We start from the raw sequence: 70,620 nt of genomic DNA on the forward strand, positions 1-70,620 counted from the left end.
TTCAGAAGGCGGCCACGGACTCGCTGCTGTGGCCCTTGGCCTCAGGGAGCTGGGTCCACGGGAGGAGCCGGGGCTCCGCTCTCTGTCCTGCAGTTTATGGTTTCCTTACCGTGAAGCCTTTCGCGTCATTTGGGCCTCCTGGAGAGCTAAAGGCTTGAGGATATTTGGGGGGAAGTGGGAGGGGGGTTGACAACAAGGCTTATTTAGAAGATACCAGTATGGGGGCACCTGGGTGGCTCAGTGGGTTAAGCATCCGACGTCGGCTCAGGTCACGAGGTCAGGGTTTGTGGGTTCGAGCCCCGCGTCCGGCTCCGTGCTGACGGCTCAGAGCCTGGAGCCCGCTTCGGATTCCGTGTCTCCCTCTCTCCCTCTCAAAAATAAAGATTAAAAAAAAGTAACAGAAGTTATAGATACAAGAAAATGACAAAATTATTAGCAGCAAAAGTAGGGCTTGGGTAGACTGAGCAGTAACCACCTTCTCCATCAACATAAATGAGCGAACTCCTGCCCAAAATAAAAACACGGATTTGGTACGTTTCCAACTAAACTTTCAATAAAGCTGCTTGACACTTTTCTATTCACCTGAAGGGAAACAAGGCCGAGATGTGCTAAGATTTTATGAATGAGTGAAGGGAATGCACGTCAACACTGGAAGGTGCACCAGCCAAGAACAAACAGATGTACCACCCAGAGTCTCCAGAAGGAGAATTCGGTCCGTGAGTAGCATATGGACACGTTAATTTTTACTACTCGATAAAAGGTGCTAGATTGGACACCTAGTTGGAAAAACAATTTAACCTAAATCTTCACCCAGAACATAGTCTTTTTTAATAAACCTTTTTTTAAACGTTTATTTTTGAAACAGAGCACAGGCAGGGGAGGGGCAGAGAGAGGGGGAGAGAATCCCACACAGGCTCCACACTGTCAGCGCAGAGCCCGATGCGGGGCTCAAACTCACAAACCGTGAGATCACGACCTGAGCTGAAATCAAGAGTCGGACGCTTAACCCACTGAGCCCGCCAGGCGCCCCTGCGTGGTACACTTTGAAAGTGGGAATTTTACGGTATGTGAATTGTACCTAAAAAAAAAAAAAAAAGTCCAGGGTGAGCCCCTTGCGGGTTCGTGCGGGACGCCACCGGGCTCTGTGCCCAGGAGACAGGGCCCCGCAGGCGGAGGCCGTTGGAGCTGAGCTCTGAGGGACCAGTGGGCCTCGCTAAAGGACAGTTAAGGGAGAGGCGTGTTGGAAGGCGCAGGGGGCGCCGCGACGTCCACAGACGAAGCTGAGGCAGGGGGCCCGTGGTCCAGCGGGTGTAGTCGCGGGAGAGGAACCAGGGTGATGCGCCCACTCTGCCCGCCGGGCACCCGCCAGCCCAGGAACGTCCCCTTCAGGCCAAGCGCCACCTGCACGAGCGCTCGGGCTCCTGGGCGAGGACACCCCTCCCTCCAGAGTGGGGGGGGGTGCCCCTCCTCTGGGTCCAGCCGCCTCCGGAGAACAGCGTCCACGCACGCAAGCCACCCTTCTGGGGACAGGCATGAAGCCCTTCGGCAGCCCCCAAACCTGAAAACGTCAAGCCTCTCCCCTACTCAGATGCGGTGTGCGTGGGCAGGAAAGGGCAGGCTCCTGTTCTGTGAAGTGTCACAAATGTGCGTGTGCACAGAAGTACAAGCAGCTTCCCGCCTGCGACACCGAAGAACTCGGGCCGGGCTTGCCCTGCCCCGCCCGGCACTCGGGCTCCTCCCAAGACCGGGGATGTTTAGTGCTGAAGTTGCGGCATTCCCGGGAGAACGGGCGGGCGGGTCTGGCTTCCCGAGCGTGTGATCGGGGAGACCCCGTCTGAGTCCCCGTGCTTTGCGAGTGCCCCGAATTCCAGCCCGGCCTCTGTTTACCTGACGCCTCGGGCGGGAAGGGACGCCTACAGCTGTGTGCCGCGCCGGACGGAGCTGCGTCACACTCGTGGCCCGACGCTCACAGCCGCCCCACGAGGGCGGCAGGTGAGGGAGGCCGAGCTCCCAAGGCCTACTGGGGCAGCAGAGTGTAAGTGCCCCCACGAGTTTCGGCTGGAGGCTGCGTGTGTCGCAGGGACTGATGGAGCAGCTCAGGGGGCCAGGGGCCCCTGGGGAACGGCCACCGAGGGGGACCGGCAGGGAGGGAGTCCACTACCGCGGGCGAGTCCTGGTGGAGCCCCTGGCCCCGCACGTCCGGCGGGAGGACGAGTGACCCTGCCCCTATAGCCCCCGCGGGGCCGTGAGGGCCGCGCCAAGGGTGGGGGGCTCCCTTCCGGGGACGGGCAGCTTAGCTCGACGCCCCGGCACGCTCTGCTGCCACTGTCACCGGCCAGACTGCCCCTCCCAACGAAGGGCACCCCGTGAGCTGGACGCGGTTATGACCCCATTTTCAGAGGAGGAAACTGAGGAGCCGCCTGGTTGAGCAACACGCCCCAAATGACAGAGTCGGGAGGCGACACGGCGCGGCTGTCACGCCAGCTCTCGGTGCCCCCCTCCCCCGCCTCCGCAGACCATCTTCGGGAATCTCCCAACCTTGGGGAGGAATCCGGAGCGATGGAAGGTGCCCTCGGGGTCGGACGGTCAGTCGGTCGCGGGCACCACCGACCCGGCTCCTCCCCTTGTCTGCGGTTCTGGACCCGCGTGTCCTTCCCCTGCTGGGTCCCTGGCTGCCACCGGGGCGTGGCTGGGGGGGACGTTAGCGGGTGCCTATTTTGCCCGGTCCCTGGCGTGTTTTGAAGAAGTGGAGAACTTACGGCGGGTCTGGGGACAAAGAACAGATGGTGGACAGTCGGGGAAAGGCCCTGGGGCAGCCTCCCACGCTTTCTGCGCTGGGGCCGCGGGTAGACGAGACTTGCCGTGTGTGGGCCTCGGAGGGCCTCGCCAGGTGACAGGCCAGAGGACGGAGGCAGGGATGGCCATTGCGGTGGCCCGGGTGGCCCTGAGGCAGGCTCACAGGGGAAAGCAGGAGCCCCCCCAGGGGAAGGGAAGAGGTGCTGGCAGCTGACCCAAGTTCAAAGTCTAAGGGCTCCCGGGACGGTCCCCACACCAAGAAAGACTGATGAGGGCTGAACACATGGCAGCCGAGAAGGAGCCATTCAGGCAAGTTGGGGTGCAGGCGTCCCCAGAGTGGGCCCGGCCCCGTGCTCCGAGGGGACCTGTGGTCGCCACAACCCGTCAGCGCACACGCTGACTTTGGGGCCCTGCAGTCCTGCCTCGGAGGGAGGACGGACCTCTGGAATTCTTGGATGGCCCGGAGGCTGGTCTCGGGAAAACGCCCCTCCCTCGTGGGAGTAGAGGCGGGAGCGACCACTGGGACAGCAGGCCCCACGCTGGCCTGGCGACACGGGCCAGCCTCCCCCAGGGGCTTCCCTCCTTCCCTCACACCCTCGGAGGCTTGTCCCCTGGCGCCCACGCCCACCCGCTCAGGGCTGCCTTGCAAAGCTGATCCGCTCTCCTGAAACCATCCGCCCCACGTCTCACATCTTCTTTCTCATTTTCAATTCCCTTTTCCCTCTTAAGATTTTATTTTTTGTCACCTCACAACCCGAGGTCGAGAGTCGCACCCTCCCCCGACCGAGCCTCCGGGTGCCTGGGTTCCTGTTTTTCTCACTCTGCAAGCATCCTCAGGGTCACGATGCAGACGGGCCACAGAGCCACACGCACAAGGGCCGCTTGACTCTGGTTTCGCTTCCGCAGCCACCCCACCCCCACCGTCCCGGAGGCGCCGGGACCCAGGGGCGCGGGTCCCTGCCCTGCACACAACCGGGCGCGCCCGCGCCACAGCACCCGTCCGTGCTCGCGCGCACGCGCTGGCTGTGCTCCGGCTCCGGGCTCTCCCCTGCCCGGCCCCAGTGGGACTCCAGCGGCGGCGTCCGCAGGAAAGTTCTGGAAGGACCTGCGCCACCACTGGCAGTAACTGGAGCGGGTGCGAGGAAGAGGAGCTAACAGACTTGCGGGCTCGCTCTCTCCGTGGCTGCCGCTCGCTACCCGCCCGCCCCCTGCGCGCAGAGCCCCTGGACTCCCACATGGGTCACAGGACACAGGACCTGCCCCCGAAGGCCCTGCCGGTCCGAGTGGGCACTGGGAACACGCAGGCGTCTGGGGGATGCCTCCTGCCGCACACGGCGGGGGGGGGGGGGTGCAGAGGGGCAGACACCTCCTTCTGGCTAAGTGCAACTGCCCGCCTGCTCCCGGCCGGCTCGGCGGGAGGGGAGGATGGAACCTTCCAGAGCTGTTGTCTCATCACATTACACATGTCGACAGCCTGTGACGACCGTCCCTGTGTGACACTCCTCCTGCAGCCCTCGCTCCTCCGACGGGGAGACTGAGGCTCACAGGGGTGAAGCCGCGGCCGGGGAAGGGCCGAGCCCGGCTCTCCAGGCCTCGTGGCCCAGGGCGTGCCCCTACACCCCTTCCTGAGACCTCGGTCGGCCAGGGGAGCCACACGGGAGCCACAGCGGACCTCACGGAGCACCGCCGGCCAGTCCCCCTGGGCCTCTGAGGCCCCTTCCAGCAGAGGGCGCCACGACCTCGGCTGACAAGGGTCTGGACCCGTTACCCCGCACCGATGCCCCTGTCCCCACACCCACACCTCCGGACCAGCACACACCCCTCCCCTCCCTCTTCCCCAAGCTGACACGTGCCACTGCTGGACCCCCCACGCCCCTCCCCATACGCCCCTTGAACCACCACCCCTCCTCCAGGCCCACTGCTCACCCTGCAGGCAGAGGAAACTGCTCAGGGTACGAGTCCGATCACGCGCCCTCCCTGCCTCCGCTCACCTAAGTCGCCCGGTCCTCCCCAGCTCCTGGAATGAACAGAACACAAGGTCCTGCACTCCCCTCCCAGCCAGGCCCCTCGGTCCTCTCCGCGCCTGCCGGGTTCTGAGACCCCAGATGCCCGCACTCCCTCCTGCTCTGGAGCCTGTGCTGTGCGTGCTCAGACACCGCTGCGCTTTAGACTAGGGTGGGGATGTCCTCCGGGCAGCCTGTCTCTCCCACCTGCCTCCGGTTTCCGTCGGAGGGGCCACACCTGCGCTTGTGTCCACAACCCCTGCCTAACGCCTGGCACGCAGAGGCCTGCCACAGACGTTCTGAAATCAACCAACACCCAGTAAGCGAGCTCATTTCTCAGCCTGGGCCCAGGAGCCCGGCCTACACCGACTCCCTGTTGACAGGCCTGAGGGCTTCTTTGCTGTCACTGGGCCCCCCTTTCGCCGAGCCCACGGTTCAGATCCGGACAGAAAGGTCACTGCCGTGGGTCAGCCTCAAGGCACGAACGGTCCCACGCCTGCTCAGAGACGGCACCAAGGGGAGCCACGCACCTGCCGGGCTCCAGCCTCCCACAGCGCGGGCGCTCACGCGTCACACGCTCTGGATAAAGTTCCCCGGATCGGCAGGACCCAGGGCTGCGGGAATGGGGGGCGCAGACACCGGGCACGTGGTGTGAGAGGCCCCTTGGCTCCCACGGCGGAGACCCAGGCCCGGGCAGGCCGCGAGCACGCGGTGCTTAACGCAGGGACAGGAGACCCAGGTCTCTGAGTCCACCGGCCACACACTGGCAAAAGGGCGGCAGGGAAGGCCAGCCCAGGTCTCAGGATCCAGCACGGACAGACTGGTGTCCCCTCGATGACGGGAGGGACCCAGGTCGGTCACCAGGTGCCCAGACGACACCCGGGAATGCGGTCTCGGCAGGGGGCAGGCGCCACGACCAGCGGTGGCAAGTAGCCAGGTGCCCAGGGCACCCGTCCTCGCACACCACGCCGGCACAGAGCGGCGGGAGTCTTTTGTGAACCTGTCCTCCGCTCACAACCTGCAATTCGGGCAGGAGCGTGTGCAAGGGACAGCTCGGCTGGGAAGGCTCGAGGGCAGCGAGGACCTTCGCTGGGACGGTGGCCGGGGCACCACGCTCCGTCTCCATGTGGCCGGGACGGCACGGGGGAGCCTCGTCTGTCAGGGAAGCCCCCTGCCACCTCCACAGACGCAAACACCTTCGCTCCGGGCCTATTCAGAGGCGCGTCTACATAACTCACCTCCACGTTGTGGAAAGAGCTGCTTAACATCGGGAAAACTTGCGTAAACTCAGAGCAACAATGCTTTCCAAACGACCGGTGCCCACTGATAAAAAAACTATGCAGGAGCACAGTATCCGTTCAAAGACGAAAGGATTTAAAATCAAAAACAAGAGGGGCGCCTGGGTGGCTCAGTCGGTTGAGCATCCGACTTCGGCTCAGGTCACGATCTTGCGGTCCGTGAGTTCGAGCCCCGCGTTGGGCTCTGTGCTGACAGCTGAGAGCCTGGAGCCTGCTTCTGATTCTGTGTCTCCCTCTCTCTCTGCCCCTCCCCTGCTCATGCTCTGTGTCTCTCTGTCAAAAATAAATAAAAATTAAAAAAAATTAAAAAAAATAAAATAAAATCAAAAACAAGAAACAAAGACTAAAGGGTTTTAATGTAGTAAAAGTAAAAAAAAATCTTATATAGTTTCACATTCCACTTTGAAATTAACCTTTAGAAAAGTACCACTGCTTCTTTTCACAGACCTAGAATAAATAATCATAAAGTGTGTACGGAACCACAAAAGACCTCAAAATAGCCAAAGCAGTCCCAAGAAAGAACGAGACGAGAGGTGTCACCAGCCCGGACTCCAAGGTGGACCAAGCTGTAGCGGTCAAGACAGTATGGTTCCGGCACAAAAAGACACGTAGATCAGCAGAACCGAACAGGGCTCCGGCCCAGAAATAAACCCACATTCAGAGTCAATTACTCGATGACACAGCAGGAAGGAACATCCATTGGGGAACAGACAGTCTCTTCAAGAAATGGTGCTGGGAAAACTGGACAGCCACATGCAAAAAACAAGCAAAACAAGATCACTTTCTTACACAAAAATAGATTCAAGACGGACTGAAGACCTACACGGGAGTCCTGAAACCACAAAAATCCTAAGAGAACACTGGCGGTCGTCTCCTGGACGTCGGCCTTGGCGACATATTTGTAAGTACGTCTCCTCAGGCAAGAGAATAAAAGCAAAAATAAATTACTGGGACTGCATCAAAGTAAACGGCTTTTGCACAGGGAGGGGAGCCATCAATAAAACGATAAGGCAACCTACAAGTAGAAGGTATTTACAAATGACCTACCAGAGGTTAACATCCAGAATCTATTCAGAACCCGTACAACTCAACACCAAAAACGCGATACGTTTAAAAACCGGGCAGAAGAGCCGAATACACATTTCTCCGAAGACATCCAGATGCCGACAGACACGTGAGAAGGCGCTCGACGTCGCTCGTCATCAGGGAAGCGCAAATCAGAACCACGAGATACCACCTCACACCTGTCAGAACGGCTAAAACCAACACCACAAGAAGTAAGCGTTGGCGAGGCTGTGGAGAAAGGGGAACGTTCACGCGCTGTTGGTGGAACGCAGGCTGGCCAGCCACCCTGGAGAAGAGGGTGGAGGGTCCTCAAAAAGTGAAAAAGGAGGGGTGCCTAGGTGGCTCTGCCGGCTGAGCATCTGACTCTTGGTCTCAGCTCAGGTTATGATCTCAGTTGGTGGGTTCAAGTCCCGCATCGGGCTCAGGCACTAAAAGCGTGGAGCCTGCTTGGGATTCTCTCTCCCTTTCTCTCTGCCCCTCCTTCACTCGCGCGCTCTCCCTCAAAACAAACAAATAAACTTTAAAAAATAATTAAAAATAGAAACATCCTTGGGGCGCCTGGGTGGCGCAGTCGGTTGGGCGTCCAACTTCAGCCAGGTCACGATCTCGCGGTCCGGGAGTTCGAGCCCCGCGTCGGGCTCTGGGCTGATGGCTCGGAGCCTGGAGCCTGTTTCCGATTCTGTGTCTCCCTCTCTCTCTGCCCCTCCCCCGTTCATGCTCTGTCTCTCTCTGTCCCAAAAATAAATAAACGTTGAAAAAAAAAAAAATAGGAACATCCTATCATCCAGTAATCCCACTACTGTGTATTTACCCAAATAAAATGAAGACACTAATTAGAAAAGATATACGCACCCTTGTGTTTATTGCAGCATTATTAACAACAGCCAAGGTATGGAGAGAGAGTGTCCGTCGACAGAAGAATGGACCAAGAACATGTGCTATATATATATATATATATTTCATTCTTTTCGATGGTTGAGTAATATTCTACTCCATATGTGTATATATACCATCGAAAAGAATGAAATCTCATCATTTGTGACACGGATGGACCCGGAGGGAATCAGGCCAAGTGAAATCAGAGAGAGACAAATACTATAATTTCACGTATAGGAATCTAAAGAACAAAATAAGTGAGCAAACAGATTCTTAAATACAGAGGAGCAACGGGCGGTTGCCAGAGATAGGGGGTGTGCTGGAGACAAAGCAGGTGGAGGGGAGTAAGGGGCACAAACTTCCAGTTACACGGTAAGTGTAAGGGGAGGAAAGCACTGCTGGGCCCCGCCAGACTGCTGTGCCCGACGCCTGAACAGGACACTGCATGTTAGCTATACTTCAGTAATAAAATAGGAAAGAAATTCAAATGGCCGATTACAAACAAAAACAACCACCTGTCGAGCTTGGTATCGTCTCAGAAAATATCCACAATTCTCTGAAACAACTATTAAAACACTCCCTTTGCTGTGTGAGATTGGATTTTCTTCATGGACCTCAAGCAGAACAAGGCACACAGACCGAATGCAGGACGTCTGAGAACGGGCTGTCTATTATTTGCAAAACTGTAAAACAGTGCCATTTTTCTCACATTTCTTTTGGAGAATAATTAATTAGAAATACGGTAACAATGTTTCCTCATGAGTAATTTTTGAAGTTCTCAACTTAATTTCTAAGATGGTAGATAGCAGTACATATATTCCACATAAACAAGCCTTCTGGAACCCTCCACGAGAACAAGAGGGGCACCCGTGTTTCTGGGTTGCTCTCTAACCGCGTGAGCACAGGACCTTCAGATGCGGTCCAGGGTTCCAAACACACAGGCCCGCGGCCAGCGCCTCCCGCACCAGGCGCCTCGGTGGGCAGTGCAAGGTGCAAGTAAGGTGTGAGTTGGCCTCCCCCTTGACCGTGACGTTCCAACACGGCCCGCACCACCGCACCCCCAAACACATCGCCGAAGTGGCCGGCCCCTGAATTTCCATGGGGTGATCTCCCCTCTGGCTCAAGTGACCCCAGCCGAGCCCAGCAAGGCACGAGGAGACATCACTCCCGTCACAACCTACGGTGGGAAACCCACAACCTACCTCCTTCTCGAGTGCCACCCGGCGTGTCAGCTGCATCCCATGGGACAGCAGAGTCAGGTCTGTTCCTTTAACCACTGCCACGATCTTTTAAGAAGTGTTTAGCCATTTGCAATTATTAATATGTTAAGGTCTGAAAATACCTTACTATTTATTCTCCCTTACATTTAAAAAATTAACCCATTTTCTGTCTGCATTCCACTGTGTGCCTTGTTCCTTGACAACAGGAAAACTTGTAGGCCCTGGTCGCCACGGGATGGGATTTCACGTGTGGACAGGATGGCGTGGTGGTGGCGACGCCCCCGTTGTCATCTCCTTCACTGGCCTTCGCTGCTCCACACCAAGTCCCACTTCCCGTACTAAACAAGGGAATTTTGTCTCCTGTTTGGGTTGCTGGTAAATTTTGATGTATTTTTCTGGTTTTGTCTGAAATTTTTGTTTCTTTTATTTTTGGGGGTGGGGAGGGACAGGCAAAGAGGAGACAGGATCTGAAGCCGACTTCCAATTCGCTTGGCATCATCACCTGTGTCCAGTCTGAGACCCCCCACCCTTCCCATTAAGCCCCTGCTTCAGCTATTGCAAGCCTCAGTTCTTGAACTCTCATCTAGTTATTTTAGGTCCTCTGCTGGACTCAACCGAAACCCCCCTCTGAAGATCGCAACTCCTCTCTCTCTGAAGATATAGTTCAAGTGTCTTGGTGACTCCCACGTCTGCAGGAGTCTTGTGAATCGGCCTCAGGGTGCTTGTTCTTTGTGAAAAGGAAACTGAATCCAAGAGCTCATACCCTGAGTTTTCTCAAATTTTTTTTTTTTTTAATATTTATCTTTGGGAGCACACACGTGGGGGAGGGGCAGAGAGAGGGGGACAGAGAATCCGAAGCAGGCTCTGTGCTGACAGGCCAACAGCAGTGAGACCAATGCGGGGCTCGAACTCACGAACCGTGAGATCACGACCCGTACCGAAGTCGGATGCTCAACCGACTGAGCCACCCCAGGCGCCATACGATGCTTTTTTTTATTCTTCATTCTCTCAGGTAATGATGCATTGCACGTGTTATTTACAAGAAACAGTTATGTCTCCTCCCAGAACCTTAAGGTATAAATAACCTCGCGGGGCCCTGATTCTTGGCAGGCCCAGACTACAAGTCACGTTCCTCGGCCCAAGACTGTCAAGCCCACCCCACCCCCCGCCCTGGACAAGCACCTGCAGGACAAGAGCAGGCCTTCACTCGGGCTTCCAAGCACCCGCCGGACCGTCCCCCTCAGGGGCCTGGCCCCTCGAGTCCCCCCCACCCCCCACCCCGCCTGCTGGGCCCAGGCCCTCAAGCAGAGGTGGTTTCCAAGAACCCCCAGCGGGAGACCGCCTCCGTCACCAACTGTGTCGCTTTCTACTGGGCTCTTTAAACGTCTACCTTGTTCCTTTTCTCGTGTTCACAACTGTTTCTCTAACTATTACTAAAGGTATTTCCTACGTGGTTTCTCTGTGCTAACTATACTGGGGGCAAACTCTGGGGACACTCAGCTTTGTGTCTCTCCTTTTTGTGCTCACCTATGATTTTTAGGGTTTTATTTCACCTTGCGTTTCTAGGGATCTGCGGCGAGAGCAATTTCAGATCGCCGTCTACTGCGCTGCAACACCCGCTGATCTGCCGTGATACTCTTCTCCACTCGCTCTTTTATTCAGCTGCCGAACGTCACAGCAAGGTCAGAAGAACTTTCGAAGTGGCTGAAACAGAGCACGGCAAGGGAAGGGGTTGTCTCCAGAGCTTGGCCCTTAACCCAACCTGACCGCACGTCGGAAACTCAATCACTACCGAACAGGAGAACATTAGTGCTAAGGAAGGAAGTGGCAGGAGAAGGGACCCGTGCAGGGGCAGAGACTGGTGGCGGGTTAAGGCCAGGACACCATGGAAAACACGCTCTGTAACCGACGGCAAAGAGGCCCGTGGGAAAGGCACACAGCGTGTGGGGAGCATGTGGTAACCGATGCCATCGGCCAACAGAGGCATGCCTGGTGGGGGAGTGGGGGGTGGCCTGGGGGTGGGGGGTGTTGGGCAAGTTCCTTCCCCTGCGGAACCTTCACTTCCTGTTTGTAACAGACACTAAAAACGGGAGCAGCTATTATGAACGAATGCCCAGGAGACACGGCAGGACGGGGCTGCACAAAAATCATGCTCCGTAAAGGCAAAGACGGGGTGGGGGATGGTGGGTGGTAAGAAGGAGCAAAGTTTCTCCATTCTGAGGAAACAATGTCAAAACCTGGGCAATCCCACCACGAGAAGACAGATACAAGTCAAAGCGCAAACCCGTGAACGAGGTGCCGCCAACACTGCTGCACTGGGCGCCGGGGACGCGGTCACAGCCAGACGATGCAGCCCAGGGGCTGGCACACGACTGGAGCCCATCGCTCCACGGGCGCGGTCTTACACACACACACGTCCGTCAGGTCCGAAGACCGTGCCAATGCAGGACCAAAACCTGCCGTTTCACCAACGACTTGGAAACTGCTGCCTTTAAGAAGTGATGCACTACTTATAAAGGGTCCTGAACACCGAAGTCACGGCAGGAACGAGAGGAAGTGAAAGCGACAAGGCCTCTCCTGTCCTTCCAGTGGGTTCAGTTCCTAGTTCAAGGAACACACTTAAGACTAAGGGATTCTAGACTGCCTCGCGAGGGAAGCTGGTCCAGAAGTCTCCACGGCGGGGGCGCACAGACATTTGGAAACAAAGACCTAGGTTTAAAAAATTAGAACAAAATGTTTTTAAAAAGTTTGTATAAACACGTATGGTAGATGTTAACTAGACCTAACTGTGGTGATCACTTCACAATGTATACAAATACAAAATCACTGTGTTGTACATGTAAAACTAACAGGTCAATTGTACCTCAACTAAAAAAAAAGACTTTACCATTAACACTTTCATTTTTCGGTAAGCATCAATTAATAGCTATCAGTTCAGGATCATCTTGACTAGATTTTATTCGAGCTCCTCTAACCACTGCACATCATGTTCTGGAACCACCTTAAGAATTACTAGCATATGGGGACACCTGGGTGACTCAGTCAGTTGAGCCTGACTTTTGGTCTCAGCTCAGGTCATGATCTCAGGGTGGTGAGTTCAAGCCCCACCTTGGGCTCCTGTGCTGGGCATGAGCGAAGCCTACTTTAAAAAAAAACAAAAAACAAAAAAACAACTAGTAAATGAAAACCTACTCAAAATGCTTAATAGAGTTAATGTCCAGGCAAGATTACTGCCTCTAGTATCACCAGGTAGACCTATCAATGCTCTGCTCTTTTTTAAGTTTATTTTGGGAGAAAGAGCACAAGCAGGGGAGGGGCCGGGGAGAAAGGATCCCAGCACGGAGCCCGGAGCCTGAAGCAGGACTCAAACTCACAAACGGGGAGATCATGATCCACGCTGGACCCAGAGGTACCCAGGCACCCTTTGCTACTCCGTTCTTCCGCTCTTTACATGGGTGGGGAGAAGTTAATGTCTGATAAGGAAAATCCTGGATTTTAGGCCCTGTGAATGTCAGTGAACATCTTAAGATAATGAGAAAGCAAGAGGTCACAGTGGTAAAACTTCCCTTACTGCTCAAAATTAACAAGTCTACGAAAAGCAGAGAAACAGTCCTGTGGCTCTCTAACTCCTTAGCGAGAACTCGAGAGCAAATTGCCAAAGCTTCCGTGGATTAGAGGGAGATGCTGCAGCCAACCACCTCCTTCCATAAAAGGCCAAACAAGAAAATCGAACACCTCCCTGCTCCCTGAAGTACCACTGCCTAGACGTGAAAAGGGATTCACAGTACAGAGGTCTCAAAATGTACCCACACAAGCACATTGCTCTTTGAAATTTAAAGAAAAAATTTATTGAAGATCTGAAAAACAATTCCTAAAAGATTGGCTTTTCCAGAAAACTGTAGCTACACAACGCATTGCGTCTATCATGTTAACACGTGCATTAGACACAAATACAAAACCATGAAACAAGCCACCATTCTTCAACAATCGGAGCAAAGGGACGATGCCTAAGGAACAGCATGGACGGCCTGTAGGATGGGCTCTTTACTTTAAGCACCATAAAAAAAGGAGCACAGACGGATGAGCGTGTTCAGGTATATACACTGAATCGAACCTTTGGCACTAGGAATCAGAGCAGTTTGTCATACAGCATTAACACATATTATAAAAGTGCGGAGTGTCAAAGGGATAGAACCACCAGCATTCAAAAGCAGCTTTGTCGACTAGGCAATAAAACACTCTACAGTATGTCTCTCGTCGTCCATCACTGAATACACTGGTAGCGACTTTGAAATGAAAAAAAAAGAAAAGAAAAAAGGAGCTATAACCCCTTTTATTTTCTCTGTTTAAGATCAAACAGAAAACAAACATCAATTCTGTTATACACTAACATTTGCAAAGTACATCATTTGTACAAGAGGAGGACTAAACAAAACTGTGTTTACAGAAATCCAAACAGCGTCAGCGCCTTGCCTCACACGGCTTTCCGATGGTACTCAGGCGGGGCGACTTCATAATCGCTGGCACTAAACAAGGTTGCAGAATTCTTTGCCAGGTATCTAAAAATAAAACATTATTCATTACGAAGACGACAAAGAATCGTACACCTTGATCCAAATCAAGGCACAGAGCTGCACAAAACAATTTCTCTTAAAATACACTAAAATAATGGCAACCTCACAGTGAAACCAGAGTTACAACTCAGTCAGGGTTATGGACCAAACAACAATGCATAAAGGTCCAGAGTTGCTCCCCCATTTCAAAACAGGAATAGCTGGGTGTCTTCAGAATACCAACTTGACAGCTTGGACTATCTTCTCAAAACAAATGTTGTACCCTTTTTTTTTTTTTTAAAGTTTATTTATTGAAAGTGAGAAGTGAGCGTACGGGAGGGGGGGGGCGGGGGGAAAGGGAGAGGGGGAGAGGGGGGGAGAGGGAGAGAGGGAGAGAGGGAGAGAGGGAGAGAGGGAGAGAGGGAGAGAGAGAGGGAGAGAGGGAGGGGGGGAGAGAGGGGGAGAGAGAGAGAGAGAGAGAGAGAGAGAGAGAGAGAGAGAGAGAGAGAAAATCCCAAGCAGGCTCCGTGCCGTCAGCACAAAGCCTGATGTGGGGCTCAAACTCCTGAATCGGGAGATCACGACCTGAGCTAAAATCAAGAGTCAGATGCTTAACCCACTGAGCCACCCAGGCGCCCCACAAATGTATCCTAAAACAACATCTAGGGGCGCCTGGGTGGCTCAGTGGGTTAAGTGTCTGACTTCCGCTCAGATCATGATCTCACAGTTCGTGAGTTTGAGCCCTACGCTGGGCTCTGTGCGGCCAGCTCAGAGCCTGGAGTTGCTTCAGACTGTGTCCCCCCCCCCCCCGCCCCTCCTCCACCCTACCCCCTCCAAAAATAAACATTAAAAGAAAAAAGAACGTCTAGATGTTTTCCTTAGCTCTTTGAAATTCGTTACATTAAATACAGATTCAGAAAGTGACACTTTCGGGTTTAAATTGGAAATGAACACCATAAAAATCAAAGGGACCTGAAATGAAGTATCACGTAAATAGTACGTTTATTTCACAAAGAAACCGAGGCAAAGAGAGGACTCTACGTCTCACTAGTAGAGCAAGGACTGTAGATTTGCAAGCATGTGCTGCGGTTTTAGAATTACAAAATACGTGGTATCATTTTAAGAAAATTCAAATACAGAAATACGTGACCTTCCCTCCCAAAACTACGCCCAAGAAATAACCCACTTTTTGGTATGATCCACACTTTTCTAGGTCTTTTCCAAACACTAAGGATGTTTCTCCATGAACGAGAATCGTACCACACATATACTCTTCAGAGCAACTTGATTTTCTAAGTGGACACGACATGGGAATCTTCCCTGATCGGACCGACATGCCTTCAACAGCAGTTTGGCTGTTTAGCATTCTTCGTTATTATACGCACAGAGTCTAGGGGCGCCTGGGTGGCTCAATCAGTTAAGCATCTGACTCTTGATCTCAGCTCAGGTCACACATGATGTCACGGTTCCTGGCTTTGACCCCTTCATCGGGTTCCGCACCTGCAGTCCGGAGCCTGCTTGGACTCCCTCTCTCCCTCTCTCTCTGCCCCTCCACTGCTCACGCGCTCTCAAAATAAGCAAACATTTAAAAATTTTTGTTACACACATACATTTTAAATCCTCATGTATTTGGAAATCTTTGTGCACTTAAGCATTTCTACCAGCTAAGTTCCCACTTGAACTTTCAACAGGCACTGCCAAAATGCCCTCTAAAAAGGTGAAGAAACCAGGACGGCCCCTTTCCTCAGTACGTTCAATCGTAGCCACTGAGACACAGCTATCTGGATCGTCGGACACTGAACGCACATTTCTGACAGCCCCCCGTACTGCCAGTTCTGTGAAACCCCAATGTCCTACTTTTCACTGGTCTGATCATCTTTATTAAAAATTCTTCTTCGTGTGTTACTTTATCACAGAATTTTAACTTTTTACATAAATTATTTCCTATATTGAGTTAAAAGAAATTTTTTTTTAATCTTTATTTATCCTTGAGAGACAGACAGAGTGTGAGCAGGGGAGGAACAGAGAGGGAGGGAGACACAGAATCCGAAGCAGGCTCCAGGCCCCAGGCTGTCAGCACAGAGCCCGACGCAGGGTTCGAACTCATGAACTATGAGATCATGACCTGAGCCGAAGTTGGATGCTCAACCAACTGAGCCACCCAGGTGCCCCTCCTATATAGAGTTTAATATTTGTTTTGTTTTGTTAAAGTTTATTTCTTTTGAGAGAGACAGACAGAGACAGAGAACATGGGTGTCCAAGCTGGGAAGTGGGGGAGAGAGGGAGAGCGAGAATCTCAAGCAGGCTCCACACTGTCAGCACAGAGCCCAATGACGCGGGGCTCCAACTCCCAACCCTGGATGACCCTGGGATCGTGACCTGAGCTGAGATCAAGCGTCAGACGCTTAACCGACTGAGCCAGCCAAACCCCCTGATTTTACTATTTACAAAGACTTTTCTCACTATAAAAATAACAAAAATATTACCACTCTTCTTGATTTTAATAGTTTCAATGTTAAATTTAAACTTGTGATTCATCTAGAATTTCACTGCCTGACAGAAAGTGTGGATCTGATGGTTTCCTTCCAGAACACTAGCCAGTGGTCCCCGTCTTTCCCCAACGGCTCCAAGGCGCTGCTCCACCATGCGCGGTGGTCCACATCGCATTCGTGTCCCACTGACATCTCTACTCACTCCTGTACCGACCGCTCTGTCCCGTTTACTCACGTCTTCCCACATGCTATGATCTACAGTGCTGACAGGTCAGAGCCAGTTTCAGGGCACTGTACTAATTCATGTTTCCAATTTCAGGCATACTGTTACACTTACTTTAGGAAATCATGAAGGTAATTCAGCAACAATGCAAGACTCTTCTCGTCCAGAGGAGTATAGGCCAACATGGCTCCAATTCGCACTGTGGAGATAAAATAATGTAGTCAAAATTACATCCAAGGGAGCACCACGGGCATTACGTGACCAAACACAATCATCAGATTCTTTTGAATTTTTTTTTAACATTTATTTTGAGAGACAGAGCACGAGTAGGGGAGGGGCAGAGAGAGGGAGACACAGAATCGGAAGCAGGTTCCAGGCTCCGAGCTGTCAGCACAGAGCCCGACGCGGGGCCCAGACCCACAAACCGCGAGATCAGGACTTGAGCCGAAGTCGGACACTCAACCGACTGAGCCCCCCAGGCATCCCCATCACAGATTCTTTTAAAATACATGGTCTCGGGGCGCCTGGGTGGCGCAGTCGGTTAAGCGTCCGACTTCAGCCAGGTCACGATCTCGCGGTCCGGGAGTTCGAGCCCCGCGTCGGGCTCTGGGCTGACAGCTCAGAGCCTGGAGCCCGTTTCCGATTCTGTGTCTCCCTCTCTCTCTGCCCCTCCCCCGTTCATGCTCTGTCTCTCTCTGTCCCAAAAATAAATAAACGTTGAAAAAAAAAAAATTAAAAAATAAAATAAAATAAAATAAAATAAAATAAAATAAAATAAAATAAAATAAAATACATGGTCTCAGAGATGCTAACTTTCAAACAGATTTAGATAACATTTTCAATAAAAAGCTCAAATTGAAATGGAGTATTTTAGAATGTTATTTTCTGTAACCCCTTCAGATTAATTAGGAAAGACAAAAATATCAAAAACCCAAAGAAAAAAGTTTTTTTCTCAATGGCACATTACCAAACAATCTCAGTAGATGTGGCGCCCCGTACACCTGGGACATGGGCGCGTCTGGGTGGTCTGCGAGAATCTCCGCGTACTGCGGCCTCTCAAATTTGTAGAGCAGCTGAGTCCCCAGCATCACATTGAAGTACTCCTTTATGCCGGCCACCACCTCATTCACAGCGTACTCCCTGACAAAGACAGAAATGTGTACTTGCAAAGCAGGTCACGGACAACTGAGAAATGGGGATTAATTCAACCCATACAAGAGCAAGGGACCAGAGTTGAAGGCTGAACTAATGACGATGAATTTTTACCCAACAGGTTTTTTTAAACAAGAGATTTAAACAAAAGCACAAGAGAAATCAATTCCAAAAATAAACCAGTGCTAAGTAAACCACAGCCTTCAGGCTGAGAATGGCTTTTACATTTTCAAACAACTGTATTTTAAATGATTATATTATGCACTTAACACACAATAGCTTCACTTTTACCTAAATGTTTACCATCTGCCCTTTAAGGAAAAAGTCTGCCAACCAAACTCCAGGTCAAACCAATGGAATTCTATTTTGCTAGTTTCTGATGGCATTTAGAGGAAGTGGACACTTCAAAAGATTAAGATTTGGAAAGAAGAATACTTAAAATGTCTTTCTATGCACTTGAAAGATTTGTATATTCTTACTTATTATCTGTGTTTCCTCGAGATTTCTTGTAATTTGCATAATCCTCTAGAATGGAATCCACGTTCTTCTTGGCAGGAAGATAAAACAGCTGTGAAAAAAAATACACCTGAATACTAGTGTTCTTTTTACAGAAAAATTACGAAGGAAAAGTCTTAAGGCAATAAAAGACCACCTAACAGTATTACAAAACAGGAAATGGCACTCTCCAGCCCTTAAAACATGGGTAATGTGGCTAAGGAACTAAAAATTTTTATTAATTTCAAGGAAGGAGCGAAATGTGACCAGCAGCTGCCGTACTGGACACCACAGCTCTAAAGACTGGCACCTGTCGGACACACACACACCATTCACTACGGAGGGAATGCACCATGCAGAAATGCACCTCCAAGACACCGTCATTATGTACCCTGTGTGTACCATGTGCCACACCCCGCTTGAAGCATACGTGAACTCTGAGGTCGTGCTCACATCTTTAGTGTGAGGCAGAGACCTACCGAGGCCGAGTAACTTGTCCACACTCTAAGTGGTAAAGCCAAGGTTTGAACGCAGTAGTTCAGCTCCAGAACCGAATCAAGAACCAAACGGAGTCCACATTTGTATACGATGGAGGTCTCGTAAGTCTCCTTATCCCCAAATCTTCACATCCCCACTCCCGCCCATGCTGTTCATTCTAAGTACTTGGTGCATCTGTCCTATGAAGTTCTCCACTTGAGGTCTAGGACCGCACTCTTGCAATGTGACACACGTACCTCACAAAGCCCCGATTTCCTTTCCACTAGTAACCACACGTCTTGGCCAAACACTCAGGTTGTCTGGGAGGCCATGAATACTTGGCAGAGAACTGTGTGCTTCCTACAGCCCAGCAGCAGCAACACCACGTGAGGACACCCCATTTTCAGTGACAGAACAGAAACTACGTGCTACTTCATCTTTACCAGTTTTCAGGGCTTCCTATCCTAGAAAGCTCCAAAACCGAGTTATTGCCACCTCTTCTCACTAAAAACTCATGGATTTCTTCTATCCTTTCCAAGACATGTCTTCTGATGATCAAACTCTTCAGTCTCTGAATTAAAATAATATTCATCAATCACACCCCTTCAAGAGCCAAGTCTATACAACTTTTTCCTTAAAATTTGTTTCCACATCAGCAAGAACATACCCTACAGGTTACAATCTGTGTAGCTTTCAAGGTACCTGTTTTTGCCGGGTAATTAAGTCCCAATCATCAACAAGCCACGGTTTCAATTCTTCAGGAATCTTTACTTTCACTTCAACTCTGTTCATGAATGTTTCCTCCTGAACAGAAAAGGGAAGGGCATTAAAAATCTGTCTTTTCTCGCTCAATAGCAACACCAAAATTCAGGGTTTTTCTCAATATTTAGAGGCACCAAGTACATACGTATATATTTTTTAATTTTACAGAGAGAGCGAGTAAGCACACACAGAAGGGGCAGGAGGAGAGGAAGGGAACAAGGGAGGGAGGGAGGGAGGGAGGGGGAGGAAGGGAATCCCAAGCAGGGCGGCCTCTGCACTGTCAGCTTGGAGCCTAATCTGAAGCCCAGCTTGGGCCTTGATCCCACAACCCTGGGCTGGGATCATGACCTGAGCTGAAATCAAGAGTTGGACACTCAACCAACTGAGCCCACCCAGGCTCCCCTGAATTAGTTCAAGTACTCAAATGGACTGCCAGAGTTGGCATTTCAAAAATCGTAAATGAAAAATCCCTACAGCTAAGCTGCTGGGAGAAAAGAAGCTTCTCTTAATAGCCAAGGACTATCCCATACAGATTAAAGTTGCTTCTTTATACATAAAATTAAGTGTCCTGACTTCTAATGAAGTCTTCAATAACTGCCTGAAGTTGCCTATTTTCAAAACATACACTCTTTAGGAGTATACCATTGCTTCCTAACCTCAGCTTCAGAAATATAACTGTCAGTTGAAAATTAAAACCACACTTCCAAATTCCTAATTTTGGAAATCAGAAACAAGACATTTTATCACTTAAGAATTCTAAACTCATATTCACACACACATATATGCAGGCTAGATAAAGCTTCTGTGGCATTTTTTATGGGTTTATTAAATCATCTTGGGACATACTAAACCATTTAACGTGAACTTGTAAGTCTATACAGTCGAATACCAATGAAGTATTTAGTCCTGTACATGAACATAGAGCTTACAGACGAATATTTGATGATGAGCTGGGGAGGACATACACAGCAGGGACACATGCAGAGCTACATGTAAAACAGAAGATGTATTAAAAAAAAAAAAAATCCTTGATCCAAAAAAGAGGAATGTTTTCATCACAGTAGTTAACCATGTTAACAATGTTTTCAAGACTGAAGTTCTGACTATTTTATTGCACAGACTAGAAACACTAACATGCTATTTGTAATGTTAAAAACTCACATTCTCAACGGTAGGATCCACTCGGGCCCTTTTCTTGCGAGGAGGCTGAGGTGTCTCGCTGGTACTGCCACCATCTCCATTTCCAGGTGCTAGACACATGCAGGACAAGGACAGGAGATTCTCGGCTTAATACAGGAGACACTCTTAAGGAAAATACTTTCCCGATAAACCCTCTTTCTTATTTTTCCATTACACAGGTGTTACCTGAATCTAAAGAATCGTAGTCCTACCAAAAATACAACTTTTGTAAATTGTTCTATCATTTAGCATTAAGCAACATTTAGTGGGGCGTCTGGGTGGCTCAGTCAGTTGAGCGTCCGACTTTGGGTCAAGTCATGATCTCACAGCTCGTGAGTTCAAGCCCCGCGTCAGGCTCTGTGCTGACAGCTCGGAGCCCGCAGCCTGCTTCAGATTCTGTGCCGCCCTCTCTCCCTGCCCCAACCCACTCGCATTCTGTCTCTCTCTCAAAAATAAACATCAAAAAAAAAAAAAAAAAAAAAAATTAAATAAGTAACATTTAGCAACATTATCTTACATTTATTAAAAAAATACTATCTTCTCAATGACTAAAACTAAAGAACATGAAAATAATAAACGCTTACAAGGTTTTTCCATTGTAAAAAGAATTCTCAAAGTTGGCTCTCTACTACTATGTACCTAACTATGTACACTGTTGTGAGTCATCGTTGAGATCACCAAACATGGTAAGCTTACTCTCAAAACTTTCTAACTCTTAAAGCTTAACACTGATTTCAAAATGTAAATGTTACAAAGGTAAAATAATTATTTTTAACCAAGTTAATATTCTTACTTTTCTGTTTGTTCTTTTTGGTTTTCCTAAAAGGAGAAGGAAAAAAAAAGAAAAATATGTGATTACTGCTAGTACACCCGCCCCCATACAGTCCCTTTTACCAGGGTTAAGTTCATAGAGAAACACTGCCTTGGATGAGAAGATCGTCTGTAAATATAGTTTCCCTGCTCAGACATTAAGAATTTTCATTGACAGTTGGCTAAATTCACACCTCCCTCCATATAATAGAAAAATAAACCAAAACCACACCGGGAGACTTTTAGGATTATACTCTTAATTTATAAGCTCACAGCATGTAAATTATAACCATACTGTTGTTTATGTTACCCTACTAGTTCCACAAAATCCAAGTTCCAAAAGACAACATTCGCCGTTACTTCAGTAAACTGGTGAATGTGTATGTTCAGTGAACTGGTAAATGTGTATGTTCCACCCTCACTGGCCCACAATGTTCCACCCTCTTTCTCCCTAGTACATAGTCCTTCCTTTTTGATACCTAAGAAGCTCTTTCCTTCTGAAACCAATGTCTCCTTCCTCTTAGTCATCATCTCCAATAGCAACTTCCCTCGTTTATTTACCAACCGGCAGACAGTAAACTACTCATTTTAATTCCACATACAACTACTTACAGAATGCAAGGAAATGGTTTGCAAAAAGCCCAAGATTATGGACTCTATCTGGTGAGACCCAACCATTAACACTGGAGTATGCTGACCCTTCTACAGCTTTAGAAAGTATTTATAGGGGCACCTGGGTGGCTCAGTTGGTTAAGCAACCGACTTTGGCTCACGTCATGACCTCGCAGTTCATGAGTTTGAGCCCCGCGTCCGGTTCTGTGCTGACCACTCAGAGCCTGGAGCCTGCTTCCTGCTTCAGATTCTGTGTCTCCCTCTCTCTCTACCCCTCCCCTACTCGTGCTCTGTCTCTCTCTAAAATAAAATAAACATTAAAAAAAATTTTTTTTTAAGTATTTATAAGTTATTAACTGTACTCATCTAATTTAGAGCAAAAGGTTCATTTTACAACTCAAATTAACTTATGTTCCGTTACAAATACAAAAAGCTGGCCATCTATCTGAAAGTACAGGTTTTTTCCTGTTTCTCTAAGTTTAACTTCTGGAACACAAGTATCTGTGTTCAGTCTGAACAGTATTTCCGGGTCAGACTAAACTATGAACTTTTACTTAATTGATGTCAAGAACATGTGAGGACCGGGGCGCCTGGGTGACTCAGTCGGTCAAGCGTCCAACTTCAGCTCAGGCCATGATCTCACAGTTCGTGAGTTTGAGCCCTGCGTCCGGCTCTGTACTGACAGCTCAGAGCCTGGCGCCTGCTTCGGATTCTGTGTCTCCCTCTCTCTCTGCCCCTCCCCTGTTCGCACTCTGTCTCTCTCTCTCTCAAAAGTAAGCGTTAAAAAAAATTAAAAAAAAAAAAGAACATGTGAGGACCAAGAGCAACCAAGAGCTTTTACACACACATTCCTGACCCACTCATTCTACCATAAAAACAACGAAACAACACGGACAACTAACCCTAACTCGTAACATCTATAAACTACACTTGAATGAATCCCAACAACAGACTCTGACATTCTTGTTTCAACTTTCTTGCTTATGTTAATAAGCAAGCTAATTTCTCAACCTATGCAACGGATTTCACATAATAAACTGCTGGTGTTGTTTGCAATCCTTTCTCTAAGCTCTTCTCTGCCAAAAAGGTAACTGAGAAGACTGTCAAAGCAAAAAGCACTGTTCCAGCCTCGGATGACACCTATCCTGAAATAGAAAAATTCTTTCCCTTCAATCCTTTAGATTCTGAGTTTTGACCTGCTTGCAGAGCACCAGATTGCACATCTCCCCTTGAATGGAGTGCCTCTCATGATCCTTGATGAGGAGAGGGAACTTGAAAAGCTGTTACACCGGGCCCCCCCCCACTTCACCTCTGAAGACGCCCTCTCAACCATGGGAGTCTAATCTGTGGCAGTCTCCAAGCGTTCTGTCGACCCTGGATGTTGACTTGCCACCTGTTTTGCTATGACTTAGATATCTGAATTTCTTAGCACTTAATAGTTTGTACGTTTTGTATTAATGAAGCAATTCTTTAATAAACTCTTCCTTAAAAAAAAAAAAGTGAGTGTATTCAATGCTGCTGAACTATACACCTAAAAATGAGTTAGAGGTAAACTTTATGTTATGTATATTTCACCATAAAACAAAAGGGGGGGAGGGTAGAAAACCTGCTAAGGGAAATTAAGGGATATGTAATTATTATGTATTTTCAAACAACTGAACGCTTGAGAAAGGAGTGCCCATTGGCATTTTTCAAGTTGAAATGTTCCAGGTTCCATTTTCAATGAACTCTAATACAGGACGATGGGTATATGGAGCTTGAAGCTCACTTCTAGAACGATCACTTCCATAACGATACGCCAAATTAAAACAGGTCTGCTTACACTTCAACACTTTTCTGCTGCAGGCCGGCGGTCTTCTTCCCTGGGGCAGCGCCTCTCATCTTCCCCTCTGCATACTGCTCCCTTCAAAGAGAATTCCAATGAAGTTGTCATCAAATGAGTACTTACATGGAAAAATAATTGTGCCAGCTTGATCCCATTTTGAAATTTATATTCAAACTGAGATCCCCTGTGCCCTTCCCAAGTAGAACTCCCGCAGAGTCCGGGAGCCAACAAGATCACAGTGCATTTCCAACTACAGAAATTTCCAACATCCTGATGCTTCCTACCTAACTCTATGGACAGACTAGAAATGACTGGTCTGCTACTCCTTCTTTTTTTCTAGGAAAGGCTTCTCTGATTGCAGTCAAAGCCACAACACGGCAGCTGACAGATACCAAGAATCATTTTTTTGGCAGGCAAGCCACAGGATTTCTACTGTTCATTCCACTTCCCAGAACTAATATACAGACATTTCTCTTCCTACTCATGTTGCCAAAACAAACTTACTGATTGGCTTTTTGAAGTTCTCGCTGTTTCTGCAGATTGGTGTCCACATACTTGAGTACTCTGCTTTCTGGAACCCATTCGTCCCAACTGTAAAAGACAAAAGTTAAATTATCATTCAAAGACATTTTTACTACTATTCAGACCCTGCCTCCAATTACTTGTAGAGATCCAAGAGGCAAGACTCTGGATTTCTCTGAGATTTAATTAATTGGGACTACAAATCCGTTCTCAACTGAAATGAAAATCCAGTGAAAATCTGTGCTGTAAGAGAAAGAAACTACATCCTCAAAAGCAGCACCCTAAACCTTAACTGCCAGATTCCAAAAACAGATTATTCAAATCCTTTCTTAAAAGGAGTACAGTATGGCACTTAACATTAAGAGTCCCTAAGCAGAGACGCCTGGGTGGCTCAGGCGGTTAAGCATCTGACTTCTGCTCAGGTCATGATCTCACAGTTCATGAGCTCGAGCCCCGCTTCAGGTGACCTCGAATCCCACTTTGGGTGAGCCCCGTTTCTCTCTCTGATCCTTCTCTCTGCCCCTGGCTTACTTGTGCCCTGCGCCCTCTGTCTCTAAAGAGAAAAAAAAAAAGAGTCCTTAAGTAATTATCCTTACAGAATAAAGAGATCTTAAGAATTTTAACTTCCAAAAAAAAGTGAAGCATGGGAGTCCACAAGAAGCTGCCATCTTAAAGAAGGAAAATTGATCAGCTACTTAGCTAACTATGTAACAGCAAAGTTACAGAACAAGCTGTGCCTCACTTTCATCACCTATAAAATGGGAGATAACAGTGCGTACCCTTACAGTATCGTTACGAGAAATAATACATGTAAAACAGTTCAGAGTCCGAACCATAAAAAGCACTCAAGGTCTGTCAGAAATCTATCAGGTCTATCACAAATATCATCCACACCAACTCAGCAAATACTGTAAATCAAATGATTACAATGGTTTATCAGACTACATCATCCTCAACCTTCACTCACTCATGAACGCACAGAACCAGAGATGGCTTCCTAAACATCAAAAGGAAGAACCGACCACTCTTTAAATAAGCATTCTGGCAATTAGAAAAGCTCCTTCCTTCAAGATGTCCGAGTGTCGGGGCACCTGGGGGGCTCAGTCACTTGAGTGTCCGACGTCGGCTCAGGTCACGGTCTTGAGGTTGTTGAGTTCGAGCCTCACATCAGGCTCACTGCTGTCCATGCAAAGCCTGCTTCTGATCCTCTGTCCCCCCACCACCCGCCCCTTCCCCGCTTGCGCGCATGTGTGCTCTCTCTCGCTCTCTCAAAAATAAATATTAAAAAAAAACTTTTTAACCACAAAACAAGATTTCTGATGTGTTTTTTTCCAAAGGGGAAAACAAAAACAAGGTATTTTTTAGGGAATGCTTAACTATTCATGCAAAGTGCCTTTCTCCTGCTGAGGGAGCTCCTTTAGTGACACAAATAGATGTATCCAAAGCAAATGATTTCCCACCTGACCTCTTACATAAGATAACCAAAAGAAGAATAAATAATTAAAAAGCAATCCTCAACATGATTTCCTAGAGAAAACTTTAAAACATGCATTTACCTAGAGGTCAGGAGGGGGTGGTGTACTGAGGGAGCTCCTTCAGGAACAGGAAAAAGGGCTACAATATCCTCACGTGTCTTCAAAGTTTTTTCAGAGCGCCTGGGCCTCACAGCACTTCTGATACAGACAGCATAGTACAAAGTAATCTCAGTAACTAGGTGCAGAATTTAGCTTAAGCTTTATTAAGATTTATTTACCGATGGAATATTTAAATGTCTGTGTCAACGAGTTCCGGTAAGGTTTTTGAAAATTTAGAAATATGTTATCTACTGTGCAAATATGTTATCTACTGTGAAAAAAGTATGTACTTAACTAAAGTTGTAAAAATTCCAATTTGCAGATTGGGCTTTTGTTGTATGACTTTCTAAAAGAATCTTACAAACCATTTTCAAAACGAGAATCTGATTTTTATTTATACATCTATCTATTCCAACTCTCTCTGAATTAGGCAGAGCTGGAAAATTTTTATTTACCACCTAACTCCATTGTAGTTCCCGGCAAATCCCTTCCCCCTCTGATAAAAAATGCATCTAAAATAACTTTGATCTAAAAACCAAATCAAGGGGCCCCTGGCAGGCTCAGTAGGTAAAGCATACGACTCCTGATCTCAGGTTTGTGAGTCTGAGCCCCATGGTAGGCACAGGGTTTACTTAAAAAAAAAAAATTTAATGAAAAAGTAAAGACCAAATCAATCCTCGTTTCCTTTATGTGTCAGAAGCTAAAACCCTTGCTGAACCACAGGAAAATTAAATGACATTTTTTGTTCTGAGGAACATCACTACTAGGATAGTAACTGAAAGCCAAACACTCAGAAATTTTTATAGGTCACAAACATTAAACAAGTTCAGAATTTTCTAAAGGTAGCTTGTCACTAACCCCCACAATCACAATGACCGGTGACACTGCTTACACAGCACTAAAAAAAAAACCAACAAAACAAAACACACACACATAACACACTTGCTGGGCTGCTGAATAACTGCTCCCATTTCAAAATGGGCTTCAAGGCTTCTCTACTCACAAAAAAAATCAAACTTTCCAACATTATGTCTATTTATCTATGTTCCAAATCAACTACAAAAAACACATCTACCTTTGTTCATTAATATCCTCAATTTTACACCTATGAAGATATGAAATATCTCCAATGTTGAGTGCCATTTTTAAATTCTTTTTCCAAGGAATTAATATATAAAATTCGCTTTACAAAGAGCAAAACAAAATCTATGCAGTCTATCATTTACCTGTGTTACTGAACTGTAACAAAGGGAAAAACATTATTTTAAAGCTATAAAATCAGGAAATACAATCATTTGGCACTTTCAATTTCTCATAAGCTACAAATGCCACTCAAAATCCAGTCTTAAAGCCATACACATCTACATGTAATTTTATACAAAATATTATACATAAAAGAATTAAAACACAAATCCTAAAACAATTATTTAAATGGCAATGAGGGCAAACCTATGCCATGAATTTACTACTTGTTTTTCTTTGATTTCCTGGATGAACTTTAACTTTCCTATACGTAACATGCATAAAGTCGACATTCTATTACCCGTAGAGAATGGAGATTCTTATCACATGGTAATACTCTCAACCTTACCAATGTTGACATAGTATCGGTGTGTAAAGTAAGTCTATTACGAGACTGAACTAGAGCTTAAACATTTTCTCAATAGGAAACTACAACATACACTAGGAGCCATATGGTAAACTCTCCTGGATGTTAGAAATAATTTAGCATTAATACTGAAATCACATTTAAAAATCACAGTTTACTTCTCCAAGACAAAAGGATAGTTTTGGGGGCGCATGGGAGTTTGAAGCATCCAGCTCTTGATTTCAGCTCAGGTCAGGCTCTCTCAGAGTCAGACTCTGGGCTGACAGAGCGGAGCCTGCTTGGGATTCTCTCTCTGCCCCTCCCCCACTCATGCTGTCCCTCTCTCAAAACAAACAAAAAAACCCAAAACGATCATTTTCTCCATTATTTTCCCAATTTCTCAATATTTAAAATCTCATCCGCCGTTATTAGAAGTAGTTTAATTATTAAATGGGAAAAAATTACAAGTTGTCAGGAATGTACTTTGACACATTTTAGATTTCCACCTTTCTACAACTATCCTAATGGAAAAAAAGGGTCTGGTATTTCTTCTCAGCTAACAGCATTTTGTGAAAAAAAATTCTTCTAACAAATAAAACTGGGCTGGATCACCTGGTAAAGGACCACATGAAACAAGACCAAAGTCACAGGGCCAGTAAAAGTCATAGACAACAGCTCCTTTCATAGCAACAGAGTAATCCTCCAACCTGACAGTCTGTTCACACGGAGAACTCCGTACCAGAGCACAGCTCAAGGGACACAAAGCCTTCAAAGGTGCCAGAAAACAACCCCCAAAAAACTACTTTCTGGCAATTTTTGAAGGACAAAACACACTAATAAAAGTAATTTAAAACCTCTCATAGTACAAATTACAGGATATTCCATTTCAGGCATCAGAAACGAGTAAATTATTAGATGTGCCGTATCTGTGGGTCCCAAGAAGAAAGACCCATCGCTGAAAAAGAGCTCCCCACTGGCTTGATATTCTAGAATGCGTTCAATCTGTGACCACTGTCTACTCGCCATAACGGATCAATACACCACTCCTTTAAAAGAAAAGTCTAACTCTTCAAGGTGAAAAATTAAGTTTAATTAGGCAATTAAATCTCTGTATCTGTATTAAACCATATTCTAAAAAGTGAACCACAGGAAATCACTCTCTGCCAACATTTATGTTACCAAAATTCAGAATACAAGTTCGTCACTACTTCCTAATGAGGCCACCTATTTCCTTTTCCAAGCAGAATAATCCAACTAGCTCTGAATATAACTACATACATACGTATGTAACTGCGTGGGTGCTAAGGCAAAAAAACTCAAGCTGTCCTAAAATGAACCAAAACCAGAAAAAAAGAGCAGTTGGTTGACTAACGATGAGACATTACACTAGAACACAAGAAATCATCCAAAGACTTTAAAATGAAATGGTGGGTACCCTTATTTCTATTATTTTCATCATACCACAAATGCTTCACCCTTGCTTCAATATGTAGTAAAACCATCCAAAAATTAAAAGGCATGGGTGTGCAGGGCACCTAGATGGCTCAGTTGCTTAAGCATCCGACTTCAGCTCAGGTCTCGATCTCACGGTTCATGATTTCGAGCCCCGCACCAGGCTGTGTGCTGACGGCACGGAGCCTACTTGGGATTCTACTCCCCCTTTCTCTGACCCTCCCCCACTGGCACTTCATCTCTTTCTCAAAATAAATAAACCAACTTAAAAAATGTTACAAAAATGTTTTTAATAAAAATTTAAAAAAAAGAAAGCAGCATGCGTTTGTGACACACACGACCCAAGCTACCTTGTTAAGAGATACAATTGCTTTTAAAGATCTAATACTAATACTCACTTTTTATTCCAACCACTGTAATGTATAAAGTATTTCACTTGTTTGTCCTTTATGGCAACCTTTACACACTGAAATAAAAAAGAGAAAATTCACTCAGAAATCGTTTTTGAAAAAGGCGACAACTACCTGGATGATTTTCAAGTATGCAATCTTTCAGACACTCCACTCAAACCTTGGGGACCAAAACGAGCACAAGAGAGCAGGACTGCCAGACAGAAAACCATCCAGGATCTCGGGTTACTTGCATACATTGCCATTCTACAGCTTCCTTAGAGTCACAATCTGTGGAAGTCAGCCCAGCAAAGCTGAGAAACTGTAATAAAAGATCCCCCGACCCTTAACTCAATGGGCTGGGAACAGCTAATGAAAGTCATTTTTGCACTTTCTCAAAGTCTAGCCAGCCATAAACTAGTACTTATTTCAAAAACCAAATTCAGCTAAAGAAAATTATTTAGACAGTGCCTTCTATTAGTACACTAGACAGTGCCTTTCTATTATTAGAAAGCGCCATTAACTTATGGAAGGCAAACTGTTTTGCTGCAAAATATCAGCAACCAGCAAAGTGACAGATGAAAAACATTTTATGTTCTTCTTAAAAGCAGCCAAATAAATTAGAACAAATCATTAAAGGTATTAACTATGACAAGTGAAAGTGACGACTCTCCGTCATGGATTAAAAGTCTTTATCTGAGACAACCAAGAGAATCATGACAATTTAAGTTATTCCAACCACCATTTAAAACTTGTTCCCTGGAGTTTCAGCTGTCAGGAGAAAAGCGGAGTGTGCCACAGTTGATGCAACAAAAATAACACTCCGGGATATAAAAAAGAGGACTCACAACTTACTTAAAACTGTATTAGGATTACATCACGAGGACTTATGCACGTACACATGACGTTCCTGACCGGATTCTCCATGAATCCAAATTCAGCCATTTTAGAACTTTAAAAACACACATCTATATGTTCAAAACAACTGAAAAGTAGTGAAACTGGTTATTATTTGGAGACACACTTCGAAATTGTTAAGACCATTTTCACAGACACACATAAACTACCCACCAAGAACGCTGCAGAAATTGCATGTAACAAGGCTGTATTGCTATGCAGACCATTTTTAAAACCACTATTAAAAATAGTCACACCATAAATATCTACGCTAAAAATTACCAGAAACAAAATACTAAAAATAAAAACACTTTTTACTTGGGAATTCACTATTTCATTTACCTCTGGCTAAACGTAAAACCAGTTTTCACAATTGGGATGACACTGACAGAGGAAAGGAAGCCCCCTGCGATTCAAACTCTGACAGAGGAGCCAACAGAAAGAAGTTAAATGTCCTCACATTTTTACCACTAGGTTTTATCCTTAACGTAATAGATCCCTCAGTGCTTATTCAACAACTACTTACACATGAAAGCGACTGGCCAGATGTCCTCACAAGTCATTAACAACACAATGCAACTTGCTCCCACAAATCTGTCTTTTATCTCCCCTCAAATACTCCAACCACTGGGCCTTCCGCAGGTCACTGAGACAATGGCAAGGTGGCAATGCTTTGTCTGGCCCACTCAGCAAGCAGTTAAGACACCCAGAAAGAGAACACGAGGGGTTCTATGAATCAAATGCTGGAACAAAGCAACTAACTCTCTTACGACTCAAGTCATCTAACCAATAATTTTAGCTAACTTGTCAAAGGAAAACAGGTTTCATACCTTTGCTTCATAGAGAAGAGGCCCATGAAAGCACAGCACTCGCTCACCTGTAAAAGTAAAAAAAAAGAAAGAGAAAAAAAAAGGAGTTAATTTTCATTTATCTTCGTATCTAAGAGTCGCACGTGAGGGCCATCACAGCTGTACTGTTATTGCTGGCAAAACCAGAAGAGTAAGGCTACGTACAGAAAAACACTTCAGATCAAACTTCAACAGTACCCTACAACAGAACACACCTTAGGAAGTGATGTAAACAGCAAAAATCAATGTATTAGACTATCAATCTATTTGGATCATCGGATAGTCTACCACCTACTAAGCCAATAAAATCTACAGTAACTACCTACTGGCAGGACTGGGTGTTTCAATGTGCGTCTGAAAATAAGACTTTTAAAATATTTCCAAAATGAGGACCTTATGCTCTACCTATTATCTCTGGTTCCAAACCTTTTCCTGGGCAAGTAAAACAGATAAAATTCTAACTTTTGGAAATCACACTCTATGTTGAACCTACCATTCAGACTTGCAAGAATAACTAAATGGAAGGGACTAGAGGATGACCTGGAAGCCAACTGCTCATCAGACAAATCAAGCAGGTAATTCCTGACAGTACCTGAAAATTACATTTGATTACAGTAGAAACCAATTTCTTGCACATTATTTTCAGTCTACTTGGGCTTCATCAGACCCAGAGGTAACAAAAGTACTCCACCACAGTTAGCTCTTTTAGCTCTAAAACTACGAAAACAACCTACTAGCTCAACTTTGAAGAAACTAGACAGCAATAAGATTTTCACTATTTTATTTTTTAACGTTTATTTATTTTTGAGAGAGAGACAGAGTATGAATGGGAGAGGGTCAGAGAAGAGAGGGAGACACAGAATCTGAAACAGGCTCCAGGCTCTGAGCTGGCAGCACAGAGCCCGACGCGGGGCTCGAACTCACAGACCGCGAGATCATGACCTGAGCCGACGTCGGACACTTAACCGACTGAGCCACCCAGGCGCCCCAAGATTTTCACTATTTTAAAAAATAACTGCTGCTTATAAGTTTCAAAAACTGACCACTATGGGGCAGCCAGGTGGTTCAGCTGGTGAAGCATCGGACTCTTGATTTCGGCTCAAGTCATGGTTCATGAGTTCAAGCCCTGTGTCCAGCTCTGTGCTAACAGTGTGGAGTCTGCTTTGAGATTCTCTCTCTCCCTCTCTCAGCCCCTTCGCTCATGCTGTCTCAAAACTAAATGTTAAAAAAAAAAAAAAAAAGTTATCCTAAAGCAAATCCGTACGTTCATTTTCTACATATTTATACCCAGTCTTTCCTGTACCTGTTTGAGCACCTTCAGATCAATGGGGGACACAGATATGGAAGCAAATAGTTTTTGAACAATTCGCTGAATTTCCTATTTTTATCTTCACATGCAATAGGAGCGATGAGCTACTAAGGAAACAATGGGTACAGCAGCACAGAAACATGACAAGGTGACACTATCACACTCCTTACCATTTGAATATAAATAGTTCACTATCACTGGAGCACAAGATAAACACGTAAAAGTAGAAATAAATGTTAAACAGATCATGGTGTGCCTGCCTTCTATGTCATGTAATGAAGTGTGGACTTTATCCTGTAAGAACTCCCAAATCTGACCAAGAATCTCTTGGAGTTTTTAAAACTACAGATTTTTTGGGCGCCTGGGTGGCTCAGTCAGTTAAGTGTTGACTCTTTGACCTTGGCGCAAGTCACGATCTCACGTTTTGGGAGACTGAGCCCTGAGTCAGGCTCCGCGCCGACAGCTCAGAGCCTGCTTGGGATTCTCCCTCTCCCTTCCCCCCACTCCCCAGCTGGCTCTCTCTCAAAAATAAATAAATAAATTTAAAAAATAATAAAACTACAGATTCTCAAGCTTCACCAGAGACCTGTATTAGAACCTCCCGAGCAGGCTGAGTAATGTTACTCTGCTCAAAGTTCTCTTTAATTCCCGTGCAGTGGTTCCCCTCTGAAGAACGTGCCAGAAGATGGGCCTGTGCAGAGCTTCAATGGAGACTGGAAATAGGGAAACAAATCAAAGACTTCTGCCAGCAGTCCATGGGAAGAAATAGATCTGAACCAAAAGCAGTGAGAAATTAAGGACAACCAAGCAAAAACAGAAAGTTTAAACTGACTTCCAGGCTGGTGGGAATATTAACCAAAACAGGAACTGGAAGGAGGGGGGTTTAGACCAGCTTTGGAGTGTGTTCCAGTGGCTACGGCCCATCCAAAGTGGAGCCACCGCTGAATACTGAGACCCTGGGGACATGAAATAAGGTGTAGCAAACAAACAGCAGCAGCAAAGATTGGACCTGTGTCTCCTAACCTCACTCTTCAGGTACATTTTTAATTTTTTTTTTTTTAACATTTATTTATTTTTGAGACAGAGAGAGACAGAGCATGAACGGGGGAGGGGCAGAGAGAGAGGGAGACACAGAATCGGAAGCAGGCTCCAGGCTCTGAGCCATCAGCCCAGAGCCTGAAGCGGGGCTCGAACTCACAGACCGCGAGATCATGACCTGAGCCGAAGTCGGACGCTCAACCGACTGAGCCACCCAGGCGCCCCTCTTCAGGTACATTTTAAAGACACCGTGGAAAGGGCCTTATTCCTCCGTCTTCCTGGCTGCCTCCAAAGACAACTGTACTGGGGCTGGGGCCCTTCTGACCTCCACTGCAGCTACTAGTGCATTGACGGATGGCAGCCTGCTTGGAGGCATTTGACTCACCAGGATAACAAACGCCGATGGCCTACTTCTCATAATAAAACTGGAGAAAAAGACTGGTAATTGGGGAAGAGAGCAAACCATGGTTATCAGGCTTTTGCAGCCTTTCTCCACTCTTAATGGTTCTAGTATCCTAAGATGAAAGTAATTCTACCCAATGCTCTCAAATTCAAGGTTGAGATTCCAAGGCGCCATCCTCCCACTGGTCTATGCTCACCAGGAACACTAACAAGCTACCACCAGCCTGTGAATTCCTGACAAGGCCTAAACAGTTTTCTTTACCATGTGCTGGAAGAGAATTTGAAAGAGAGGATCAAGTCCAGTACAAAATAGTCACCACGCTTAAAAACCACTTATCTAACATATGCTGAGCATTATTAAATGAGAAAAACCTCCAAGTTTAAGGGAATCATGAAAGAAGTACTATTTCTGATAATTCATATTTCCACCATCACATACGCTCAATTCTTCTCCAGTGTCTTAATTCAATTCTGTTACCACCACCAGGGTAGTACTTTTTCCTTTCAAGGCATTCCCTGAACACATCTTATAAACAACATTTAAAAGTTTATTTAGAAAAAAAGAGAAAGTGTGTGCAAAAGAGGAGGGGCAGAGAGAACTCCAAGCCATGTTGAGCTCGGAGCTTGACGTGGGGCTCAAACCCAAGGCCATGAGATCAGGACCTGAAATGAAATCGAGTCCGATGCTTAACCGACTGAGCCAGCCAGGTGCCCCCAAACAACTTCTTAAAGATGGCCCAGCAATTCAGCGTTAACACAAGAGTAGAAAACACATCTGGAAAGTGATGGTAAGTAAGGGCCAACACTCTGGTGAGCAGCTTTCCAACCTTACTACTGGCACCTTGGTTCCTACTCTTGTCTGATTCAGCACTACAGCAGCACATGGCTTCTCCTGGGTGGTTATCCCCCTACTGGCTCTCTCCTCCCTCTAGTTCAGAACTAAAGCACTTTCTCCAGAAAGCCACCACTGTTCCAAACCTCAGTGATCTTCCTTCCATGTCCTACAGCAGGGATGGACCTTCTGCGCCATTGGCGAAGCCTATGGGTCATTTCCCTGAATGTTTTTGTAACTACCTGAAACACGTGGTATTACAGAGGAAACCAATTATATTGAGATGGTTATCAAAGCATTTTAACGGTCACGTTCTGATGTTACATGACCTCCTTAACTGATGGAGCAAACTCTTGGTTAATCCAACAACTACCGTAATTTTGACTGAGCAGCTGAATAGATGTTCCACGCTGCACTGCCAACACTACTGTGCAGGGGGGCGGGGGGGGGGTTTAAGAGGAGGATGGATTCGTAATTGAAATACAAAATCTCACTTGGACAAAAAAAAAGAAAAAACAACAAAAAAAACCTCTTCCTTTCAGATAGACCTATATTCTACCCACTAACTTCTAGACTAAAAATCCCTGACCTAAAACATCTGGAACAAAAAAACATAAACCTTAACCCACAGGAGGTAGTCGCAACTTTTCACGGCAGGAGAAAGCAGGTACTGAGCCAGTCCTTATAAAAAATACCCTTGATAACTTCTCAAATAGTCCGTAAAGTGACAGCATGCTTGGTGTGGGGGTAAGGGGTCTACAAGTTTGAAAATCCCCGCAACGACAAGTGTTTTTGGCAGACGTCTGGACGTCTATGGTGACTCGCAGCTCCACCGACCGCGATGAACGGTACTTTGAAGGTGTCCCTGCTCGGCTAGGAAACGTTACTTCTGTTTTACTTTACCGTGAAGCCCCCACTCTGATGTACGCGAACAGACGCGTTAACCGTAAACACTAAAGATCTCCCAACAAAGTCTGGTTCTACCGTCAGCCAAGGCGTATTCACCAAAAAAAAAAAAAAAAGAAAAAGAAAAAGAAAAAAAAAAAAGAAAAGAAAGCGCCAATTAATAAGCCAAAGGAAGCCAGGGTCCGAGTCCCCGCACGTCCAGCGTCGCTGCACTCAGCCTCGGGGCGGGGGGGGGGGGGGGAGGGAGTCCGCGGGCGCACCGCGACCGGGTCTCCGCACAGGGAGCGCGCCCGCACGCCGGAGGATGCGGGCGGCACAAAGCCCCGCGCGCCCCTCCGGCCCCGCCCCGCCCCGGATCCCGGCTGCGCGCCCCACACCGCCCGCCCCGAAGCGCGCGGCCGCCGGGAGGGGGCGCTGCGCGCGCGGCCCGCGCCGGGCGCCGGCGGCCATGATGGCGCGGCCACCTCGCAGCGGCCATTTCGCAGCAGCGCGCCTCTCCCGCCACAGACGCGAGGCCCGGCCAGGCCCCGCCGCGCGGCCGGGCGCAGCCCCCTCGGCAGCAGGCGGCTGGGGCGCCGGCCGGGGGCTGCCCGGGCCGCGCGGTCCCTCGGCGCGAGCGCCGCGTCCCCTCCCCCACGCCACATCACCGCCCGGCCGCCGCCATGGCGCGCCCGCCGCCTCCCCACAATGGGCGGCCGCCCGCGCCCGCTTCCCTCCCGGGGCGGCCGGCACGCCCAGGCCCCGCCGCGCCCGGCGCTCCTCGGCCTCGCCCGCGGCCGTCCCGCCCGCGCCGAGGGAGGCCCGCCGCCGCAATGCGCCTTCCGCACAAAGCCCTGCCCGCCAGCCCCGCGGGTGCGGCCCGCGTCGCCCCCGGCCCCGAGCCCCCGAGCCCCCGCCGCCCGGCCGGGCCCGCCGCTCCCGCGCCGCCGGCCGCCTCTCCCCGGGGGCCCGGACTCACCCTCCTGGAATTTGGGCTTCGGGTCCTGTTTCGGCGCCATTTATAAGTGATTCGCCGCCGCCTCCTCCTCCTTCTCCCACCACCCCCGACTACCGCCCCCTACTCTCTACCCCACCCAGCTCCGCGTCAGACGCGCCGTCAGGCACCGCCAGCTCTACATCCCGGGCCCGATTTGCCAGCGCCCGCAGACCTCACCGCGCCGCGACCGCGCAGCCGCCGCCCCAGCCAACGGCCGCACGCCGCGCACGCGCCGCTGCGCCCGCGCCGCCCCGGGGCACGCCGGGAGCCGTAGTTCGGAGGGGAGGGGGGAGGGGAGGCTGCGCGGGCGGGGAGGGGAGGCTGCGCGGGCGGGGAGGGGGGGGGAGGGGGAGGGAGGCCGGGGGAAGGGTCTTCCGGTCAGGGCTCCCGCGGGGGCTGGGGTCTCTTTGTGAGCCTGCCCACCGCCCTCCATTTGCGCTGCCTCTGTTGTCGCCTGCGTCAGAGTAATTCAGTGGTTGAATGTGAGCCCTGTTCCCGCCTCAGCCCCTCACCTGCCGCCCCCAACACAAGTGACCACAGCCCCATCTGTGCGCGCGTCCTGCGCTGCCTGCACCCCGGCACCCTCTCTGCCTTCTCCATTCATAGCGAAGTTGTGGTTGTTGCCTTTGTGTTAACTACACAACTCATACTTGAATATTTGGCTTGCTCTGACCCAGCAGCCGGAAGTGTAAACACAGCGCACGCCGTTAGCAATCCTCTTACTTACCCTCATTTATCCCTGTGGGTTCTTCGTTCCCCGTGGACACACTGTACATGGTGTTCTGTGGCTTCTTTTTAAACTTAACGGTATGGCCTAGAGATGACTCCAGTCACATCTGTCCATCTCAGGAGGTACCTCGGTATAAACAGACCCTAGTTTATCTGACCTTGGTTCTGTTGCCGGACATTTAGGTTGCTTTCAACTTTTCACTGTAAAAACAAACAGAAAAACACGTATGTCTTTCCACCTAAACCACTGCACACATTGGGGTTTTTTTTTTTCTTCTTCTTTTTCTTTTGTTTTTTTTAAGACCCGAGATGTAGAATTACTAAGTCAAAGGCTGTGGGCATTTAAAACATCCTTATGGAAGCCTCATCAGTTTGCATTTCAACCAGCAAGTTAAGCGAGCCTGCTTTCCCGCATCCTTGCCCTGCAACCTGGTCTTAATATAGGGGGAAGTCAGGTTGTGCAAAGGGAACCAGACACCAAACAGAATTTCTTCCAGCAATCAGGGTAGTGGACGGGGGCTTGAGGGAACTTTGGGGGATGCCGGATGTGCTCTATATCTTTGGTGTGGCTACATGGTGTTTACATAGGTACAGATTCATCACGTTGTGCAGTTAGGAGTGATGCATTTCACCCTACCTACCGTATACCCTAATAAAAATATCGTTACAAGTCACTTTCTTTTAGATATTGTGAAATTTTCAAACATAAAGAACTAGAAAGGGGTGCCTAGATGGCTCAGTCAGTTGAGCATCTGACTTCCGCTCAGGTCATGATCTCACATTGGGCTCTGTGCTGACAGCTGGGAGCCCGGAGCCTGCTTCCCATTCTGCATCTCCCTCTCTCTCTCTGCCCCTCCCCCACTCATGCTCTGTCTCTGTCAAAAATAAATAAACATGAAAAAAATTAAGAAAAAAGAACTAGAAAGAACAACATGTTACCTACCATGCCTGATTTCCTCATTCTGTACATCTAAAATAGAAAGGCATTCTCTTACATGCCACAATACCATTATCACACACAGCACAATTCACAATGATTCCCTAAAATCATGTAATTCCCACTTCACCTTTCCTCACTTGTTCCTAAAATGTTTTTATATTTGAATGCTTGTGGCTTGTTTTCTCAAAGCGGAACACATTAAATGACATTTGGGGTTTGGTTGGTAAATCTCTTAACTCTTTTATTTACTTGCTTTTTTAGATTTTTTTTTTTTTTGAGAGAGAGGGCGAAAGTGAGTGAGGGACAGAGAGAGAGCAAGAGAGAGAGACAGACAGAATCCCATGAGGGGCAAAGAAAGAGAAAGAAATGGGACTCAAGCTCACCCAGTGTGGGGCTTGAACTCACGAACCATGAGATCATCACCTGAGCTGAAGTCAGATCTTAATGACTGAGACACCCAGGCGCACATAAATCTTTTTTAAAAATGCATTTGTATTTTATTATTATCATTATTATTATTATTAATTATTATTATTATTTAGTGAGAGAGAAGCCATGAATGGGGGAGAGAGAGAGAGAAAGAATCTTAAGCAGGCTCCACACTCAACTCGGGGCTCGACACAGGACTCGATGCCACCACCCTGGAATCATGACCTGAGCTGAAATCAAGAGTGTTGAATTTGGGGGCGCCTGGGTGGCGCAGTCGGTTAAGCGTCTGACTTCAGCTAGGTCACGATCTCGCGGTCTGTGAGTTCGAGCCCCGCGTCAGGCTCTGGGCTGATGGCTCAGAGCCTGGAGCCTGTTTCCGATTCTGTGTCTCCTTCTCTCTCTGCCCCTCCCCCGTTCATGCTCTGTCTCTCTCTGTCCCAAAAATAAATAAACGTTAAAAAAAAATTTTTTTAAAAAAAGAGTGTTGAATTTGGCTCAGGTCATGGTCTCGCGGTTCGTGACTTCGAGCCCCACGTCAGGCTCTGTGCTGACAGCGCGGCGCCTGCTTGGGATTCTCTCTCTCCCTCTCTCTCTCTCTGCCCCTCCCCTGCTTGCACTTTCTCTTTCAATGTAAATAAAATAAACTTTTTAAAAAAATCTTTTTTAAAATCTAGGCCAGAAGTTCTCAAGACAGGAATCTATGGATATAATTCAAAGGGTCCATGGACTTGGATAGGTAAAAAATTACATCTTTACTTTCATCACATTCAGAATGAAATTTAGCATTTCCCTTCACTGTAAATGAAGGAAACAAGCTACAGTAACCACACCCGTGGCTTTGCCACAAGATAAACTGGCTGTTTTCATGTCACACTGTAGTTCTTGTATATATCTCTAAGTTATCATTTACATCCGCATTATTTTGAAATCACTGTACTTACCAGACCTGCTGCTAGAGCGTTAGATTAGAAACAAAGATGGGGCGCCTGGGTGGCGCAGTCGGTTAAGCGTCCGACTTCAGCCAGGTCACGATCTCGCGGTCCGTGAGTTCGAGCCCCGCGTCAGGCTCTGGGCTGATGGCTCGGAGCCTGGAGCCTGTTTCCGATTCTGTGTCTCCTTCTCTCTCTGCCCCTCCCCCGTTCACGCTCTGTCTCTCTCTGTCCCAAAAATAAATAAACGTTGAAAAAAAAAAAAAAAAGAAATGAAGCATGTACATTACCATGGCATATTTTAGGATATTTTGTAACTGTATTTCAATATAATTGTTTTCCTTTATCATCCTATGTGGTTTTGTTTCATACATTTAAAATCACTCTGAAAAGAGCTCATTGACCTCACTAGCCTGCCGCAGGGTGGGAGGGAGCCCTTGGCACGAAACGGTCCACCCACACACATGCTGAATTATCAGTGGTATTAGCGTGTGTTCATGACATTTGCTTTCTGAAGAACCCGAGCCTTTTTGAATGTCTGGCATCCTGGATTTGTCAGATTGTTCACTCACGGTGTTCCTTAACTCACTTCTCCTTATGCTTTTGATAAGCTTGAAGTTAGGTCCAAAGCCTTGATCACATCTAAGTTGAAGGTCTCGGACAAGAATATCTTAGAGGCGATGCTGTGCACTTCTCAGCGTTGTCACATCAAGACACACGTGATGTCTAGCTGTCTCATCAGTGATGTTCAATTTGATCACTGGGCTAAGGAGGGTAAGACAAGTTTGTTTTCGCATAATCAAATAGCATTTAAATGTATGAAGATTTAAAAACATGTACAAAAGTAGAGGGGATAGCACAATGAACCAGGGTGTAGCCACCACTCAGCCCCTGCAGGTATTGACGTGGCCCATCTTGTTCCGGTGGTGGTACGAGCATTCCTCCCTCCACCAAAATCCACAACACGAATCCCAGGTATCATATCTATCTCAACCATAAACAAGTTAGTATGTGTCTCTAAAAGATGAGTTATCTCTTTAAACACAACACCATTATCAAGCTAAAAATAAGAAAGTTCTGGGGCGCCTGGAGGGCTCCGTGGGTCAGGCATCTGACTCTTGATTTTGGCTCAGGTCATGATCTCACGGTTCGTGAGTTCGAGCCCCACCTCCGGCTCTGTGCTGACAGCATGAAGCCTTCTTGGGATCCCCCCTCTCCCTCTCTCTGCCCCTACCCCTGCCCTCTCTCAAAAATAAATAACAAAACATTTAAATGAATGAATGAAAGAATGAATGAATGAAAAATAACTTCCAGGGCGCCTGGATGGCTCAGTTGGTAAGGCATCTGCTCTTGATTTTGGCTTAGGTCATGATCCTGGGGTCCTGGGATCGAGCCCCACATCAGGCTCCATGCTCAGTGTGGAACCTGCTTAGGATTCTCTCTGCCTGCCCCCCACCACCACTTGCACTCCGTCTCTCTCTAAAATAAAAGTTATAGGGGCGCCTGGGTGGCGCAGTCGGTTAAGCGTCCGACTTCAGCCAGGTCACGATCTCGCGGTCCGGGAGTTCGAGCCCCGCGTCAGGCTCTGGGCTGATGGCTCGGAGCCTGGAGCCTGTTTCCGATTCTGTGTCTCCCTCTCTCTCTGCCCCTCCCCTGTTCATGCTCTGTCTCTCTCTGTCCCAAAAATAAATAAAAGTTGAAAAAAAAATTAAAAAAAAAAGTTATAAATAAATAAGTAAATAAATAACTTCTTCATATCTTCAAGTATACGGTCAACGTTCAGATTCTCCAGATGGTGTCATACATGTTTTTATAATTGAGGGGTTCAAATCAGGATCCCAACATGGTTCACACATTTCTTTGCATCTCATTTGATTGAGTTATCTCTTTTTCTCGTCCTTTACTTGTTAAGGAAACTGAACCACAGAGAATTAGCAAGCTTTCTTAAAATGAATCATTCATAGAATAATTGAACACTGGCTTCAAATATGAGTTCCATGAGAGAGTGAAGCATGTTTGATTTGATATATCTTTGAATACATCCTTTCAGTAAAACTAGTAATAAATCATTAGTCAACATAATCAATCACCGGCCAGCAAGAAGAAAGTATACCTTGAGATCGAGGTCATTTTTAAATGTTAGTTCTCAAGAAGCTGTGACCCTAACACCCTCGCCGGAGCTGAATGTAGGTCCACACCCAATCAAACCATTGCTTTTCCCAACACTTTTGAAATGAAATGAGATCAGATGAAACAAAATGAAATGGATGGCAATTACTTAATGCCAAGCATAAAAAATCTTTTTTTTAATCAAAATCACCTCCTAATAGAACACGGATTATATTAGTGTCCTGGGGCTACCATAACAGGCGCCACAGAGTGGCTGGCTTTAACAACAGACATTTGCTGTCTCACTGTCCGGAGCCCAGAGGTCTGAGATCCAGGTGCTGGTTCCTCCCGAGGCGGGTAGGGGGAGCCCGCTTTTCGACTCTCTGTAGCTCTGGTGGTTTACTAGGAACGCTGGCGCCACTCAGGCTGGAGAAAGCGCGGCTCTGCTCACCATGTGTCTTCACGCGGCCCTTCCCCCTTGTGTCCAAATGTGCATTTCTGGGTGTGCGTCTGTGTCCACATTCCCCCTTTTCATAAAGACACCAGTTATGCGGGGGTAAGAGCCCATTCGACTCCAGTACATCCTCATTTTGACTAATTACATCTACAAAAACCCTATTTCCGAATAAGGCCACCTTCTGGGGTACAAGGGTCAGGGCCTCAACACATGCGTGTTATGGGAACACAATTCGCCCTGTAACACCAATGTTCGGTTTCAAATGGATGCATGATGGGGGCGCCTGGGGGGCTTAGTTGGTTAAGCAACTGACTTCAGCTCAGGTCATGACCTCACGGTTCATGGGTTTGAGCCCCTGTATTGGGCTCTGTGCCGACTGCTCAGAGCCCGGAGCCTGCTTCGGGTTCTGTGTCTTCCCCTCTCTCTTTGACCCTCCCCTGCTCACACTCTGTCTCTCTCTTTCTCTTTCTCTCTCAAAAATAAATAAAACATTAAAAAAAATTTTAAACAGATGCATGATGAAGACTTCTGGGGAAAAGAGTGCACTTAGCATAATGAACACTGAGTAGTGTACAGAATTAGTGAATCACCGTATTGAACACCTGATACTGACATAACACTATGTTAACCACACCGGAACTAAAAATTAAAAATCAACCAATCAATCAATAGATGTGTGCCACTTCATTGACTTCTTGTCAATTCACCAGTTCGCCTTTTCTCCAACAAGGTTTTTGCCTTTTGAAAAATGCTACGTCACCTCCCATCACCTAGAGATTTTTTTAAGTGCTGTAATGATAGAGGTATTTAGGGATCGTCATTTCTGATGCTGAAATTTTCTGTGCCTTCCTTCCAAAGTCTGAAATTGTATCCTGAATTGATAAGAGCATCTGGTGGCTGTGGAGAATGTTTGGGAATTGCTGCGAACCATGGAAAGGATTTAAATCCTAAGGAAAACATTTGCAGCTGTCAACATAAAGGCCAAGTTTTGCCCTCTAAGAAATTGGGTTCTTTTAGGAAAACCTATGCAGGGGAAAAAAAAAAACAACAAAGTCTTTGTCGCTTTTGAGATACGTTTTCAGACTCCCAAATGGGGGACGGAAAAATACTCTATTTGAATCGCTAACTTAGGGGGGGAAGGTGAAAACAGTCCTAACTGGTGTGTTGACAGCGAGTAGCTGATCACTGAAGCGGCCCCAGAGCCCTTCCCACACGCAAAAAGCAAGTTGATTCACTCTAAGGGATTTAAGAACAGGAAATTAATATGCATAAAAAACCCCGTGAGTCACAGCTGGTCTCCAAACTAATCAATACCACACAGCATTCCATTAAATACTAATTAATGAAATATTAATCAAGGCCCACACATCTCAAACGTATTGGCAGAACGCCACAGTTTCATTACTGTTGGAGTCTTCTCTACCTCGCAGTCGAGTCCCGGCCTTCGCAGGGGGCGGTCAGGACCCGTGTGTCTCCGCATCAGGTAACCTTCACCTGTGCACTCAGAAGATGAAAACAGTAAGCTCCGAGTCGGCGGTCGAACGGGTGAAGGCAGAGCTGGGGGTCAGGGTTGGGGGAAGGGAGATCGGGCCCATTGGGAAAGCAAAACCACAGCCGCCCAACGTGGGGCTCGAACCCACGACCCTGGGATTAAGAGTCCCATGCTCTACCGACTGAGCTAGCCGGGCAGGCGGAAGCACAGCCTTTTCCGAGGCTCTTCAAAGGTATAAGCTTATTTTAACCTCGTGCACCACTTCTCTTTTCTTTTTTTCTCACACTTTTGGGGGTAAAGTTTTTCCTTACTGCAGTTCGTTTCTGATTCTGCGCACGCAAACTTTCATTGCCTAATAAAAACGTGGAAACGGCCCTCTAGCGGTCGGCGGTGAGTTGGCCACGCCGGCGACCCCCGCTCGGGCCTGGACACCCGAGCGAGTGTGGCTGGGGGGGGGGTGCTGCGGAGGCGCCGGAGACCCCGGGGCACCGCTCGTCCCCGACGCAGGGGACCTACGAGGTGCCGGACGCGCACAAAGCAGGCTCCCCGGGGAATGGCCCGAAAACCCTGCGGAAAAGCTCAGAGCCCAAGGCACGGTAGTAGAGGTAGCTGGCCTCTCGCGACCCCCTGTGCGTTTGAGGTTTCTGGAATTTTCCTGAGGTTTTATGGGATTTTTCAACGAAGCCATGCCACATTGTTCACACAATAGAAGGTTATGGAAAAGCCAACGCAGTCTCCAAAATTAATTGAAAATACCACGCAGCGTTTGCTCCCACGCAGATCTAAAAGGCGAAGACCTCTTTCCCGTAGACGGGCAACACCTCAGTGTGGGAAGGGACACTACTTCAAGCTTCGCCCCCACTAAAACTGAAAAATGAAAGACTTATTTTGCTTCTCCAGCGGGCACTGTAGTTCCCAGTCACCAACTAGTCCCAGTGGATGAGGGAGTGCTCTGCTTTGTAGGGAGAAAAACCGCACAAACGTGTAGGATTGGAAAAAGCATCATTTTCAAACCCTTACAAACAAGCATTATCAAATTGTAGCTAAACCACTATGTTAACAGTTGGTGGGGACCTGGAGAGTCACACAGGGGCCAAGTAACACTGCACCTGTTACTTCCCAGGTGCACGAGGGGTAATCCAGCTGCCTGAGGGAGGGGTCCTGCTGTCACCACCCTAACGAGAAATTAATCCGAGTTTTGCCAGTGATTTGACTATCCCTCAGCAAGCCAGTGATGTGATGTGAAATACACAGATCAGTGTTGATTATTTATTCTATCCCAAAAATGGTTTGTATATTAATTCCAGTTTACAGGAAATGAAGACGTGTGAGGAACCAGACGAATGAATGACGGCGCACGGAAGCAGCAACACCGAATCAGAAGGTGGGAAGTTCTGCGGGATTATGGGCCCCGGGTCTTCAACTGCATTATATTTCTAGATATGACTTTTGCCACATGAAGAGGCAGAAGGGCCATACTGATCAGATGCACTAGATGATGCTAGACTGGACGCTGTTCTGGACACACCAGCTATTAAAAAGATCCGGGGATCCCCTGAGGAAATTCGATGTAATTTGAATATTAGATGAGATGAACATTGTCTGTAACGGAAAGGTGGGGTGGCTGACTTACTGTAATAGAAAAGTAGAAAAAGCTGATTGCAGATAAAATGTAATCTCTCGTTTCAGTAAACAGAAGGCCGTATATTAAGGTATTAATGGTGAGCCTTGGGGAATAGGAATTCTCAGTCTGACTTTTTGAATTTTTGCTTGCCTTTATTCTCTAGCTTCCTAAAATGCATACATAAACTTGTGTGATCGTAGAAAGGTTATTTTTTTAAACAATAGATGAGAAAGAAAAAAAGTAAAGCAAAAGTAAGACTTTAAAATGGGACCCTCACAGGGGTGCCCGGGTGGCTCAGTTGGTTGAGCATCCAATTCCGGCTCAGGTCATGATCCACGTCTGTGGGTTCGAGCCCCGCATCGGGCTCTGCGCCGATGGCTCGGAACCCGCAGCCTGCTTCAGATTCTTTGTCTCCCTCTCTCTCTGCCCCGTCCCTGCCTGTGGGCACGTGCTCTCTCTCAAAAACAAAGAAATGAGCATTTAAGAAAAACCTATTAAAAAATAAATGCGGTTCAGTGCCATTAATGCATTCCTGTTTAGTACAACTATCCCCACCCTCTGTCTCCAGAACGATTTCATCTTCCCAGACTGACACTCTGTCCTCATGAGACACTAGCCCCCCACCCGCCTCCCCAGCCCAGGGACCCACCATTCTACTCTGTCTATAAATACGATCTCTCTAGGTACCTTATATAAGTGACATTATATAATATTTGTCTTTTCGTGACTGGATTATTTCACTGAGCATGTTGTCTTCACGGTTCATCCACGTTGTGGCAGGTGTCACAACGTCCTTCCCTTTTAAGGCCGAATAGTATTCCGTTGCATGCGTAGGCCGCATTGTGTTTACCTCTTCATCTGCCCACGGACATGCGGGTCACTCCGCCTTCCGGCTGTTGTGAACGATGCTGCTCCGAGTGCTGGTGCACGAGGATCTGTTCCAATCCCTGCTTTCAGTTCTTTCAGTTGTGTATCCAGAGATTGGATTTCTGGGTGGTACGGAAACTCGAAGTTCAATTTTTTGAGGAAGTTATTTTGCGATTTTTAACCTTCATGCGAGTCATTTCCCTAATGTAGGCCTCCGTTTCCTCAAGGGCACAATATGATGGGGGGTGACAGAGGGAGGGCTTAAGGAGGTCCCTGAGGAGCTCGCGAGCCGGTGACCATCCACGCCCCCGGATAGAAGTGCTGGTGCCCTCTGTGGAACGTCACCGAGTGAGTGCAAGGAGAGAAGCTCTTCCCAGGAGGCACAGACTTGGTTTCCATTAGGTGCTGGGCCTGGGAGACCTGGGGGGAGGATGGAGGGAGGGAGGGAGGAAGGAGGAGGGAAGGGGGAGGGAGGGAGGGAGGACGGGTGGCCAAGGTTGCACGGGCTGGCAGCACGTCTGCGTCCCTCTGCCTCAGGCCACCTCAGCCCTGCATTCCCTGCCCCTCTGTCACAGAGAAGGGGGTGACGCCAAGGTCTAGGCCAGCCTGAAACGCAAAAACACCTGAAATTTCACTAAGGAAATTTCATTCAAAGGACCTGTACCGTCTTCCAGTGTCACCATGGAGAAGGCAGAAAAGAGAGCCTCTCTGGTCGCCTTCCTTCTCCCCTCCGGGTACCAGCCGCCCCTAACCCAGACTCCTTGGTGTTCTGGGGAGATCTCTGGAGCCGGCTCCGTCTTTCGGGTACTTCCCCGAAAACTCTGCGGGCTGGTCCACCGCCTCGGGGTGAAGTCTGAAGTCTGAGCCCCGTCAGCACACCTGCCTCGTCTTGCTGGGCCTGGCTTCACCTAGATGCCCGACGCCCCCGCCCTCACCCCTTGCCTGCTGCCCCAGCCCCACCGCTCTGGGAGGGGCAGAGCCATGCACCTGCAGGCTGCCTAGGGCCCTTGCCCTTGGCCGGGAGTCTCCCTCCCCACTCTCCTTTCTCAGCTCCATCCTGGCAGAGCTCAGTCAGGAGGCCCCTTCCCCAGGAAGTCTTTACTGCTCCCCAGATGGTGAGCGTGTTCTTTGTACAGCCAGGCTCGACTACACTCCCTCTGACTCAACGATGTCCCTCTGCCAAGTGCGCGGAAAGCGGGCACTGGCGCGCTGGCCTGAGACCACCTACGTTCAAATGCCCGCTGGGCCACCCACGCAGCCTAGCGGTTCGCAAAGCGCCTCTGGGGCACCAGGCAGACCTGCATGCTGGATGTGCGGGCCACCTGCCGCCTATTCCCCAGGGCGCTGAGCGCCCTCCTCCCGAGGCGGGGAGTTCGGCTGGATGAGGTCCCTGTTTCCCACCCTCAGTGGGCGCCCCTTCAGTGAGGAGCACCACACCACATGCCCTCCGCCGATGACGGCATTCGTATCAAGGAGGCAGGTTTATAGACCATGCGGGCCTTGATGTAGGGCAGTAGCCCCGGGGGATCCCCGGGCATCCTGCGGGTGGGGACCAGGTGTCCTGGAGGTCCAAGCCGGCTGGGCGGCTGCAAGGAAGCAGAGGGGTGATCACAAGTACCTCTGAGGATGTAGAGATAGGGGACCCCCCTACACGTGCTGGGGCAACATAGCAACGCCGCTGGAAAACGGTCTGCCGGGTCCTCGGAAGGTTCTGCACAGTCACCATCCGACCCAGTAGTTCAGCTCCTACGTAGGTGCCGGGAGAAACGAAAACGCGTCCACACAAAGAGTGGTACCCAGTGTCCACGGCAGGGCTGTTCATGAGAGCCGGAAAGTGGAAACCAGCCACGTGTCTACCACCTGGGGGTGAACGAGTAAGAAGTGGCACATCCAGGTGCCCAAGGTCTCTGGCCATGAAAGGGGTGAAGTGCTCGCACAGGCTGCGTGCAGATGTTCCCGGAAAGCCTTACGCTAAGTGACACAAGCCAATCAGAAGAGACCACAGCGTAGGATCGCGTCTGCACTGATTGTCTAGAATCCACGCGTCCTCAGAGCGAGGAGACTGACGGCCGCCTCCCACAGTGATAATTCTACAGCCACACGCCGAAACCCACTGAATCACACAGTTTCAAAAATGGGTTTTAGGGCGCCTGGGTGGCTCAGCCGAAGCATCAGACCTCGGCTCAGGTCATGATCTTGTGGTTCGTGGGTTCGAGCCCCGTGTCGGGTTCCGTGCCGGCAGCTCGGAGCCTGGAGCCTGCTTCGGATTCTGTGTCCCCCTCTCTCTCTCCCCCTCCCCTGCTCGAATTCTGTCTCTCTCTCTCTCTCTCTCTCTCAAAAATAAGTAAACATTTAAAAAAATTTGAAAATGAGTTTTATACTATGTAAAGTATATCTCAATAAACTATTGTTTTAAAAAAGAAGGAAAAAATGCCAAAGCAGGATAAGAGTTTAGACATACTCTAAATATTTAAGTTGCCAGTAAACGTTTACTTTTTTGCATCTTGTCCGTGTGTTTAATGACAGGATATACAACTTCATTTGGAGAAAAGGTCAAATGTCTAAAGTCTAAGAAAACCCTGGGGGAGGTGAGGTCTGGAGCAGGGGCTGCGGCCCACGACTTGCTCTTGGGACGTCAGGCGAGTCTGTCTCCCACTCTGCGCCCCATATTGTTCATCTACATAACAAGGACACCCACACAAGGGTCCAGCAGGCCCTGTGCCTCCTCTTTGACCTTCTCTGAGGCTAGCTGGCAGAATTCTGGAAGGGCTCCCACGCCTTCCCACCCAGGCCCCACAGGGCATCTCTGCAGGTTGAGGACAGAAAGGAAACTGTGAGCCCCGTGTGCTCACAATGCTGCCATTGTGCCCCGAAGAGCCTCTTTGTTCTTTTCAGCTCAGTCTCCAGCCTCAGATCGAGGTCCACTCTGCAGCCCTGGGAGGGGTGGGCCACGACCAGAGAAGCTGTGGGCAGGGGCCGAGAGCATTCGCCGAGCACTTCACACAGTAGCTGTCGTTTGTGGGGTCCCCGCCCTGTGAAGCACCCCCATGAGCTAACAGCACCTTCAGGGGGGCCAGGGAGGGGCTCTGTCGGTTAAGCGTCCGACTCTTGATTTTGGCTCAGGTCATGATGTCACAGTTTGTGAGTTTGAGCCCTGCATTGGGCTCTGTACTGACCATGCAGAGCCTGCTTAGGATTCTCTCTCTCTCTCTCTCTCTCTCTCTCTCTCTCAGCCCCTCCCCCACTTGTGCTGTCTCTGTCTCTCCCCAAAAAAAAAAAAAAAAAAGAAAGAAAGAAAGAAAGAAAGAAAGACAAAGATCCAAAACTCTAAAGAAAAAAATTTAAGAAGTAAATAAAAGCTCGTCCGAGAGCACACAGCTAACAGGTTGCAGGGCTGGGCTTCACACACTTGTGCTGCGAGCTGGTGCCTGGGCACCTTCAAGGCCTCCTGCTGGGCATCCCATGATCATTTGCTCTGCACCCCCCTTCTCACTTTCCACGACTCGGGCTCTTTTCCTGAGCACCCTGTGTGTGTGAGCTCTTTCAAGGCTCCTAGCAATCCTGGGAGCAAAGTGTTGTCATTACCATCATGAGGATCAGGAAACTGAGGCACAGAGAGGTTAAGTAACTTGCTCAAGGTCACGCGGCTAATGAACAACAGAGCCGAAACACGGAGGAGGCCGGCTCGCCCCAGCACCTTGCTTCGGCCATTGTGCCACAGTCAGCTAACAGGTTCTTAAATCTGACCTTTCACTTTCTGGAGCTCATGAAGTGTTTCTTGGTGGGCTGAAAGGGATTTAGGTATGCTTGAACTGGCTCCGGCGTCCGGGCCTGCCGCTGACTGGACCACGGGGCTGGGCGGAGGACGGGCAAGGGACGCCTGTGAGTCTGGATCCAAAGAGCCACTGCTGGCCATGTGGCACCAGCAGTTCCTCTACTGTTTAAAAAGGACCCAGAAACCTGGATTTTAACGAAAAACTCCTAATTTGTACAACATTTTTTTAAGTTGATTTACTTTGAGAGGCAGAAAGGGAGGGGCAGAGAGAGAGGGAGACAGAATCCCAAGCAAGCTCTGCACTGTCAGCACAGAGCCGGATGTGGGGCTCGAACTCACGAACCGTGAGATCATGACCTGAGCCGAAATCAAGAGTCAGACGCTTAACCGACTGAGCCGCCAGATGCCCCTAAAAACTCCTGATTTTTAAAGCTCACCAGCCAAATATTTTTTAATGCCGGCACTATGCCAGCTGAACGTACCTGCCCGTGGGCAGCATGTAACACGCAGGTGGCCGGTCTTCACCCTCTGCAGTGCAGGGGCGGGGGAGTGACTGGACCGCCCCCGCCCAGGACTCGTTGGGCTATAGAGTCAGGCCTCCCGCCCTCCTGCCGTCTCAGGCATGGCGGGGATCAGCTGAGGTCTGAGGGTCCTGCCACCGAGCGTGAGAGCAGGTGCCCCACGCTTCTCCCCCAGAGAATCCCCTCCGGGCCCAGCCCCTGGCTGGAACCTCCTGCCCGGGAGCCGGGGGTGGGGGGTGGGGTTCCTCCGGGGATTAGCAACTGATCCTGGCTCAGAGCAGGTGCAGGACTCAGTGTAAGCACGTCTTCCCCGGCTGCCCTGGGTCCTGAGGCCATGGATGCCTGATGAACCCCGATGTTCTGGAGGGTAGGCAGCTGGCACGTGTGGACCTTTGACCTCAGAGACCCCTTGGCTTATTTGGAAGCCAATTCACTTCATGGACTCTCAGAGCTGGAAGTCACACAATTGCTCCTTTTACAAAGGAGGAAACAGGTCCCCATGGGCCATTTTATAATCTCAGACTTGAACAGGTACTGGTACGCTAATGTCCCCAGCAGGTGATTCACAATAGCTGAAAGGTGGAAGCAACTGAATTGTCTACCGACGGGTCAATGGATAAACACAATCCGTGTACGCATTTGACAGAATATGAGTCACAGAAAGGCATGAAATTGTGATATATTCTACAACGCAGGTGGGCCTTAAAAAACTGTGATCGGTGAAATGAGCCAGACACAGAAGGATGGATAGTGTAAATACTGCATGATTTCACTTACGTGAGGTGCTTAGAACCGTCAGATGCGCAGGGATGGCATGTAGAACGGTCACAGAGGTGACCGGGGGCCAGGGGAAGGGAGAGGTATTCCTGAGGACGGAATTTCCGGGCCAGACAGTTCTGATAGTCACGCGCCCGCCGATGTGTTTCCGTCACCCAGTCATGCTCTGACCCACGGTTTAGGTGGTAAGTGCCACGCTCTGTGTTTTCTGGAGCAGCACAAAGAGTCAGTACACCTCTTATCGGAGCCCCCCCACTGCCCCCAACATCGTGTCAACCCTGCAGGCGCTTCAGGAGCCGGGCGAGTTGAGGACGGCAGCAAGCGGGCTCCTGGCTCCGCATAAAGCACCCGGGATGAAGCCGGAATCTTGGGGAATGGGACCCCAAGCGCCCTCCTCACCACCAGCGCCCTCCTTCATCCCCTCCGACTGTCCCCCCCATCCCCCTCCCCTCTGGGGGCCAGCGCTGTGTTCTCTAGAGTCAAGTGTCTGTTTCTTGGCTCGTCTCTCTTTTTCCCCTTTGTTTTCTTTCTTAAATTCGACCTACGAGTTAGGTCATAAGGTATTTGTCTTTCCCCGACAGATTTATCTCACTTAGCATTATATACTCTAGGTCCATCCATGGCATCGCAAATGGCAAGATTTCATTCTTTTTGATGCATGATACTATTCCATTGTATATATACACCACATCTTTATCCATCCACCAGTCGGTGGACACTTGGGCTCTTTCCATGATTTGGCTATTGTCGATAGTGCTGCTGTACACACCGGGGTGCATGTGACCCATCGAATCTGTATTTCTGTGTTCTTTGAGTAAATATCTATCTAGTAGCGCAGTTGCTGGATTGTAGGGTGGTTCTACTTTTAACGTTCTTTTCGTTCAAAATTTTGTCATGTTTATTTACTTTGAGAGAGACAAAGAGAGAGTGCGCATGAGTGGGGGAGGGGCAGAGAGAGAGGGAGAGAGACAGAATCCCAAGCAGGCTCCTCGGTGTCAGTGCAGAGCCCAACTTGGGTCTTGATCCCACGAACTGTGAGATCATGACCTGAGCCTAAATCAAGAGTCTCATGCTTAACTAGCCGAGCCACCCAGGCGCCCCTATTTTTAACTTTTTGAGGAACCTCCATACTGTTGCCAAAGTGGCTGCACTAGTTTGCGTTCCCACCAGCCGTGCACGAGGGTTCCTTTTTCTCCCCAAATAGCCAGAGCCATCTTGAAAAAGATACTGGTGGATGTTTAACGGCAGAGTTGAATTTTGGACCGGCAGGGGCCGGGAGATCATAAATCATAAATTTCCATCCCTAAGGAGTCCCCGCGTCTTCACTGAACCCGTGCTGACTTTCCCGAACCCTGGAGGAAGGCGTAGCCGGGCCTGGGAGCCATCAGGAATCAGAGATAACAGCAGAGATAACAGATATCACCTCTCGATGAGTGGAACTATGTGCCAGGCTGGTGTTTCTCCTTTACTTCCCGGAGCAACTCAACGAAGTAGAGATAAACATCTCCCCCTCCGAAGATGGGGAAACGGAGGCTCAAGGAGGTGTGGGCTTGGTGAGTAACACAGAGGTGTCGAATGACCATGTGGTACACGGGAAACTAATATAACATCGTATGCTAACTACACCGGAATTAAAATTTTAGGAAAAATAATTATTTTTTCAAAAGGTGTGAGGATTTGCTCAAGGTGACACAGAGGGTTAGGGAGGGGGCCGTCTGGGTCTCCTTAACCTGCAAAGTAACAGAGACATGCCAGCGCATTGCTACATGGGGTCTTTCAAAATAGCTGCTCTGTGGATCCTGGCATTTATCAAAGGGAATGTTTATGGAGATCAAAGCCAACATCTCCAAGGGAGCTTTTAAACTGCCTGTTACACACGAGAGTGAATCAGTCGGAGACTGGCTGAGCTAGAGTCCTGGGGGGAGTGTGTGCCCGACAAGGCAGGGTCAGGGCAGTGTTAGAGCCCCGGCCCGCCCCACTGCCAGGCCCGGCCAGAAGGGGCCAGGTGACAGGCCGGGCCTCGGCTATCTCTGCCCTCTGAACTTGTCTGGGAGACCTTAAGACAGGCAAGAGAGAAACCGTGACCCATGCGCCAGCGTGACCCCCATCCAGGCTTGTCCAGGCGGGGCACGGGGCGGCCCAGGTGCCAGGAAACCGGGCCCAGGCAAACCTGACGGCTGCTCACCTCGAGTCAGGGCTGGCCTACCTTCCTCCTGGGGCCTTTCAGACAGAGGGAGGCAGGCCGTGACACGGGTTCCCTGTGTGACCTTGGCAGTGGCCTCGCCTCCCTGGACCTCAGTTTCCCCATCTCTAAAGCAGGGGCTTGGCCCAAAGCTCCCAGGCTGCCTCTGGTTTCTCCATCCCTGTTTACGCATCTGTGTCTTGCTGATCAAACTAAAGGCAGCTTCAGGTCTCCACGCGGCCACCTCCCTTGGGGCGTCACTGAGAAACCAACTAGGATAACCCAAGGTGGCAGCTGGGTCCCTGCAGGAGGGACCCCCCCCACCCCCACATTCATCAAGAGTGTCAGTTACCAGTGATTATTCATCCTAACCACAAGTGGAGCCCATCCCCACCCCGCCCCCCCCACCTCTCCCCCACGCACACCCCCCACCCCCACCCCTGCAAGGTCTGTGCAAGGGTCTGAGGGTTCATGAGTTCATGCTCCATGTCAGGCTCTGTGTGGACAGTGCAGAGCCTGCTTGGAATTCTCTCTCTACCCCTCCCTCCCTCTCCATCTCTCTCCCTCTCCCCTCGCCCAATATAAATAAATAAACTTAAAAAAAATAAAAAGTATTCCCCGAACACTTGGCAGGAAAAGTATATTCTGCCTGTTGGGTACAGGGTTTCATACTTCTTCCTTTGATCAAACTTGTTAATTGCGTTGTTGAGATTTTCTACACCCTGAGTTTTAATCTGTTGAACTATCCATTACTGAGAGGCGTGTTAAAAATCTGCCGCCACGATCACGGATTTGTCCATTTCTCCTTTATAATTATGTCGGTTTTTGCATCCTATAGCTTGAAGCTCTTCCATTTTGTGAACATAAGCTAAACATTTTCAAGGCTCTTGCTGGAGAATTGTCATTTCATACTGTTACACCCTGGCCTTGTCTACCCGGCATAACACCTTTATGCCCTGGGCCGCCTGCTTCCGCATCAGCACGGCCCCACCGTTCCCATTTGCCTGGGTTCAGATCAGCCGGCTTGTGCCCTTGTGTTCGGGTGTGTCTGTGTAAACACAACAAAGCCGTGGGCTCGTTTTTTCAAATCCAGCGGGACACTCTCTGGGCATCGTAGCGTGCGTGGTGCGTGTGCGTGTGTGCGCGCGCGCACGTCCTTGTCCAGGGGCGGCACGGGCCTGGCGCACAGCCAGCCTGCAGGAAACGTCTGCGGGATGAGACTTGATCGCCACGAGGAGAAGGAAGACACGCTAGCAGGTGGATCGCACGCGGAGGCCGTGTCCTGCGAGGAACCAGGTCTCGCTTACGTGCGAGGGGGTGGAGGCCCAGCGAGGTCACGTGACCCGCTCAGGGCTCAGTCAGCCCGGAAGTGCGGCCGGACCCCTGCGTACCCCGCTTCCCCCCCAGGCGCCAGTTCCCGGAGCCTCCTTGTTAGACCTCGTGGGCTTCGGCCCACTCTTGGAAGCTGTCCGGCCTCGGGGCGGCAGGGAAGGACGGCCTGGGGGCTGCCCACTTTAGCTAGGGGGCCTGCCCGCAGGACAGCGGTGTCGGGTCCCCAGCGCCGGCCGCCCTAACACATGAGCCCGAGGGGGCGGCTTAGAACAACCGGGTTCCGGGGCTCCGTGGTCTCGGGGTCTGGAGCCACAAGGCCGTGCTCCCCTGGGAAGCGCCTCCCGACGCCTCCGCGCCCAGGGTGCCTGCTGGCCTTGGCTGATCTCGGGCCTGTTTGCGTCTTCATAGCCATCATCGGCCCTGTTTTCACTCGGCCGTGTTGCGAGGACGCCAGCGCTGGATTCAGGGCCAAGCCCAGCCTTAATCCAATCAACCTGTAGGGTTGGAACAGGGACCCTGTTTCCAAATCAGGCCACATCCCCAGGGCCTGGGGTCGCACTCAGCCACCCCTGCCCCACAGGACGGCCTCCTCCGTCCTGGACGCTGGCACCTCCCTCACCCCCTCGCTCCCAGGCCCCGCCCTCTGGGTCTGCTGGCTCCTTCCTGCCAGCGCCTGGGGAACCACCACCCGCCCGCCCTCACCACCCGGCCTCCCGCGCTCACCCGCCAGGGGCCACTTGGCGAGAGCTGTGTGCCTGGGCACCCTCCCACCTTTTCCTCCAGAATCTGGCCCTCCCTGTCCAGCTCTCCAGGATTTCCCAGGATGTGGGCATTCAGCCAGGGGTAGCCTCGTAGAGGTCCATGCTCAGACCCAGCTCCCAGTATCTGGAAGTCCCTACCTTTGCCTGAGGCCACCCCCGCACCCACACCCCGCCCCCCCGGGCAGCCCTCACATCTGTGAGGGCCTCCAGCTCTTCCTAAGACAGAGCGGCTGTGGCAGGTAAGGGGCCCTGAGCCACCCCCACATTCTCCCGTGTCATTTGTCTCCATTAACCCAGTCTCACAACTCGGATTAGAGGCCCGGACGGCTGGTGGGCCCGGACGGTGTGACACTGCCCTCCGGCAGCCGCAGGGTGCTCCTCCGTGGAGTGAGCACGCTGTGATTTGGGTCCCGAGGGTGCTGACAACACAGAGGAGGGAGCGTCCTGGGCTGTGTGAAGCGGAGGCCCGGACGAGGCCCCCGCCAGCTGGCCTGGCCCCACCGCAGCCTGCATTTCAGGAACTGTCTCTGGAACTTGGGGAGGGGGTCCAGGGAACCCTGCTCGGGCGAAGAGAAGGGTGAAGGGGACCAGAGAGCACGTGATGTGCAGGCGGCCAGGACAGTGAGGACGCACGCAGCTGTGTTCGTTCATCCCGCAGACACTTACTGAGGGCCCACTGTATAAGCCATACGAGTGACCACCGAACACAGGTATTTACAGTTTATAATCGCGGAGCAGAAAGAAAACCGTACTTAGCATGCAGTGTGCCATCCTCCGAGGGGGAGCAGTGTGTGGAGGGCCACGACAGGCCTGGTCCTTGTCCCCCAAGGCAGGCCACAGGTGCTGCAGGGGGGCCGGCCAGCCCCACAGACCACCAAGAGCCAAAACGGAGGCAGAGGCAGGGCTCAGGACACACACGGGGGGTCCCAGAAGCTTCTGCAGGAGGTAGGCTGGCATCGTGGCAGGGTCTAGAACACGTCTGGCGGGGGTCCCAGCATCTGGAAGCCTCCGTGCAGGTGATGGGAGAGGGCGCCACTGCCCCCCACCACCATCCTGAGGGGGAAGAGACAAGGTGCCAGCGTCTGGGGGACCCCCAGACCAGCTGGGCTGTGCGGCTGGGGGTCAGGGGTGCAGGGAAGCGTGGCGGGGATTCGGCAGAGGCCGCAGGGCAGTGGGCCGCCTGTGCAAGCCGGAGGGCCTCTTCCAGCCACCCCTTCTCCCTGTCAACAGAGTGGACGGCCTTATACCTTCGCCTCCTTGGAGGGGCTCCGGGAGCTTGAGGGCCCCCTCAGCCTCTCCCCTACACGCCACTGGGGGGACGTGCACACACCAGGATGAAGGACACATCAGATGCACCCGTGGCCACTCAGGCCACCACCCCCTGCCCACCCCCCCATATAGCACCTGACACCCGCTCAGCCTGGCCTCCATTCCCTCAGACCTGTTGCCTCCTCCGCACCTCTGTGTCTAGGACATAAGTTCTCACCAATCCGTCCTCTCCGAGCATTTATCCGCCTCCTTCGTACGTGTGCGGTCACTGCCAGCTCACTGCTCTTCCTGCCCCACAGGCCTCGAGTTTGCTCCTTCGTTCGGGAATCTCGAGTGGGCTGCGCTTCTGCACCCTCTCGTCTGCATCCACTGACCATTCCCTTCTCAGAGTGCGCCGTCCCCTCCGCCCCAGGCGCGGTCCCTGCCGCTGCACCCTTGACCGGTGGCTGTCTTTCTGGACCACACCACGGGCCCATTTCCACATGCAAGGCCGTTCCCAGAGAAGCCTCCTGAGTGCCGGCGTAGAGCTGGGCTCAGGCCGTGACTGCCAGTACCTCCTTGAGACCCACAGCCCGTTTCTGGGCGAGCGACCTCACCTCCTATGACAAGAGCCAGTAAAAGTCCCCTGGCCTCCATAAAGGAAACAGTTCACAAGAACTGGGAGTCAAGTGAACTGTGATAATGTATAGGATCTCTGTTTTGTTTTTTTAATGTTTATTTATTTTGAGAGAGAGAGAGAGAGAGAGAGTGAGCTCAGGGGAAGGCAGAGAGAGGGGAGAGCGAGAATCCCAAGCAGGCTTCATGCCTTCAGCACAGAGCTGGACGCAGGGCTCGATCTCACGAACCACGAGATCATGACCTGAGCTGAAATCAGATGTTGGATGTTTCACCGACAGAGCCTCTTGGGTGCCCCAGGATCTGTGCCTTGTGTCAAGAAATGACCCTAAAGATAGTTTGCGTGTGAAGAGCAATTAGAAAAGAACACGGAGGGCATACAAATTAATCACTGAATTATTAACCCCTTCATTTCATGGAGTAAGAAACGGGCTCAGAGAGGGAACGTGACTTGGTCAGGGTCACACAGCAGCACAGAGCAGGGGCCTCTGACCAAGCTGACTCCAAGTTGAATGTCTTTCCCTCCCACACCATGGTCGGTATCCCAGTATGGTATTTATGGACTGGTGAGTGTAACTTTTTACGATATTCTTTAAATAGAATGATTGTAGAAATGACCATTGCCCTCAAGCTCTACGTCATAAGCTATTCTTTCTGATTTAGAGCACTTGTGACTCCCAGTGTCACGTTCCCTTGGGAAAGTACCCTGTGTTCCACGTTAGCTCCCAGGGTGGGTCCCGTGGACACCTGGGGCCTGGGCTACAGGAAGACAGGTAGAAACCACAGTAGGGGTGCCTTCTCCATGCTGCTGCTCCCACAAAACATTCCCCTGTACACAAGGGAGAAATGAGCTGCAAAGACCCACTTTTAAAATTAACACTGGAGGGGCGCCTGGGTGGCGCAGTCGGTTAAGCGTCCGACTTCAGCCAGGTCACGATCTCGCGGTCCGGGAGTTCGAGCCCCGCGTCAGGCTCTGGGCTGATGGCTCGGAGCCTGGAGCCTGTTTCCGATTCTGTGTCTCCCTCTCTCTCTGCCCCTCCCCCATTCATGCTCTGAAAAATAAATAAACGTTGAAAAAAAAAATTTTTTTTTAAATAAAAATAAAATAAAATAAAATAAAATTAACACTGGAGTGCCTGGGTGGCTCAGTCAGCTGAGCGTCCGACTTCGGCTCAGGTCGTGACCTCATGGTCCATGAGTTCGAGCCCCGCGTCGGGCTCTGTGCTGACAGCTTGGAGCCTGGAGCCTGCTTGCGACTCTGTGTCTCCCTCTCTCTCTGCCCCTCCCCACTCGTGCTCTGTCTCTCCCTTAAAAATAAATAATAAAAAAAATTTTTTTTTATAAAACTAACACCAAGTGAGACAATCACGGTTTGGTGCTACCAATGAACCATTGCGATGCTTTACTTTCCAAACACGTATTTCTTTGTAAGTGGACAAGTTCTCTGAGGCACTAAGATTGTCCCGAATCGTGGTGCTTTAAAGGAATGGTAGCATTCTGTGGGGCACCAGCTCGGGTAAGACACACGGACATCTAGGCTAACCCAAGGCTGGTGGGCTCCTGGCCTGGACCCCGTGAGGAGGAATGGGTTTTTCTACGTTCAAGCATCAAGCCTTCCTCCATAGGAAGCACCAGGCATGAAATGTACGAACAGGTCTTTGCAAGGGTGCAAAGCTAGAGCTCCAAGCTCTGACCCCCTCCTGTCGGGTGATGTGTACTGGGAATGCTTTACAGAGGCCCTGCATCAGTATGAGAATCAGCTGCTGGCTACCAGAGAAGGGAGTTTGATTTACCTTTGGGGCCGATTGTGGGGAGCAGGGGTGCTGATCCCCCCACCTAAGGCCTACTCTAAGCAAATACTGAAGATACGCACCCCCTGTCGAGGCTAAAGAGCTTGCTGAAATCGTCCATCGTCCCGCAACTCCACACCCCCATGTGGTGCCTCACTCTGTCTGCGTCTTTGGGACCATCTAGCATCTGCTGGGATACCTCCAAGGACAGGGAGCTCACTACCTGATGACTCTAAGGTGCTCAAAAATGGGAAAGGTCTGTCATAACTAGGGATCAAAATCTACTTCCCGAGACTCCTCTCCCACAGGTCACAGTTGCACCCTCTGTGGCCACCCAGGCCACTGCTGCGCCCCCTCTGCTGCTCCCTCTCCGTTATGTCCACCTCAGCCCTTCTGCCTGCTGCCCCTTTCCCTGCAACAGCCAGCGCTCTGCTGAATTGGTGACGCAGATCGGTCAGAGCAGCCCAGGGTCCAGACAGGACATGTAGCAGGCAGGCCTCCTGGATGAGAGCTCAGAACCTCCAGCCATCAAGGCTTCTTATACGCATAAAGGGGTCACGTAAGTGGGGGGCTGGAGTACGTCCTCTAATAGGCGAGGAGTGGGAGTGGAGGACGCTGTGCACAGACGCTGTGGCAGGAGACCCAAGTGTCAGGCCTGGTGGGGTTCTCGAGCCTTCTTGGACGACCGAGGACACCGAGGCGGGGCAGGAAGGGACTCATCACCCCCGGGTCACACAGGTTCTTGGGGAGCTCTCAGCCGTGAGTAAAATCCACGGCCCTCCTGGGTGACCTCAGAACACCGGCCCTGAAACTGGACACTGCTTCTTGACGTCATCACTCCCGCTAAACGATACTCTGCCCCATCACTCTCAGTCCTGACCCTCCCTTACTGACACGGGCGTTTCTCGGGGTTCAGGCCTGCTTGGAGGTGCGGCTGCTGGGGCCCGGGCAGAATTCGGGGCGCCGCAGACAGCAGGGCAGCGGGCTGAGGCAGCTGTTGGGAGTGGGCAGGGCACACGGAGCCGGGGGAAGGGGTGGGGGCGGGGGGCTCTGCAGGCAGCTTGGTCAGCACCTCCGGGGCGTGGGGGCTCCACCGGGCAGCCGGCAGGGCCCGAGGGCCGGCAGCACACAGACCCGCTCAGGGGCGGCGGCAGCAGCAGCAGGCGCCCACCGTGGCCCGCGGCAGCACGAAGGCCGTGAACTCCAGCAAACCACGGAGGGCAGCCAGCGGGCCCGGCGTCAGGGAAGCGTGGCGGACACAGGCGTCCGCCCCCCGCGCTGGCCGCGTGGCCGGGAGCAGGCGACACGCGCGGGCAGCGCGCGCAAGAAACCGCGGTCCCGCCTCCCCCGGAGCAGAGCCCGAGAGGGCCACCTGCGGTCACGCACCCCGTTCACTGAGCAGACGGGCACCGTCGGCACCTGACACAGGGCAAGCCGTCTGCCGCGCACGGCTGGAACGGCGCAGGGACCCGTCCCGCGCCGCGCCGGCCGCGCCACCTGCGGGCCGTCCAGGCTGTGGTCCGCCGCCCCCGAGGTGTCAGGGCGCAGCCAGCGTGCGGGAGCGCAGCCTGACGGTGGGGGTCCCAGCCCCGCCGCCCGCCCCGTGACCCGCTCCGCCCCGCCGCTCCCGCGGCCGGACCCGCCGCCGCACGTTCCGAGACGCGATTGGCCGGCGGCAGCCAAGCCCGCCCCCCAGAGCATCCAGGGCGTGTTTCTATTGGCCGCTCCTCCGAGACTCCTCGCGAGAGGCCTCGGGCGCGGGAACTGACACGTGCGTGCCCCTGCGTCCCCTAACCCTAACCCTAACCCTCCGCCTGAATTCAGCCCAGCGCGCTCGAACACCCCCTCTCCAGATAAACGTGCTAACTCCGCACGGCAGCTCTGGGCACCCCCGGTCCCCAACCCCATTTTGGTCTGTTCACGCGCCCGGGGACCTCGTCCCCAAGGCCAGCAGGCCTGACGCACCTCGGCTGGACACTGAGAGGTGACTAAGCCAGGGGCAGCCAGGGTAGGAGAACCGACGGTTGACTCGCGGGCGGCGCCCTGCTGAGCTTGCTCGGAGCAGGGGCCCAAAGCCGGGGAAAGCAGGCAGGGCTTCTCAGAGGAGGTGGCTGTGAGCTGATCACAATACTCCCTTGGCTTAGGGCACTCCAGTGGCTTCCTCTTGCAGTTAGGGTAAAATCTAGATTTCCTGCTTTGACCTACAAGGCCTCACGACAGAGACCCTCAACCAGGGCTTAAATAAAAATCGATAAACGAATTCCACACCCCGGAAGTCTGGGGTAGAATCCGAGGCCTGGTATTTTTAAAGATGCCCCAAGCAATTCCAGTGTGTGCCAGCGTCGACAATCTCCGTTCGGGCCTGCCCACTTCCTAGGCCTTGTCTCCTGCCGCTCTGAAGCTGGCTCGCTTCACTCCAGTCACACTAGCCTGACCTTCCTCGAACACATCCATCTCGGCCCTTCTTTGGGTTTTCCCGCGGCCCCTTCTCAGCACTCAGGCCTCAGCTCGAGAGTCGCCTGCCCCGACGGAAAAGCCTTCCCTCAACCACCCCCTTCTTTACGTCCCAAGGTATGCAGTGCGCGCCTCCGGCGCCCGGAGCACCCGGCTGAGCGCTAGCGGGGCAGCAGCGCACCCGGAGCGGAGCTGACAGGTAACCAGACGACGAGCTCATACGAGGGAGTGGGCGACAAACAAAACAGCCACATGAGGCAGTGAGTGACCAGGCGGGAGGCTCCAGGAAGCTGGGATGGGCTGAAGAATGGGAGGAGAGAAGCCCATAGTCCCCTTTGTGTCGCTGACCAGCTGTGTGTCCTGGGATTAACCGATTAACCTTGACCCTCTGGAAAGGAGGGTAACTCCTTGCCAGGGTTATGGGAGAATTAGCAGAGCCACTGGGGTAAATGCCTTACATTTGGCTGCTATGGGGCCTTGCTTCCCACCTCCGTGCCGCTTCCCTCCTCCCTTCCCCCCTCCCCCCTCCCCCCTCCCCTCCTCCCTCCTCCCCCCCTCCTCCCCCCCTCCTCCCTTCTACCTACTCTCCTTCCCTTCCCCCTCCCCCCTCCCCTCCTCCCTCCTCCCCCCTCCTCCCCCCCTCCTCCCTTGTACCTACCTATCTCTCCTTCCCTACGCGCCCGCCACCCCCCCAGCTCCCCCCCCCCCCCACTCCCCCCCCCCCCCCCACTCTCCTTCCCTTCCCCCTCCTCCCTCCCCCTTCTCCCTCCTCCTCCTCTTTTCCCCTCCTCCTCCCCCCTCCTCCTCCTTTCCATTGTTCACAGGCTCTTCTCTGTGAACAGTCCCCACTGGCCCTAGTCTGGAGCTCCTACCCTCAAGAGCTCTTTCCTTCCTCCCTGCCTTCACCAGGAGCCCCTGCAAGGCTGCCACCAGGAGCCGGCAGGTGGTTTTCCTCATGTCTCTTGTCCCCCGTCAGTCCCCACAGCCAGACCTGCTTCCAGGGCTCCGCCTCCCTTGCCTAGGAGAAGGAGAATAAGCAACAAATGGGATTCTCTGCCCAGTGGTCAGAAAAGGGAAAATTAACCCAGTTACCCAGCTCTAGTCTGGGCCAGTGCCTGGGGGAACTAGTAATCTGATAGAAAGTTTGCAGAATCAGACCATACTTTCACAGGGTTTCCTTCCAGGGGACCCCGGGGGCCTCGGGTCATCTTCCTCTCGTGGGAGGTGTCGCTGCACGTTGGGGGACCTGGGTTCTAGTCTCTCCCCTGGCCACTAACTTGCTGTGTGATTTGGGGCAAGTGCCTAGTCCTCTCCGGTCCCCGTTCTCTCCCCTGTAAAATGGGGAGGCCCCTTGTAGTCTCATACTCAGAGACAGGCTGGATCCCTTCTCCCCTCTGCGTTCGGAAGGCGAGTCAGATCACAGCAAGCCCCCGGCCACAACCCTGCGTGACCTCCCGTCCCATTCAGAACTGACTCCTCACGCCTCACCTGGCTACGAGGCCTGGTCTGACCTGGTGCCTGCTCTCCTCTCCTGATCTCGCCCTCTAACCCCACCCGCTCCGTGCTGAGACTCCGCTACACCAGCCTCTGCTTGGTTCCAGAACCAAACCTGTTCTTGCACTTGCCAGGCCCTCTGCTTGGGGTGCCGTACCCAGTTGGTGCCAAGACTGGCTCTTTCTTCTCCCGCAGGTCTCAGGTCACATGTTGCCTCCTCTGAGAAGTCCTCCCTGACCACTCACACTGCCTTTATCCCCAAGCCCCACCCCACCTCAGGTCGCTCCCTCATCACCCTGGGATAAATAGATACATATATTTTTGGGAGAGGGCACAAGCAGGAAAAAGGGGCAGAGAGAGAGAGAGAGAGGGAGAGAGAGAGAGGGAGAGAGAGAGAGAGAGAGAGAGAGGGAGGGAGAGAGAGAGAGAGAGAGGGAGGGAGAGAGAGTCTTAAGCAGGATCCATGCTCAGTGGGGAGCCTGGGGTGGGGCTCCATCCCGTGACCCCGGCATCATGACCTGAGCTGAAATCAAGAGTCAGGCACTCAACTGACTGAGTCACCCGGGCACCCCCCGCCCCAAACCAAACTTCTAAATGAAACGCAACGTCCACACACATGCCCACGTGTCACAAGTATACAGCGATGGGTTTTCACAGGCCAAACACACCCATGCAACCAGCACCCGCATCGAGAAGCGGAGCAGGACACGGGGTCAGCAAAGGACCGCGGCGTGAAAGGCAGGGGAAGCGGTTGCAGGGGGAGAGGGGTGCAGGCTGGGCGCACATTTCATGTTCTTTCCTTTAAATTTTTTTAACGTTTATTTATTTTTGAGAGAGGGAAAGAGACGGAGCATGAGTGGGGAGGGGAAGAGAGAGCGAGGGAGACACAGAATTTGAAGCAGCTCCAGGCTCTGAGCTGTCAGCACCAAGCCCGTCTCGGGGCTCAGACCACAAGCCACGAGACTCATGACCTGAGCCGAAGTCAGAGGCTTAACTGACTGAGCCACTCAGGCGCCCCAAATTTCTTTTCTAAACACAGTCCCTTGAGGGGCGCCTGGGTGGCTCAGTCGGCTGAGCTTCCAATTTCGGCTCAGGTCACAATCTCACGGTCCGTGGGTTGGAGCCCCACGTCGGGCTCTGGGCTGACAGCTCGGAGCCTGGAGCCTGCTTCGGACTCTGTGTCTCCCTCTGTGCCCTTCCTCTGCTCGTGGCTTGTGTTCTGTCTCTCTCTCTCAAAAATGAAGAAACGTTGAAAAAATTAAAAAAAAAAGTCTCATGATTATTGTTACTGTAATGAAAAAATAGCGCTTCCATAGATCGTTTTCCACAAGTGAGGTGACCGTTGGGATCATTCCCCGCAGAGCGGTTTCAGGTGGCCGGGTCACGGGGCATGGGGCCTTCTGGGTTCTTGCCCGGCAGCCCCTCCGGGTCCTCCTTGTCCTCCCAGGGCCCCTGTTCTGCTCTGCGGTGCTAGGAAGCTCTCGGTGACAAGGTCCCCGGGGGCCCTGGGGAGCCCGCAGGAAGTGCGGCTGGGAAGCAGGGGGCAGTAGGCCAAGGCCACGAACAGGCCTAGCTCAGGGGCGCCTCCCAGCCGCATCCCCTCCTCCCACAGGGCGTGCGTGTGCGTGCGCGGGCGGTGTGCGTGCACTGGGGGCGGTGGGGTTTCCAGACTCTGTGACTGTAGCACCACTTGCCTCTTTACTCCGTGACCGTGAATTACTTGGCTCTATGTGCAAATTCATCAGCAAAACCCCAAAACCTTTGCCAACGTGGCGGGTGAGACGTGCGCCGCGTGCCGGGGTCTGCGTTCCTGTACTTTCGGGGAGGGCGAGCATTTCTCCGGTGTTGACGCGCCGCGCGGATTTTGTCTACACCCTGGGCTCTGGGGCCGGGAACGCGCGATGTGGGAGCCTGGCCCCGGGGCGCAGACACGGCCGCTTTCAGATCTGCTCCTCGGTTACCGTATGGCCCCGTGCCTGTGACTGAAGCTCCGTTTTTCTGGCCCGTGAATTGGAGAGTAACGCTCACCTCGTAGGGCTGCTCAAGGGTTAACTAGAACGTTCCTAGGAGCCTCTGTTAGTTCCGGAATAAGAGCAGCAGCTGTGAGCAGGGCGGAGGGCCTGGGGGAGGTGCAGGGCCCATCAGGGTAGCTGGGGACTTGCTGTCCCCGCCGCCCAGAGCCTGCTGTACGCCCCTCCGATTCTGGGCAGCTCTCCGTGGTCTCTCCAGAACATTCGCCCACTTTTCAGAGGCAACAACTCCCCCTTTGCACTCAGATTTGGGTTTATCTCTTTGATTGTGTTTCCTCCCGTAACAACAACGGGGACGGAGAGTGGGGACCTGAGCACTAGGTCAGAAACCACTTCCTCCGAACTCTGAAGGTGGCCTCCTTCCTTCTGGAGCCGCCGGACAGGATTCCGGTGCCATTTGGACCGCAGTCTTTGTGACCATTGCCCCTTCTCTGGAAACTCCGGAAATGACTTTCTTTAGTACTCAGGGGTTGGCACATGGGACGCAGCGAGGTTGTGCTCTGGTGCAGCCGTTTGTGTTTTCTCCACCGCGCCGGATGCCAGTAAACTTTTCCAATCTGGAAGCTTAGGTGCTTCCGTTCCGAGGAGGGTCCTTGTGTCATTTACTTAATGGTCTTCTCTGGTTTCTCTGATCTTTCCCGATCTCCCGTTTTGTGGATGTTGGATTTATGGAGTTCGATCATCTGGGGAACTTTTGCTTTTCATGTAGGCACAGCTATTCACTTTTTCTCCCCTACAGATTTTGCTGTTGATTTCATCTTTAAAGTATTGTTCCCAACCCCCCGATTATATAACCAGCTCCATTTTTAATGTTGGCGAGAGCAATTTCAGAATGAGGTTCGTGCTGTTTTTATTCATCTAGGCCCCACTGCAGGCAGCACGTGTGACTATTTGTCGGGTAAATGAAGGAGAGAAATGATTTTATTGATTTAAAAAAAGCAAAGGATAAACGACCCATATAATCTATCTTATACAGGGTTTTATTACCAGCAAAGATTCTGGTTTCTTTCTTTCTTTCTTTCTTTTTTATTTTTTTAGATTTTATTTTAAAGTAATCTTGACACCCACCGTGGGGCTTGAACTGACAACCCCGAAGTCAAGAGACTGAGCCAGCCAGGTGCCCCAAGATGCTGTTTTTTTTTTTTTTTTTTAACGTTTATTTATTTTTGAGACAGAGAGAGACAGAGCACGAACAGGGGAGGGGCAGAGAGAGAGGGAGACACAGAATCTGAAACAGGCTCCAGGCTCTGAGCTGTCAGCACAGAGCCCGACGCGGGGCTCGAACTCACGGACCATGAGATCATGACCTGAGCTGAAGTCGGACGCTTAACTGACCAAGCCACCCAGGCGCCCCAAGATGCTGGTTTTTAAATGTTGAAACAAATATTTCCTTTACAAACGTTAATAAAATACACGAAAAAATGTTAAAGGATAAATGAGCTCCCGGGCCCTCGGTGTAAGGCAACAGAAGAGCGTTAAAAGTTTTCCAGTTATTTCCAGACACAGGGATACAGAGCGGTCTTTGCTGAAGGGAGGCCACAGCAGAGAAGGCAAAGGCAATTCACAGAGAAGAAATCACGGAGGTGACGAGGCGGTGAGAGCCCCGAGCGAGGCCGGCTGTGGGCTCAGGCTGGGTGCGCAGCTCACTTCCAGAGCTGCTTAGACTTGCAGGCAGCGGCCCCTCCCGGGGTCCTGGGGGGCGCCAGCCCCTGACACCTGGCCCTGGCTCTCTGGGGGCTCCCGGGCTTGGGGCGAAGGTGAGAGCTGACCACAGGCGACAGCACAGCAGCTGTCACCGGGGTCCCTCCGGAGTCGGCACCACTCTGGGCACCGGCCCTTGGGAGGCGCTGGTAAATGGAAGCCCAGGCACAGGGAGGAGGCCCGTTTCCCGTGCAGTGAGCGTGTGACAGAGACGGCTCCTGAAGCAGGAGCCGCAGCACAGACCCTTTGAGGACAAGCCCGAACTGGCCATCTGGGGGCTGGGGTGCGCCGTGGTCAGGGACCCGGGTGCCGCAGGCAGGCCTGTCCGGCCCCTGATGCCTCCACATCTGGGACCTTCGGCAGATGGCAGCCCGTGCATGCGGCGGCTTCTCCGCCTATATGACGACGGTGGTGACCCTGCTTCACTTGGGGAGGATGATGACGCGAGCCATGGCAGGGGAGGCATGGCGGATTCATTGCTCCTTCCGTGTCACACCTGGCCTCTGTCCAGCTGACGATGGCTCAGGGCTCCACGGGTGGACCGCCCTCCAGGGCCCCCGGGGTTCGCAGGTGAAGGCCACCATGTTTCAGAGATGGGGCTACGCTGAGGACACCCGGCTCTCCGGGGCTTCCAGAACAACGGCCAGTCAGGCCTGTGGGCTCAGCTTCCCCTCCCAGTCAGCCGTCTCAGGCATTCCCAAGGCCAGCTCTTGGCCCAGTTCCTGACCCTCTGAGGGGGCTTTTGGGGGGCATTCTTGTTTAACAATCTGCCCCCTACACTAGAATTTAAAATTATTTTTGTAACTCTCGCAGTTTGCTCGGGGGGTGTGGTGGGGGGAAGGAACTCACCGTAAATAGTGTCTTTAGTTTGGCAACACCTATCTGTCAAAGTTCCAAATGCACATGCCGTCAACAGCAACCCCGGTGCCGGACTTTTCTTACAGACATCGTCGCCCTAATGCACAGAGGACAGTCTCAGCAAAACACTGGTGCTTACAATACATCAACGGGTAAAACAAGGTTTCCGGCCCCGGTGGAATTCGTTCCGGTTTGCATCCCATGTGCTGGGAGCCCATTCAAGGCTGGGGCAGATTCACAAGCCGGGCCATGGAACCATCTCTAAGCTGCACTGTTAAGTAAAAAAAAAGCCAGGAGCGGACAGAGCGAGACGTGTGCTGTCCTGCGTGTGAAACGTCGCTGTGTTGTCTGCGGACACATTTCCTGGAAGGATTCGTGAGAAACTCAGTCAGACTCCGCCCCTGGGAAGGAGCACTGAGGGACCAGGGACCAGCTTTGGGAGGAAGAGTTACTTTTCACTGTTTGTGAACTTTGAATGTTTACCCTGCGCCCGCCTCACCAAACAACGCAAAGTGAAACAAGTCACTGAAACATCAGGCCTCTTACTTTGCCGCGTGCCTTCAAACTAGGTAATCCACCAGGGTAGTTTTTCAGCCTAGGCACGAGTGACATTCGGGGCTGGACAATCATTTGTGTTGGGGACCGTCCTGTGCCTTGTAGGACGGTTAGCGGCGTCCCTACCCTGTACCCACCTTGGTAGCACGTCCCCCCCCCTTGGCTGTGACCACCAAAAATGTCTCCAGACATAGCAAAATTCCATGGAGGTGAAGTCACCCCTGGCTGAGAAGGATTGCTCTAGGAAACACGTGAAATAGGGCAGCCGTTTCCATTAAGCGATAAGAAAGTTGAAACCCAGAGTTTTTATTAAATTTTTAAAAACTGTGAGCCTCATTTTATTGTTACCTATTCGTTTATAATATTAAATGGACAATACTCTACTGTACTTGCTACCTTTTAAACAACCTATCGATAGGGGTGGGGCGCCTGGGTGGCTCAGTCGGTTGAGTGCCTGTCTCTGGATTTCAGCTCAGGTCATGATCCCAGGGTTGTGAGTTCAAGCTCCGCATCAGGCTCTGTGCTGACAGTGCAGAGCCTGCTTGGGATTCTCTCTCTCTCTCTCTCTCTCTCTCCCCCCTCCCCCTCTCCCTCTGTGCCCCTCCCTCATTGTACTCTCTCTCAAAATAAATAAATACAACTTAAAAATAATCTATCAATATACAAATGGATATATAGAAGCAGAATACATCTAGTTTTTCATTTAGTTCGATCAGTTTCTGGTAACGTTTCAGCTAAGGCAAATCTCACTGGAGATGTCTGGGCTGCTTCGCACAGTGATCATTTAATCTCGGGGCGCCTGGGCGGCTCAGTCGGCTGAGCGTCTGACTTCGGCTCAGGTCATGACCTCGCTGTCCATGAGTTCCACCCCTGTGTCGGGCTCTGTGCCGACAGCTCAGAGCCTGGAGTCTGCTTCGGATTCTGTGTCTCCCTCTACTCTGCTCCTCCCCCCTCTCAAAAAATAAATAAAACATTAACATTTTTTTTTAAATGATCTCTGTCAAGATTTAGGAGGAGAACTCTTTAACTGCACAATTACAGTCACAATGACATCAGACATACCGCGAAACCAAATCCCTTGCTTTGTTCAAAATGGACTTGTGTGCAGCGTGCTGCCTTCCACAATGTACTCCTGGCCCCCCAGAATGTGCAGGGTTCTTCGGCTGGGTTATTACTAATGTCATGAGGGCGGGACTAAGCCTCGTCATTGTGTGCGTATCTTGTGTGTGTGTGTCCAGCATGTTTGTGAGGAGGGGCACGGAGACGGTGCCCAGCAGGGTGCGCACCGAACGAAGGCAGGCAGTGGCCTGGAACCGAAGCAGGTGCGGACTGCTGTCAGCCCGAGGCTCCAAGACGCACGCGCCAGGGCTGCCTTTCGGGAGGCCTCTAACCGGTCTTGGTCTCAGTGGCTGGCCATAGGAGCAGGGACGGCAGGCGGTGGTGCCCGCCAGGGGGTGCTGTGCGTCCCCTCGCCAGATCCTCTCGGTCTCTCAGGTTTACTGTGCTGGGGGCCCGGTCGCCAAGGCGAGTAAGACCCGACTTGACCGCTCGCAGGGGGCGGGGTTGATGGACCCCGGGAGCAGACCTCGGTCATTCCGTGTGGTCGGTGCCATGACTGGCGGGTGAGGGTGGAGGGGGGCAGTGGGGTGGGGGCGCCTCTGGAAAGCTCAGGGCAGGGCGGGAGGAAGACTGCCCTTGCGCCAGAATGGAGGCTGCAGGAGGGGTGAGCCTGGGGCACCAGCAGGGGAGAAGTCTAGATGCCCCTGGAGAAGTGGGACGGGGAAGGGGAGCAGGGGGGCACCCAGGCCGTGGAGGAGTAGCGTCAGTGCCTTTCAAGGAGGGAGAGCAGAATGCTTTAGATGGAGGGTCACCAGCTGTAGGGCCCTAGCTAAGAGGGGGCACCCAGAGCAAGGTCCTTCGGGAAGCAGGAGGGGAGGGCACAAAAATGGCAGAAGCATTTGTCTCCCACTGCTGGAGTGACCTGCCATCCCACTGTGCGCAGAGTGCCGGGACTTCCTGCCGCCCCACTGTGTGCAGAAGGCAGGGACTTCATGCTATCCCACTGTGCAGAGGGAGGGGACTTCGCGGGTGCTTGGTGTTCAGGTGAGGTGTGTGGCAGGGTGTGGTAGTGGGGGGGGGAATGGGAGGTAGTTGGGGGCACAGGGGTCAAACAGTGCATGTGGCTAGGAAGGGAGGCAGGTGAAGTCCGGAGGGGCTGGTAGGTGGGGAGAGGAAGGTGACAAGGGACCACAGGAAGAAAACACATAGTGTGATGTGGGTTTGGGGAGGGTGAGGAAAGCCGCAGGATCCCGTCTGAAGGTCAGGCATCTGATCCTCAGGTTTCAGAGGTGGGGCAGGT

At 50.8% G+C, this 70,620-nt stretch overlaps 2 protein-coding genes and 1 non-coding gene across 4 annotated transcripts in view; 1 reads left to right on the top strand and 2 right to left on the bottom strand.

The window, feature by feature from the left end:
- The window catches only part of CTSH (cathepsin H), a 14,355-nt gene extending 13,504 nt beyond the window's left edge, over positions 1-851 (top strand). The window contains exon 12 of the mRNA XM_047086574.1: positions 589-851. Within this exon, the coding sequence (XP_046942530.1) occupies positions 589-622 (34 nt within the window). The 3' untranslated portion in view covers positions 623-851. The remainder of the gene's footprint in view (positions 1-588) is intronic.
- Positions 852-13,083: 12,232 nt separating this feature from the next.
- MORF4L1 (mortality factor 4 like 1) lies at positions 13,084-36,647 on the bottom strand. Of its 2 annotated transcripts, XM_047086641.1 has the most exons (12): positions 36,554-36,647; positions 31,091-31,137; positions 29,373-29,440; positions 24,343-24,429; positions 23,836-23,916; positions 21,385-21,410; positions 20,574-20,662; positions 19,353-19,454; positions 18,158-18,246; positions 17,494-17,666; positions 16,641-16,725; positions 13,084-13,817 (listed from the first exon to the last, which is right to left on the bottom strand). In XM_047086641.1, the coding sequence occupies exons 1-12, from the start codon at positions 36,591-36,593 to the stop codon at positions 13,733-13,735; spliced, it is 972 nt and encodes a 323-aa protein (XP_046942597.1). In that variant the 5' UTR covers positions 36,594-36,647; the 3' UTR covers positions 13,084-13,732. The 2 variants fall into 2 exon arrangements, with proteins under 2 accessions (XP_046942597.1, XP_046942599.1); XM_047086643.1 differs by lacking the exon at positions 29,373-29,440 and having other exon boundaries at positions 36,554-36,630.
- A 7,132-nt stretch (positions 36,648-43,779) lies between these two features.
- On the bottom strand, positions 43,780-43,852 carry TRNAK-CUU (transfer RNA lysine (anticodon CUU)). The gene has a single exon. It is a non-coding gene; the product is annotated as a tRNA-Lys (tRNA).
- Positions 43,853-70,620: the final 26,768 nt, after the last annotated feature.

The sequence above is a fragment of the Lynx rufus genome, unplaced genomic scaffold, assembly GCF_022079265.1.
Source record: "Lynx rufus isolate CCGP_SWC_20201006 ecotype Redwood Valley unplaced genomic scaffold, mLynRuf1.p SCAF_21, whole genome shotgun sequence".
NCBI classification, from domain to species: Eukaryota; Metazoa; Chordata; class Mammalia; order Carnivora; family Felidae; genus Lynx; species Lynx rufus.

Bases quoted from the DNA above. Each gene is read 5' to 3' on its own strand.
- MORF4L1 (XM_047086641.1), bottom strand. From the start codon at position 36,593: ATGGCGCCGAAACAGGACCCGAAGCCCAAATTCCAGGAGG. The intron at 18,247-19,352 runs GTACCTTGAAAG...TTTTTTTCACAG, and splicing joins TAATTACCCGGCAAAAACAG to CTGTTTTATCTTCCTGCCAA. The intron at 16,726-17,493 runs GTAATGTGCCAT...TTATCTCCACAG, and splicing joins ACATCTACTGAGATTGTTTG to TGCGAATTGGAGCCATGTTG.